This window comes from Plecotus auritus (genome assembly GCF_963455305.1).
Source record: "Plecotus auritus genome assembly, chromosome: 4".
Taxonomy (NCBI): domain Eukaryota; kingdom Metazoa; phylum Chordata; class Mammalia; order Chiroptera; family Vespertilionidae; genus Plecotus; species Plecotus auritus.
In genome coordinates this window covers 92,653,846-92,714,793 of record NC_137775.1, presented here as the reverse complement: position 1 = coordinate 92,714,793, position 60,948 = coordinate 92,653,846, and the positions used below count along the sequence as shown (strand labels likewise).

The following is a 60,948-nucleotide window of genomic DNA, read 5'->3' as shown; positions in this document are numbered from 1 at the left end:
AACTGAAAGAGAGAAGTCTGAGATTTGGTCTTTGACACTTTCTGGAAAGCACTGTTCAATCAAGCTGTCCTGGATGCTCTCCAGGTTACCTCCTAGACTTAACGTGGATGTTGGCTTCACTCCTGCAAGTGCTTTGTGCTGGCCCCAGAAAACGGACATTCTCATGTTTCCCATGGCAGCTGACTCGTTGGTGCCAGCTTCTATTTGCTTCCCCCTTTCTCCACATGCCTTGTGCAGCAAGGTTTTCACATTGCATCTACATTTTGGGGACAAATTACAGACTGGAACTAGAGATGCCTGTAGTGTAAGGAATTGGGCCACAGTTCCCAGAATGGGTTGTGTCTCATTTCTTTTCTAGATGTTAAACCCTGGTAGAAGTAAGGTGATACTTCAGAAGAGTTTCTGCTTACCTGGAAACAAAGAAGGAAAACTTAATTCTTTTTTACTTAAATACCAAGAGTAAAGATTGGCTCTTTTTATATTTTACTCTAATTGTATTAAGAGAGAAAAAATATTTCACTCTCTAAAGAAAACATCATAAGCATTGTAATGGTCTAAATAGAGGTACAGAGCTATGCAAAGAAAGCAGGAAGTGAAATATATTTCTAATTCCTGGAATCGAATCATCTCCTGGCTTCCAGATGTCAGGAATGGAGGACTTATTCTTTGGTAGACTCACTAGAAACTTCTGGCTCATAACATGAGTTTTAGATGTTAACTTAATCCAGTAATCCCCAAATTTGTCAAATGACAGATTACTAAAACAATGAGAAATTTATATCCCTTGGTTTATTTAGGAATCTTTAAGGTGCAGAGTTCAGAAAGATATTCCTCAGACCTAATTTCTAGTACTTAAGCCAATAGTTCTAAAATGCTATTTATTTGTGTCTGTAATTTTGTACATAATAATTCCAGCCTCATTGTTGCGGAATTATTTTTTCATGCATTTGAGTTTTGCTTGAAATTAAATGCTTCAGTTGTCATTGCATTTCAGCTAATTCATGGCCCTTTTATTGTGGTCATTTTTAGCACACTATAATAACCCACAAAGTGGGGGTGGGAGGCGATTAAGGTTTGGATTTTTTATTTGTTGCTAGAAGTTCTTTTATTCGTTTTTCCTTTTGACTGTAGTGATGACTTAGATATAGAAAGAGTGAATGGATGAGTGAATAATTGGTTTAATACATAGTTACTTCACTTCATGAATGCTTTTTTTTTGCAGGATAATTGTATATATTTTAATTGTATTGGTACATTGAACATGTCAGTGTCTGTATCATTGGACCAACAACATTTTTGGCTATTGAGTGCCTGATAATAATGTCTTGATTTTCCTTTGGGACTCAATTATATATATTTTCTCCTCAGCGGTAGGGGGAGTACAGGTGATCTAATCATTGATGTCATTGCAATTGTTATTTTTAAAAATAAATTTATGAAAAAGTGATTTGAATTTTGAGAAGTCTACATACCCCTGGGTTCTAGGTTGTTTATAATGTTGAAATTGATCTCTATAGACAAGACATACATAGTGTCTAGGCCTCTTACCTATCTCCTTCCTTTAATCTCTTTTCCTTCCCTTTTGGCCTTCCCAACCTGCTGACAGATATTTTCTGTCCTCTGTGGGCTGATGATATATTTGGTCTTACTGGAAGTGTTATCAAAATGCAAAGAATTCCTTGAGTAAAATTAGCCCACCAAAATGGCATTGATTATTAGGTGTTGTAGAACTATAGTGAAAATTAAAAATGTTTAATTTTTTTATTTCTGCAGGAAAGACAAAAATACTTTTCTGATTGTTAAAAATCCACAATGTACTCATAGTTGTACTGCTTTGTGTTCTCTATGAATCTGAGCAACAGATTGGAAACTTAAGTACGTCATTATCCTACAAAAGTCAGGAATTAAGAAAAAAACAGCCACAGGGAGCCCTCCCAAGAGAAACCCGATTGACTAGCCCTGGCAGACCACAGAAATATAAGAATCTCTCCCCTAACAATTGAAACGGGCCAACAGTAAAATAGCCTTAGTGTAACTAATTTAAAAACCATCCTGAGTTTGCTTTAGCCAGATGCCTAAGGAACTTGTCCTTAGAAACTCAGAGATGACCGTTTCTACCCGTGATATGACGCAAAGACCATCTACTAATATTTACCCCAGATCTTTTTTGTTGTAGAAGCATCTTCACTATCATATTTCATGAAAAAACGAGGGCATTGCGGCTTTGAAAGCCCTGCTCTTAGCTGCCCCGCCTTCCGCCCGTCTCCCTGCCCCGGAAGCCAGAGCTAGGGCAGAGGCAGGTGGGGCGGTACCGCTTTTGATTAGCGCTGCCACAGGGAAGCCCACACTGATTGGTTGGTGGGAGGGCCCCCCCAGGACCGCCATGCTAATTGGCTGCTACTCGGGCGACCTTGTTTCCGGTAGGTCGGCGGGCAACCCCGCCGCCGTCATGGCGACCGGCGACCGGGTGAGGGCGCCTCTTCTGTGGCCTGTGGAGGCCCGGTTGGCGGCGCTACTTCCCGACCTGCTGGTCTTCAGAAAGCCCCGGGCACCAGAACCCGAGCTGGCCACGGCCCAGGGCGTCCTCCTTGGCGTCCACGTGACGGGTGAGGGCGAGGGCAGGCCCGTCGCTCCCCAGCCCGCCCCAGCGGCGGCCGTTGGGCCTCAGCTCCCAGAGATGCTTTTCACTGCAGGCCGCCCGCGGGAAACTGCCCTTTCAGAGCAGGAGGACACCGTTAGGGATGATCTGGCTTAGCCCTTGGGTTCTCTTCAGAAAGGTCCGGGGCCACACGGCCGACTTTGAGACCAAGATCCTCCCAATACCGAGCATTTTCCAATAAGTACTTTTCCTCGTCCACTTACTGTATTCTCTCAGTTCATTCTTTGGGTCTACAAGTATGTGCCCGCCATCGTTCCAGGAGTTAGAGAACTAGCAGCTACATTAAGAGTTTGTCCATTTAACGGGTGTTAAGGGAGTGTATGTGTCATGGATATGAAGATGAGTGATTCAAGGAGTTCAAAATAAGAGTTCTCCATAAAGCATGAATCTGTTCCCCTTGTGCTGTCTCTGTCTCACATGGGGAGAAATCCTGTCGGTCCCTTAGCCAGGGGGCCTTAGAGAATGGTGGGAGATGGGGAGCTGGCTTCAGATGAAAAGGGGCTTGCGGGTGACTTCACCATCTGCAGCTCCTGGAGCAGTGGCCCCGGACTTCCCCAGAGGCAGCAGCCACCTGCCTGTCCCCCACCACCTTAAAGGATGATGGAATTGCTAAAGCCCAAGACATCTGCTTCCTTTACCCTGGTCTGATATGTGGAGGCAATAAAAGTTCAGCTAACTTAATAATTTCTGCTTTGTTGGTTAGGGTTTACAGCATTAATGGACAGGTTCAGCCTGACCTGCAAGTCGGAAGATGACCTGGACAAACTGGCCCACATTTTCAGTTATTACATTAGTGACATCATCGAGCGTGAGTGACCATTGTAGGGGAGTAAGGAGGAGTGGTCTGGGCTCCTGAGGGTTTGTAATAGAAGGGGTCCTGGGGTACTTTAAAAGGGACACTAAAGGATCATTCTTTCAGTGTTACTCATATTCTGACAAGCTAGATCTTGGTCTGTAGCTGCCATTCTGTCCAGTCTCACATCCTGTTGACTTAATGTTCAGAAACAGAAAAACAGCTAATTTTAACTTTGCATGTTTGTATTTTATTTCAAAATAAAGTATTCCTCAGGTTGTCTCTTCTAACAATGTAATGTGCCTCGTGTGTGCATATCAAATATAATTTAGAAAACACCTTCCCATGCCAGTAGTGCATTTTGGTCCTGTGAGGTAGGAATGAGTGTTTATTTTCTGCCATGTATTAAGCTCGTGCTTATTTGCCTAATTTGGAAAAGAAACTCATTTGTTCATTAACCATGTTTTTGAGTACCTACTCTGTGACATGCACTATAATAGGTGCAGAGGGTGCAAAACCCCGTTCTTCACCTTTCAGTCTGGTTAGGCCTACCCAACAGAAATTGCTCTGGCCCTATACCCTTTAGTACTTACATAACATTCCCATTCTTGAATGACAGTGCCCCATGTAGTTATGTCCATCATTCTGAGATTTACCAGAATACTAACTTTGTGCCACCTCCTTTAGAAATTATTTGACTCACCTCTAACCCCTGAGGAGCAAGTATTAAAGGTTTTTTATTTTTTCTCACCAAGTGTAAATGAAAGGGGGAGATAGAAGTTATGAATTAGGTAGGAATTGCAATGTCAGGAACTTCTGGGTACTAGAAATACAGGTAAATAAGACATAGTAACTGTCCTTGTGGAATTTCCATGTTAATGGGATGGACAAATAATGAACAATTATAGATTCTACAAAGGAAATAAATGGCTGTAGTGGTTAAAAAAAGAATTATAGGGTGAGAGTTTCTATATTAGGGTAGTCGGAGGTGGTGTTTAGGCTGAGAGGTAAATGATGAGAGGAACACCTTGTGAGGAGCCAAGTGTGAAGCATTTCAGACAGAAGAATGCCAAGTACAAAGTTTCTGAGATGGGAGAAAACTTGGCATATTCTGGGAAGTGAGAAGGCCAGTGTGGCTAGAGCCGGGGTGGGGAATATCTGTCCTATAGGCCATATAAGGCCCACGAAATCATTTGATCTGACCTGGCCAAGGCATTAGGGGTGAATTAATTAAAGCAGGCTAATTTTTAAGTTGATAATTTTGTATGGTCCACAAATGATGTTATAAATATCCAAATGGACCTTGGCAGAAAAAAGGTTCCCTGCCCTGGGCTAAAGCATAGCTAATGGAAGAAAAGTGGCTTGAGGTGAGGTTGGAGATCATCAAGCTGTATAGGCCATAGTAAGGAGTTTGGATTATACATGTTAGTACAAAGGGAAACTGTGGAAATGTTCTAGCAAGGGAGTATGATCTGATTTACATTTTTTTAAAGCTCATGTTAGCTGCCTCGGGGAGATTGGGTTATAGGGAGCTGAAGAAGGGTAGGTAGTAAGAATGGAAGCTGGAAGAGATCATTGGAACAGCTGTGAAAGATGATGGAGATTTGGTCTAGAGTAGTGGTTCTCAACCTTGGCAACATAGATAACCACTTGGGGAGTTTTTCAAAGTCCTGATGTCTGCATCAGTTAAATCAGACTATCTTGAGGTAGGCCCAGGAGTTGGAACTTTAAAAGTTTTACAGGTAATTCCATTGTGCAGTCAAGGTTGAAAACATTGGTCTCAAGATATGGCAGTGGAGTCATAGGGCGATGGATTGATTTTATATTTAGGGTTTCCCCCAAAAATGTATACACATACTTTGAATAATTATAAAGACCAATGTTATTAAAATACATTTCATTTTCAAAATTAAGCTGCCAGCTGTTAAAGTGTGTATACATTTTGGGGGGGACACCCTGTATATTTTGCAGGTTCAACATACAGGATTAGCTGATGTATTTTTTCTTTTTCTTTTTTAATACATTTTTATTGATTTCCAAGAGGAAGGGAGAGCAATAGAGAGATAGAAGCATCAGTGATGAGAGATAATCATTATTTGGCTGCCTACTGCACACCTCATACTGAGGACTGAGCCCACAACCCAGCATGTTCCCTGACTGGGAATCAAACTGTGACCTCCTGGTTCATAGGTCAATGCTCAACCACTGAGCCACACCAGCCAGGCTGATTATTTTTTCAGTGGGAAGTAGTGAGGAAAGGGACTCTCAAGTTTTCAGCTTTCATAACTGAATTGATGGTGGCATCACTTATCAAAATGGGAAAGTCTAAGCTTTGAGAAAGAAAATCAGGATTCTGTTTTGAATATATTGAGCTTGAAATGTCAAGTCATTCAAATAGAGAAATCAATGCATGAGTTGATGGGGAGAATATAAATAAAGAGGAAGAGCCTAAGACAAAGGCTTGAGGAACTCCAGGGGAGGATTATGATTAGGGAGAAAGAACCTACAAAAGAGTCTATTAGACAAGACAGTGAGGTGTAGGATATTGTGGTATTTATATAACCAAATGGGAAGTAGTGTCTCTAGAAAAAAAGGTGGTGGCTAGCTTGGTTGAAAATGAAAGGTGTCTAATACAGTGAGGTCAGAAAATACCGAATTTAGCAAGATGAATGCTGTTGATTATCTTGATAATTTTAGTGAAGTGACAGAGGAGGAAGTTAGATTGGAGTAAGCTGAGAAGAGAATGGTAGAGAAAAAATTTGAATGAATAGGATATGAGGAGAAAATTGTAATAGTATATAGTCAACTCTTGAGAAGTCAAAAATAGGTCAATTTTTTGTGTGTTTTTTAAAATATTTATAGGAATGATCCAATAAAAGATAAGGGAGAGAATGAAGTTCTTGAGAGGGTAAGCCGGGCTAGGGTCCAGAGGACAAATAAAGGGGTAGCTTTAAAGAGAACAGAAGTATTTCTGACATTTTAGAGAAGGTGATATAGGTAAAGGTAGCTTTGAGGAGAAGCTAGAAGGGAAGAAGAAGGAACCTAAGCCTTGAAATACACAAAAAGACCTGAAAAGATATAAAGAAAAACTCAGTAGGTCATTGTTTTGATCACATATGATTCTTCTATGATCTGGTATAGCTCTGATTTTGACTTATTTTCCTCTCTCCCTTACTCAATTTCAGATGTACTCTGTTTTGGAGGAGATATCCTAAATATCACAGGTATTTTTCAGTTTTTCTGAATATTTTAAGGACTAAGGGAGGAAGACTATATTTAGGTGGAATTTGGCATATATGTTTATTCAATATTGTTTGGTTATTTAATATGTGCTGGGCCTGGAGAAACAAAGATGAGAAAGACACCATCTCTGAGGGTCTCCCAGTCTAATGGGAAAGCCTTGCCCATATTAAGCTCACATTGCTTTACATTTTGCTTAGGTTGAATGACAGAAAAACAAGTGCCTGTAGAGTATTCGTGAGTAAACTAATGAGAAACTTGGTCATTAGTAGCAGAAACAAAATATAAGATCGGGAGGAGTAAAAAGTCTCCTATCTGGAGAACTCTTAGGATCATTAACAGCTTTATGCCACAGAGTTGAACTATCTTTTTATTTAAACTTAAACCAACCATAAAATTATATTTGAATATGAACCTACATTTTATGAAGTACCCCTCACCTTCTTTTGGTAAACCGGTGGAATAAAGATTACCAAAACTATCATTAAACTACCCCTAATCTATCTTTAAACCTTAGTAACGTTTCAGCTTCTACCTAGTCATGTTTGTTTATATGCTCAGTCGTTTTGAGGATCTAAAGCAATATTTTAAGCAAACATAATATATAGAGTCAAGGAACCTCGCCTGACACCTTGCATGATACCTTCTGCGTTATTGGGGTCTTTGTCCTGGTCAAGTGAGTCCAGATATTTGACCCCTGTCAGCCTATCGTTTGTCTCTGCAGGGAATGTCCTCCTGGCACTCTGGACAGTGGAACAGAATCAACTGAGTGACATCATTACCCTGGTGGCAAAATGCAGTCTGGAGATACAGGAGAAATTTGGGGTCTACCATACCAGAGAAGGCCAGGACCTGCAGCTAAAGATAGGTAGTAGCTACTAAAAGATATCCAATTGGAAAACAACAATCACACACACAAAAAAAAAAACTATAAAAATTTCAAAAGATAAATGACAAATTGGGTAAAAATATTTGCAACTTATGTAGACAAAGGATGAATTTTTTTTAACATAGAACACAGAGAAATAAAAAAACACATAGAAATAAAAAACTAACATTCTAAGGGAAAAATGGACATGAATAAATAGTACATAAACAAAGAAATACATAAGATGATCAACTTCATACTAAGAAAAATGCCAATTGAGATCATTGCTCATCTATAGATATACAAAAATTCAGATGCTAAACACACTATTGAGGCTATACCTTCTTATATGGTACTGGTAGGAATCAACAATGATACCTCTATGGAAGATGATTCAGTAATCTCAAGATTATAAATGCATTTATTCTTTTTTAAAATATATATTTTTATTGATTTTAGAGGAAGAGGAAGAGAGAGAAACATCAATGAGAGAGAAACATTGATCAGCTGCCTCCTGCATGCCCCCTACTGGGGATTGAGCCCTCAACCCTGGCATGTTCCCTGACTGGGAATGGAACCAGCAACCTTTTGGTGCATGGGACAACACTCAACCAACTGAGCCACACCAGCCAGGCAAATATATTTACTCTTTATCCCAGCAATCCTACTTCTGAACATTTATTCTATAGGAATACCTGAGGATACATGAAATGTCATATGTATAAGATTATTGATTACAATATGGTTTATAATAAAAGGTTGAAAACAATCCATCTGTAGGAGACTGATTAAGCACTAAATATGTCTACTCAATGAGATTCTCTGAAACTTAAAAAAATATGTTCTGATATAGCAATATCTCCAAAATATATATGAGAACAAGTAGTATTTTGTATGAATTTACTACAACTTGTTTCTCCATTCAGTTTTTTTAAAGTTATGGCTAAGAAGAATTCAGAGCCAAGACTCAAATTATAAGAGAAAGTTTATTTAGAAAGTCACAGAGGTAGAAGAAGTGAGCTATAGAAGAAATGGGCTCAGGAAACAAGTTATAGCAAAAGGGCCCTTGGAGATTAAGGGGGAGAGAGAGATGCTCCTTGAAAGATGAAAGACAAAGAAGAGGTTCATGCAAGCTCCAGCAGGGAAGAGAGAGCCCTGGGGACAGAAGGGGGTGGGGAAAGGTACAAGTGTGCTTCATAGAGCCGCTATCTACTCACTTTTGATGGATAATTGAGTGCTCAATTTTTGGCTATTACAAATAAAGCTATTATGAACATCTGTGTACAAGTCTTTGTGTGGACATACATATTCATTTCTCTTGGGTAAATATCTAGGAGTAGAAGGCCTGGGTCATATGGTAGATGTATGTTTACCTTTTTAAGAAATTGCTAATCTTGTCCTGACTGGGTAGCTCAGTTGGTTAGAGCTGACATGCCAATGTTGCAGGTTCAATCCCAGGTCAGGGCACAACAAGAATCAAACAGTGAATGAATAAATAAGTGAAACAACAAACTGATTCTCTCTCTCTCTCTCTCTCTCTCTCTCTCTCGTCAATCAATAAATAAAAAGGAAATTGCTAATCTTTTTTCCAAAGTGATCATACTGTTTTACTTTCCCTCTAGCAGTGAATGAAGGTTCCAATTTTTTCACGCCCTTGTCATTGTCTGTTTGAAGAACTTTAACATTTCTCATAGTATGAATTTTCTGGAGATGTGTTTCCCGTGTTTGTATGTCTGGAAAACTCTTTATTTAAATCTTTTTTTAAAGGTATTTTCAATAGTATAAATTTCTAGATTGACAGGGATTTTTTTCTCTCTTACATTAAAGCTGTTGCTCTATCTTCTAGCTTGTGATGTTTCCAACAAGAAATCTGCCTTCATCATTATTTCTTTGTATATAATGTGTCTTTTTATTTTTTCTTCTGGCTGTTTTTTGTGTTTTTTTTTTTTTGGTGTTTTTTTTTTAATTTCATAGAGGAAGGGAAAGGGAGAGAGAGAAACACCAATGATGAGAGAGAATGATGGATCGGCTGCCCCTGCACACCTCTTACCAGGCATCGAGCCCACATCCCTGGGCACGTACCTTGACTGGGAATCTAACTGTGACCTCCTGGCTCCTAGGTCGATGCTCAACCATGAGCCATGACCGGTCGGGCTTTTCTGACAGCTTTTAAGATTTTTTTATTTATTACTGATTTTAGGTCATCTTATGATGTGCCTTGGTATTTTTTAGTGTTTTGTTTTTCTTCTTACTTGTGCTTATGGTTCATTGAGGTTCTTTGATCTCTAGGATTTTAGTTGTTATCAAATTTAGAAAATATTCTGCCTTTATTTCTTCAATTTTTTTCTGTTTCCCTCTTCTTCTGTCCAATTACAACATGCTATACACTGCTTGAAATTGTCCCATGACTCACTGGTGCTGTGTTCAGTTTTTCTTTTCTTTTTTCCCTGTCTTTCATTTGGATAGTTTCTGTTGCTGTTTATTCAGATTTACAAATCTTTTTGCAATTACCTTTATTCCTGCCTTGTGTATTTTTTATCTCAAGCCTTGTAGTTTTTATCCTTGGATGTTTGATTTAGGTCCTTTTTTTATCTTCCATGTCTCTATTTGTTCAGCCTATTCTCTAGGTTCTTAAATATATGGAATGTAGTTATAGCTCTTTTTATATTCTTGTCTACTAATTTTCGTTTGTGTTATTCTGGGTTATGTTTGATTGATAGATTTTTTTTCTCACTGTGGATCATATTATCCAAAAAGTTGCATGTCTGGTAACTTGGATTATACCTTGCATTGTGAATTATACCTTGTTGAGTGCTAGATCTATAAAATATTGCCATAATATTCTTGAACTTCATTCTGAGATGTGGGTAGCTTGATCCTTTCAGGTTTCACTTTTAAACTTTGTTGGATGGGACCAGAGTTGTGTTTAGTCTAGGGCTAGTTTGGCCCCATTCCTGAGGCAAGCCCCTTCAATGTCCAGAGAATTACTAAGTTTGACACTCTGGCCAGTGGGAACAGGAACTATTCCCAGCCCTGTGTGATATCGGGGATTGTTCCTTCTAATCTTTTCAGGTGATTCTTTCCCAGGCCTCAGGTGGTTTCTTCACATTGATGTACTTACTAGTACTCAGCTAAAAGCTCGAGGGACCCTGTACAGATTGCTGGAGTTCTTCATCAGTAGTCACAGTGCCCATTACCTTTAGCCACCTGGCCCTACTCAGACTCCTAGCTTTGTCTCCAACTCAGGGAGTCTTCTGGGCTGCACCTGGGTTTCCACTCCCTGAGATGTGTCCTGGAAACTTGACAGTAGTTGGGGTATCAGAGGGTTCATCTTGTTTTCCCATTTCTCAGGCATCATTGTTTTCCTACCTGATATCCCAGTATCTTGAAAATTATGTTGTGTATTTTTTCCAATTTATTAGTTCTGAACATTGTGATAAATTCACTACATGTTTTCCATCTTGGCCAAAAGCACATGTCTCTGCCATTTTCCCCTTGTTTTTAGTTGGATTAGGTGACTTAGCCCATGTCTGTTAAAATATTGATTATTCATCAGCCCTGGTTACATGTGAGGAGGGATGGTATGGTCACTGTGACAGCAGTGTCTGAGCGTAACCATTAGGTCTCTGCCAGTAGGCCCTAGTTGTCCATTAGAAGAGCAATTTAGAGACAAGACTCTTAGAAGCCTAGGATCTCTTGTTTCTTTCCCCATACACCTCTGAGTTGTTTGAGTGTCTGTCTCTAGTTGTGTTTGAGACAGAAAGAAATCTGAGGCAAGGTATTATTTTTCAAGTTGAGCTCACCTAATATTTCTGCAACTATGGGCAATAACAAGATTGGCATGATGCAGAGAGCAGTGTGACGATTCCAGACCCCTCCCTTTGTATATTCAATTGAGTTTGGCTATTCACCACTTGTCTCCTTTTTTCTGGATAGGTCTGTCTGCAGGTCGGATTTCCCAGGTTATTGTTGGAGATGAGCAACGACAGTACCTCTTGGTGATTGGGCGGGATGTAGATGATGTCCAGTTAGCTCAGCGTTTGGCTCAGGCAAATGAGATTGTCTTGTCCTGGAACTGCTGGACACTGTGTGAGCAGTACATGTTTGAAGTGGAAATCATGAAGGAGGATGAAGCTGTGAAGGTAGGAAGCTGGCACCATCCATTGCACATTCTGCAAAGGCCTTTCTACTGCACATGGCAGGCAGTGCTCTGGTGGTGGTCACATATTGCCTAACCAAAACAACCATCATTGCAACTCTATTTTGGAGGGAGGTGGGTGATATTTCCCCAGAAAGATAGATGATGTTCCGCAGAACATTAAGGCTAAAAGGATAAATAATAAACAAAGGAGAGGGCATCCTCAGCCCCTATGTTAAGGAACCAAAGGTAATTCAGTTGATGGGTGGGCACAGAATTGAGCAGTTTTCTTTCTATAGTTAAGAGATATGCGGATCACTGACCCATTTGATTTTGATGAGCATTTTGACAAGTGCCTCAATTATCTGCCACTTTACCGGACAAGTGCTAGTAAGTTACTTTGTTCTTTCTACCCAAGCCCAAAATTTTATAGATTAATTTTCAACATGGCTGGAGACATTTCATTTGTTTTCCTTTTCTCAGATACTCTAAGAACTGCCCTGGAATTGGATCCAGACTCTGCACTTGAGCAAACTCTGCGGAAGCACATAATGAAAAACCTTTTGAAGAAGGTTATTTTCTAGTTCTTGAGTCATCGTGTAGACTGTGCATGTGTTTGTGTAGACAGTGTACATTTATATGTGATGTCATATTTGCACTGATTCAGTTTGTCTCCTGCACCAATTACTGTGATGACTTATCTTATAATTTTAACTAGATTTCTCAATCCTAGAAAGTAAAAACCATATTTGTTTTTCAGTTTGTTCCTCAAGAAACTAATATACTGTATAGCAGGGTATAGAGTAAGTATATACTTGGTTAATTAATATGTGTTGGCTAAGTGTGTATATATAAACATATGTAATGATTAATGGAATTGGAAATATCAAACTAACTCTTAGAAAATATAAAAGCTTAACAAGTTTCAGCAGTGAATTAGGTTTGAAGTCAAACCGTTTTCATTCCAAGTGTACTGGTTTGTATATCTTATATATCTCTCAAACCTGAATTTTCTTTTAAGATTTGGTCTGATACCCTTAACTTATTTTGTCCTACTCCCCACAGAATGTAGAATTAAAATTCCTAAACATGATACTGGCAGTTGACAATACAGGCAGGGTAACTCACTGTCTTTGTAGATTGACGAAGGCCAACCTACGGAGTATATATCTGAATTTCGTACCGTGACTATGGTTTTGGTCAGCCTAGAATTTCACAAGACAGGATGGATGTTGCATTTGTGTCATCTTATCCAGGAGGCTGCATTATACATCTCCACAGTCATAGAGAAAGGGGGTGGCCAGCTGAGCCAGATCTTTATGTTTGAGAAAGTAAGTACAAGGGAACCTGAGCCATAAGCATTAGAGGTGAGTGAAAAATAATAGTCTTGTATGACCAGTTTGCCTCTCACATAACACAGGCATAAGTTATATTCCCTGCTACTGATTTTGCAACAAGCTATTTTACGTTAAAACTTCAACTAATAATAGTCAAAGAATGGAATGTTCTAGTTAATTGTCAGAGAAATCAAGGGTTACTCTCTATATCCTTTTTTATTCATTTCTTGTTGAAAAATCCTTGTGAAAGCATAAAGAATCTTCTTCTGACTCTACTAGTAGAGTAGATGTAATCAGATCTTTCTTAGATAATTAGGGAGCTTGAAAAAGAGTTGTTTCAATACTTGACATTATAGGTGAAGAAAATGGGACCACATAGATTTAGCTCAAAGTATGCACTAGAGATTGAATTTTTGAAGTTCTTGCCATTAAATTTTCTTATGTTTTAAATTTTAATTCTTTGAATAGTTAGTTAAATTAGGATTTTATTTCTTCTTAAAATCTCCATGTTGGTGTGGCTTAGAGCATTCATTTCAGGAATCTTATAGAATCCTATATTCCTAACAGAAGACCAGAAAAGACCTGGCTTTATTCAGGGAAGTTGGTTCATTTGCGGCAAGCCACATTCCTTCCCCAGTTAAACTCTCTTTTCTTTCTTGTTCTGTCCCAGGGGTGCATGTTCCTCTGTGTGTTTGGCCTTCCTGGGGATAAGAAGCCAGATGAGTGTGCACATGCCCTGGAAAGCTCTGTCAGCATCTTCAACTTCTGCTGGGAGAATCTTACTGAGACCAAGTGAGGAGGAAGGTGGGGCAGAGAGGAGCTCCTCAGGCCCCAGGGGGCTCTTCGGGCATGGTAGGAGGCTGTGACAAGTAGCAGGGTTTGAGGACATCCACAATCTTCCTAAAGGGGAGGGAACATGCTAAGGGAAGTCAGAAAACAAAATCTATTAAGAAATCACTAGTTACAGAACAGTGTCCTAGATACCCAGAGTAAATGAAGATACATTTCCATCCAGTGGGGTGGGAGAGGGGAAGGAACAGAATGCACATAGCAAGATTGAAGAACACTGCAAAGGAACAAGCAAATGTGTACATTAGTATAATACAAATAGTATATATGTATGTGGAGAGAATGCAGAACAAAGATTGTCTGTCTACCTACTAGGGAGGGGAAGGAATCACAGCTGGTTAATGCTCTTCTTCTGGCTTTCACTCTTGGTCTTTCCCAGACCCATTAAGTTTTCTAGAATTCACTCTGATATGATCACCCTCCTCTACATTCACCTCACCTTCCCACCTTCTATAAACTCCTAGTCCTAATTAATAGAAAATTCTATTTTCCCACTAGTTGCACTATGACAAGGTTAGTTGGAATTTTTCAAATGACATCTTTTTCCCACTAGAAAACTATGGGGAAAGTGTATACATGAATGAATTTGAAAAATAGTTATATCTAATGTTAGCATTGAGTCAAAGATTGTTTGCTTGCCATACTTAATCAAGGTAAATAAAATTATGTTACATATTTATATAATGCTTTAAATTTTATAGAATACTGTAATATATGATACCAGTGTGAAAATTTTTCTCTGTCTTTATACATGAGGAAACTAAGACCACAGAAGAGAAATTATTAGCATATAGCAGAGCTGGTAATGAAACCCAGATCTTCTGTCCTCAAATTCTGTCATTTTCATTACCCCACAACTGCCTCTTATAAAATATAAATACTCTCCAAAAAATATATTACTAATGTGATATAATTGTAGAGGCATACTCATAGAATGTTAGTACTGAAATTTACATTATCTAATCCAACTCCTTATTTTACAGATAAAAAAGATGCTACAGTTGCTTCTTATATACTCAGACTCTTAGCCCATGACCAGATATGTGTTGGCACTTCTTTTAGGCATGGTGGGGTCTACAGATACTTCTACAGCCTCCTTTCAAATCTTATCTCCACTATGGGTGTGCTGGGCCATCTCATCATTGCTGGTCTGTTCTGCTCTTGAATTTTGCATTGACCTATATATTTATATATTGAAGAAAGAACATATTCTTCATCAAGGAAGAACATTTTTTAACATAACTTTATTTCAGAGAGAAAGGAAGAGGGAGAGAGATACAGAAACATCAATGATGAGAGAGAATCATTGATCTGCTGCCTCCTGCACACCGCCTACTGAGAATCCAGCCTGCAACCTGAGCATGTGCCCTGACCAGGAATTTAACCATGACTTCCTGTTTCATAAGTCGATGCTCAACCACTGAGCCACACCTGCAGGGCAAAAACATTTTTAATAGAGAAGGAAGGAACATGGACTGCCAGGAAGAACAAGGGGGATCATAAAGTACAATAGAAAGAAATAAGAAGTAACCAAGGGAGAAAAGTGTTATTTGTTTAATTATCATTGTCTTGTTAATAGCTGAGTTTCTTGCATGCATAACTATATTCATTCAACAAGCATTGGTTGAACACGACTATGAGTCATTCATTGTGCTAGGTTTGATGGACATAAAGAGAAATAAGGCACTACCTCAGCTAAGTAAACCATTCTCCTTAATACAATGAAATTTAACTGTAGGAATAAAATGCTGTAGGAGCTGCAACAAAGTGCTATGGAAAGAAATAGTTAATTCTCACCAGAGATTCCAGAGAAGTCACAACTATAGAAATAAGTTTGAGCCAGATTGGGAATAAAAGGAGTTTAGTATGTGGAGAAAGTGGGGAAAGGCATTTTAAACAAAAGAAGCATGATGAAATATTATAAGGTTTTTATCTTGTTATGACTGCAGAACCAACTGCCTGGTTCTTGTCTTGAGTGTCTCTTTTATTTGCCCTGGGAAGTTGGCCCAGTGAATGAATGGTAAGAGTCTTCAAATCTGTCATTCCGGTAAATTCTGCAAGAGAATTTTAATGTCTCAGGAGACAATAATGTTAGGATTGTTGTTACAATTCATGTCCTATGAACAACTGAAAATTATTTATTTGTATATTTAACTTAAAACTATGCTCACTGCACTCTCTTTCTCCATCCACATATCTTGTTACTTCTCACAGGAAATTTTTACGTCAGTCAAGTAAATCTACTTATTCTCTGTTCATTGCCACCTTTGAATCTTTGCTCGCCTAGAAGAGTATATGCCCTCCCTTAAAATAATTCATATTTCCAGTACTTTTCCATCCATGGACTAGGCAGGACCACTTCTCCCTTCACCTTTCCCTACTCTTGAACTATTACACTCTAGCCTTCTTGAACTATTTAGTTTTGCAGAAGCACACCAGATTCTTCAAAGTCTATGCCTTTCCCACTAGACAGAATGCTGCTGTCCCATTTTGGCAGTACTTCAACTTTCAAGATCCAATCATATGTCCTCTCCTTTATGAAATACTTTTTTTTTACTCTCCAGTTAATGCTTCCTTCTGTTTGCTCTGTTAATTTGCTGTATTGATCTCTAATATGTAGTATTTGTCTTTTTTAATTATGTCTTTTCTCCTTCCTCAATCCCTGTCACTCTACTCCTCAGATTGAACTTCTCCAGGGAAGGGTATTCTTGAACAAGTTCATATTGCATAAACACCCAGCCCAATGCTTGGTACTGTACATACTCCTCAATGCCTATTAAATGGATGAATGTATACATGTATGAATGAATGAAAAAAATATTACTTATTTTTTAAAATGTTTATCCCAAAGTCTAATTTGCTTCAGGAAGCCTTCCGTCAGCAGCCTGATGTTTTGGTTATTCCTTTACTCTGACATTCTAGCATTATTTGATCCATTAACCCAGTTCTGACATCAGTTGATCTATTTAACTTTCAGGTTTTATCTGAGGCAGTGTGGTATAGTGGAAATAATATTGGTCTAGGAGTCAGAAGGCCTGGGTTCTCATTCTAATTCTACTGGTGACTTTTGCAGTGTAACTCTGGGAAGGTGAATTAACTTTTAGTTGTTGTTGTTGGTGGTGGTGGTGGTGGTCAAATGGGGTCCAAATATCTGCCCTATATACTTCACATGTTTGTTGTTAATTATCCCTTAAAGGATCAGACAAGGTAATCAATTTGAAAGAACTTCAAAAAGCATATATAAAGTATCTGACAGATATAAAGTATTTTAGCCATTTTACTAATAATTACTCCCCAACTAAAACTCCTGGAGTAGGGGGATCCATTCTGTTCCTTTTGGTTATTTCTCTAATATTCATTATTTTATACCCATCATGTGATGTAGACTGACAGCAGCCTCTGGCCTTTTTCATTCTGAACTCTAAAACTATCTTCTGGATCTGAGTAATGGCCAATCTAGTGCCTGACCTGGAGGCTTCTGACTGTGTTGTTGCTTTTCTGATCCCCAGGCTTGTTTCCATCAGTATCACCAATGGACCAGTATTCTGTGGCGTGGTTGGGGCAGTAGCAAGACATGAATTTACAGGTAGAATAGGACACTGGACTGTTAGTTCTCTGACTTAGGGGGTAAAGATGGAGGAGGTGATCCAAAAACTCTGCATCCTTTTTTTTTCTTTTTTTTTCTGTCTCCTTGACACAGTTATTGGCCCGAAAGTGAGCCTTGTGGCCAGAATGATAACTGCTTATCCAGGTTTGGTGTCTTGTGATGAGGTAACATATCTAAGATCCATGCTACCTGCTTACAACTTCAAGAAACTCCCAGAGAAAATGATGAAAAATATCTCCAACCCTGGGAAGACGTATGAATATCTTGGGCATAGAAGATGTATGTGAGTGTCATTATGTAATAGTTCATTCCCATCTCTTTTACAGAATTAGGGCATAGGAGTAATCAGTGTTTGATTGTATGACATTAGAAAGAAAGATGCTTCTAGTACCGACCTGCTGAAATAAGAGACATAAGAGAAGGGCTTTGTTTCTGAGATCCTCAGCTTTTATGTTGAGCTCTTCGCTAATTCCTCAGTGAACTTGTTATCCAACAGGAAGAGAATAGCAATAGGTCATTAATCTAGGTGTTATTTTTTCTTTCTGTACTTCATACTTCCCTGAACCTAGAACAATCAATAATACTTCTTTCTCCCTTCTGCCAAATTTTTAAAAAATGCTTTTTTACGTAACTCTGTATCTCTTGAGTTATCTGAAAATACTTATGTCTGAGGACAATTTTTCCTCTATTAATTGGAGGTATATCATCTATCTATCCCAATCTATTTTTAATAGACACATTTCCCTTTGTCTTTTGTCCTAGCATGTTTGGGAAGAGACATTTGATCAGAGTGAGAAATAAAAATCACCCTTTGTTAGGTGAGTTTTCTATCTTAAATTGTATATTTTTCAGCTATAGACGGTGATTGTGATTAAAAATTTTTCAAGATTAAATGCTTCTAAGATGCATCAGAAATAGAAAGCAGCCTTCTTAGTGCCTTTATGTTCGTTTTGAAGAGGACTTGCCATTTCTTTTCCATATTGAGTGTTTAAATTTCAGGGGGAGTCCTATCGCTTTGCCTGAGAAGTACCAACATTTAGTAAGAATCTGTGTAAGTCAGAGTTCAGCTGTTGAGATCTGACCAGCTTGTTGTGGCTCACCTTTAGAGGGAAATTCTTCATCCTTAGACAGTGAAGATAGCACCAAGACTATTGCCACTTACACTGTAAATTCTCTATCTTTATATGTCTTTTATCTGTGTATATTAGATAGTTCATTATCTTTACATAGCAATGATGGACTTTTATTAAAAATTGTTATTATAGAAATTTTTACAAAATCTAAGACATATCCATGTGGTACCTAATTGTCCAGAATGTCATTACTTAGACTCTGGAGCAAACCACCATGCCCAGCACACATCTGTAGAGGCCAAAGTTCATTTTCTGGTAAGATATGTGAAGCTTCACCAAAGAATGGGATTCTGCCAAGAATTCTGGGGAAGAAACGGCATTCTGAGACTTATTTTGCAAATTAATTCAAATAAATTGAGTCTACTAAAAAGCACAGGAGTGTTAGGTGCTCCCTGTCTCTCTACAGACCGGGAGAAAGAACTAGAAGCCTTCCAAATGGCACAGCAGGGATGTTTGCACCAGAAGAAGGGACAAGCAGTTCTGTATGAAGGTGGAAAGGGCTATGGAAAAAGTCAGCTGTTGGCTGAAATAAACTTGCTGGCTCAGAAAGAAGAACACAGGTAAAGACACCTGCTTCTGACCTGATGTGTACTTCTCTTGGGGCTCCTTTCCTTTGTTGGTGAGACTCTTGTGTCATTAGATTCCACATCCTTGGGCTGGTAGAGAGACTAACCTCTCCATGGGTCAATGGCCTCCCTGTGACCATAGTAACATTCCCCAGGGTGTTGTCCTTGAAGCTGAAGGAAGCAGATTCCAAGCAACACTTCTATGCCATCCAGACCCTCATGGCCATCTTCTTTGAGATTGATACATGCCCAGCCTTTTACCGGCAAGAGTGCCTGCATAAACAGCTTTGTGGCAAAGTGGAGGAACCACTTCACTGCCTTTTTAATGACCTCTTCTTTGTAAAGGTAAGGAATGCAGTGGCTTTCTGAATTGGATTACGGATGTTATATATATATATACTAGAGGCCCGGTACATGAATTCATGCACCAGTGGGGTCCCTCTGCCTGGCCTGCGGGATTGGGCTGAAAATGGCTCTCTTGCATCCCACGAGGGGTCCCGGATTGCGAGAGGGCACAGGCCAGGCTGAAGGACTGCACAGGTGTATGTTTGGGGCTGGGGCAGGTGCGGGAGGTTGGCCAGCCAGGGAGGGACTGTGAGAGGGCTCCAAGGTGTGTCAGGCCCATCTGGCTCAGTCCTGATCAGCCGGACCCCAGCAGCAAGCTAACCAACTGGTCGGAGCATCTGCCCTCTGGTGGTCAGTGCACGTCATAGCGACTGGTCAACCAGTCGACTTTCTGCCCCCTGGTGGTCAGTGCATGTCATAGAGAGCAGTTGAGAGGCCTTAGCATATCATTAGCATATTACACTTTGATTGGTTGAGTGGCCAACCAGACTACCAGACACTTAGCATATTAGGCTTTTATTATATTGGATATGGGCTAAGAACACATAGTTAGCAACGGTGGAGGTGAGGTTTGAAACCCTTTTAACAGCAAGACCCAGGCTTTCTCCTTTTTGAGGAGAGTGAATTCTGGGATTGACACTGACACTTGCTAGTTGTATGTCCTGGCACAAATCACTTAGGCTCACTGAGCTTCAGTTTTTTTACCTGTGAAAATGAGTTCCGTACTTATAGGGTTTTTGCATGGATTTTAAAGGAGATGGTATATAAGAGGTTGCATTGTAAATGTGAAAGTGCTAAATCCATCAAGATGATCCTGACCAGTTGAGCATTCCCAGCAATTGTCTCCATGTCTTCTCTAGTCAGTTTGCAAGTATTGCTCTTTAAGCCTATCTTTCTTTTCCCTGGCCATGGAGGATGTCACTTGAACCAGCATATGAATCTCAAAGGCTTCCAGTGGACCAGGGTGCATGTAGTACCCAATAGAGAGTAGGCTAAGAATTCCCTGGTCCACAATTCCATTTTTTCATCCTCCATCACTTTTTCTAATCTACCCAGCCTTCAAGGTGTTATATTTAATGGAAAATAGAGAAAACTAAAATCTGTTCAATCCCTCAGCATAGCCCTGTCTTAAGACAGGCCTTGCCTAGGGCTCTGGCTCTGGCCATGCCAAAGTGATTAAGGAGTAACCCCACTTTGGTCCTCAGGTCCATGGTAACTAATGTGCCTTAGCCTTGCACAGGGAACAATGTTAGGTGATGTCTGTTGCAGTTGTTTCTGACAAGTCTCATGCACACATTCAACCTGGTATACTTGGAATAACTGGAGTACTGGAGCTGTCCAAAGTGACATTACTAGTCCGACCTATCATTTATTCCTTAGTCATGACCCTTTAAGAGTTTGCTGGAGTCTGGTATGGAAAGGCGATATCTCTCTCTAACTACCAATATGTACCCTCTGAACTATATATTGGTGTTTGTAACACTATACCCAATACTGTATAAACCCATTCTCACTCAAAAATAGAATAATTTTTTATTCCATTTTGAGAATCTGTATATTTTTATTAGATTGTCATTTTGAATGCTAATATATGAATAATTTTTCTGCTCAGTTTCCCTTATCCTTCGAAGTTTCACACATGGATGACCTGACCAGACAAAAGAAGATTAAAGAGTGTTTTTTTCAAGTGCTACAGGAGGTGGGTACTTTTGCTACATACCATTAACTCCCAATATGTGGAGATGGCTTATGCTCATTTTAATCTAGCCACCTCACACCTTGATTTAGGCATTTCTTGGCCTGCCTATTTGTTGATATCTTCATTGTATCTATTTTTAACTTTGAATCCATCATATAGCACAGCACACAATAAAGGTCTTTGCTTTTTTTCTTATCCTGTTTCTTAATGAAATTTTAACAACTTGATTTAAAACAGTGGGTTGTAAATGCAGGTGGATAGATATTAAAAATACAGATACTTGGACCCCCTCCCAGAATTATAGGATCTATAAGAGCTGAACTGTGATATAGCTATTCTGGAAAGCAATCTAGAAGTAACAAGTCAAATTTTAAGAACATGCATTCTCTAGACCCAGCAATTCCACTCCTGGATTTATATCCCAAGGAGTCTGTTTATTGCATTGTTTGTTTGTAGAGGCTAAGGAGACATTGGCATGAACTCATACCCTGTTTCCCCGAAAATAAGATAGTGTCTTATATTAATTTCTGCCCCCAAAGACACGCTAGGTCTTATTTTCAGGAGATGTCTTATTTTTCCATGAAGAAGAATACGGTACACATTTATTGTTAAATGAAAATAAAGGAAATTTATTACCTGTATACAGTACGGTAGTATGGTAGTTGTCAACACAAACCAGACAAACTGTGAATCCTACAGTATCAAGAATTTACTCATTTATTCAATGACAATCATGTCATCATCTTCTGGAACATCATCATAACAATCCAATTCCTGAATTTCCTGGTGAATTTCTTGTGACTCCATTTCTTTCAGAATCAGTGGACCAAATCTCTCATGTTTAGCAATAGCACTGTCTTTAAATGAGTACTTCTTGTCAAGGTAGCCTGCTCGCAGTGCATTTGCAATGCAACTGTCAGTGATTTTCTCCCATGAATTCTTCACCCAAGTCACAACTTCTTACAGTTTAGGTTTCACAAAGTTTCCACGCTGATTTCTCTCCATTCTATTTTCAATGTAGTCATTAATTTCCATGCGCAAATTGTCTTTGAATGGCTTGTTTATTGCAATATCAAGAGTCTGGAGATAGGCCGTCATTCCTGCGGGAATCATTATCTGATCTATTTTCTTTTTTTTTTTTTTAAATATATTTTATTGATTTTTTACAGAGAGGAAGGAAGAAGGATAGATAGTCAGAAACATCGATGAGAGAGAAACATTGATCAGCTGCCTCTTACACACCTCCTACTGGGGGTGTGCCCGCAACCAAGTTACATGCCCTTGACCGGAATCGAACCCGGGACCTTTCAGTCCGCAGGCTGACGCTCTATCCACTGAGCCAAACCGGTTTTGGCTGATCTATTTTTCTTTCTTGAAGAAATGTCTTCATGTCTTTAGCGCGGTGAGTGCTGGCTGCATCCCAGACTAGCAGACCTCTTTGGCTCCCTCGCATAACAAGCGGCAGCATTAAATCAACCCACTTCCTTATAACTGCTTGTGTGGCCCAGGCTTTTTCAGTTTCAAGAATAAAAATGCCCAAAACACGTTCAATCTTTTCCTTCTTGCCCTTAGAAATGATTAAAGGTGGGATTTTAGTGCCATCCAGACGAATTGCCAAAATACAGGAAACACGTGCACTTTTGTAAGCAGTGGAGGGAATGTACGCTAAGGAGGCACCCCACTGTTCAATTGTTGTTTGAGATGATTGGCCCATAAACACTGCAGTTTCATCCATAGCAATCATGTTGGAAAGATTGTATTTAGAGAAGTCAGCATCATCAATAAAGGACTTGAATGCAAGTGCTCGCTTAATAACTTGAGTATCTTCCAACCTAAACAATGTTGTAGATCTTCTTAAAGACAGTTCACTTCGCTGAAGGAAATTATCCAGCCAGTGTTGTGATGCTTTGAAGTCTTCGGGGGCTGTGTCAAACTGTGGTGCCATTGCAAGGGCAAATTCTTGAATCTGAGCCCTATTCACAACCAAAGCCTTTGCTCTCCTGTCAACAACCCATTCACAGATCAGGTCTTCCAGCTCGGAAAATAATGGTTGCCGACCTGATCCACACTTGCGCTTTTTAGCATTTCCCTTGTCCACTTGTTCAATGAGGTTACCATACTCTGCTTGCCATTTTTGGACCAATCGGATACTCAACATCTTCTCTTTGCAGAAAGCAGTAAGATTTTGGCCCCAAGAGTCTTCCACGATTCCTTTCTTGTACTCCACGGAGTGGCTTTTTCTTTTTGTGCTCATTTCTAGGGGTAAAAAAAAGGAATTGAGGTATCAAGGTGGGGGGAGGGGGATCACTCAAAATGACACAGGGGGGATCAGAGGGGGGAATCAAAATGGCACAGGAGAATCAGAGGGGTGATTACCATTTTAGTAACCCCTTTTGATCCTCCTGTGTCATTTTGATTGTCTCCTCTGATCCTCCTGTGTCATTTTGATTGTCCCCTCTGATCCTCCTGTGTCATTTTGATTGCCCCCTCTGATCCTCCTGTGTCATTTTAAGTGATCCCCCCCCCCACCCCTGTGCCACTGAACACCTTCACCAGACATCCCCCTTACCCCTTTATCAGACATTTACCCCCTGGGGCCTGCCTGGGGACTGTCACTGGGATTGCTGGGGCCTGGATCTGGGCTGGAACAGGGTCTGCCACTGACTGAAAACCTTCAGTCATCATGAAGGCGGCCGCGAGCATCAGGTAGTGTCACCAGAGACAGACCAGCACTCACCACCTTCGCCGCGTCCCGTCTGCTCTAATCCTCCTGTTCTTCTACACGCATCTGCAAAAGTCTCCTCCTCTCTCCCGCCCCGTGCTCACCGCTCACTCCGACCTCCGCTCCACCTCCACACAGCAGTGACGTCAGGACTCCGCATAACGTCACTGGTTGCTAGATGCCAGTCGGGGCGGCCCTAGCGACCAGTTTATGATAAATTAATTTTCATTCTGAGACAGAGCCTGGGGGCCTTATTTTCGGGGGATGCCTTATATTTCACTCAGAAGGAAACCTGTAAGTAGGTCTTATTTTCGGAGGATGTTTTATTTTCGGGGAAACACGGTAGATGAACACTGTGGACTATATTGCGGAAGTTAGAAGTAAGGGAAGAGATGAAAACATAGCAACACAGAGTGATCTTAAAAACAGTCCTTAATAAAGAGAAACAATGAATCTGTACTATAGTGCCATTTATATAAAAACAATATTCTTGACAAAACAACTATGCACATTTACAAAAACAACATACAAATGAAAGGTTAAATGATAAACACATTAAAATGGTTATATGTGGCAGTGGGGAATGTGGGCACTTCTTTAAGTGGGGAATGTGGATAAAACCAAATACATTTTTTAAAAGTCTACACGAGTGGGGCCTGGAAATAGGTAGTTTTAGCAAGCACTCCCAGGAAATTCTGATTTGCAGCCTGGTTTGGAAATAACTGGTTTAAAGAATTATGAATTCCCTTTGCACAAGGAAATATTTGAAAGCTTTAAGTTTCATTTGAAGAATATTTTTATGCTTTTTTTTTTTGTTAGAGTATTTTCTTGTCCAAAGGAACTCAGTACATTTCTTTAGAATTTAGATATACAGGCTGTATTTTGTATTTATAAAGTAAAATACTACCTGGACTTAAGTTACATTTTACTCTGAAAACCCCAGGCTGTATTGACATTTTATTTAAATTATTGAGAAATTCATGGTAGATTTGCAAGTCAGGTGACTTCATTTCTAATCAGATGTTGTCATTGTCTCTTTGCTGTTATTTCCAGGCAGTGAGGGAAACACCACTGATTTTTCTCATTGACGAGGCCCAGCATATGGATGCAGCTTCCTGGGAGTTTTTGGGAACATTACTCTCCAGTGTGCCCATCATCATGGTGATGACATTGATGCCTACCTCCACCCTGTGTGGTGCGGCCCAGCACGTCCTGCAGAGCCCTCAGGCTATGCTGAAGCCCATTTCGAAGTTAGCAGCAAACTCACTATTGAAAATGGCATGTTGGGAACTAGGGGCGGTGAGCATCCCCCAAGAGCTGCAGATGTGAGTGGCTGGAACTAGCTGGGCACTTCATTAAGGGAGGAATGGCATTAGTAACCATGATGAGACCCAAGACTAGATATGAGGGTAGACAGTCCTCGTAAGCCAGTAAGAGGCTACTTCCGTGGGCTATCCACCAGGTTTTCACAGGACAGATAGGACTTGGATGGCTTGCTTAATGTGTCAGTTATATGTGGTCAGGCCAGTTTCTGCCAGGCCATTTAGCAAGGGAACATTAGTCCCTTTTAACATCAATAGAAGCAAAATAGTTAAAAAAGAAAAGTTACTGCCAATATAACTTTCAAAGCCATCAGAATTTTGTTTACATTTCTGGGTTGCTGCTTCCCTCTGTTATTAAATATCGAGAGCTGACTTCAACAAAAGAAGAAATATTCCTATTATGAAATACCTTTATGCGTGGCTCTCTTCAAGTGAGCATCTTTAGTTAGCAATCCCGTACTTACCTCTCTACAGCTACCTTCTTCGCAGGTGCTTGGGAAACCCCCTCTACTGTAAGGTTCTATGTCGGGACCTTCTCTCTAAGGACATATTACTCTTTCATGACCTACAAAAGGGAGAGGAGGAGAACAGCAAGTGGGAAACCCTCTCAGGTAAGCTGAGCTTCCCAGGGTTCTAACCTTGTCCAGCTGCATCTCCCAGCCCTTATAAGGTATATACCTATTCTCTGCTGAGATTATAGGTAAGATTAGGCCTCCCTAGCTAAGTGAGTTATACAAATAATATGAAACTATGGTGAAAATACTGAATACCTGCCTCAGATAACTTGAGTCAATCAATCTACTATAGTTCCTTTTTTAGCAGCATAGGAGGTGGGAATAGGAAAAATGGGGCCGATAAGCATGATAGTCCACTAGAGAGGATTTCTAAACATGAGAGTTCAGTAGAGAATTGCACATTACATAGAGAAGTATGACTTGAGGAGTTGGATGGGGGAAATGGGAGAAGGGAGGAGGGTAGGAGAGGAGGAAAGGAAGAATGTGTAAATCTAGAAAGACATCCTAGAATTGTGGTATAATAGAAGAAGGGCTATTGGCAGGTAAACAGGAAGAGTGAGAATGTCAGATACCACATGGTGCAGAAAATGTTAGTTTCTAAGAAAAAAGTAGAGAACAGGCAGGATGGGTGGGGTAAGCCACTTAAAACGTGATATGCTCCATTCACCTTCATCCTTTCAGTTTCTTGACTAAATTCTTGCATTTTTGTGCCTTTAAAACTGCAGTCACTGAGCATGGTGCTTTCCTCAGTCATAGTGTTCCCTCCCTACAGCCAATGCCATGAAATCCACAATGTATAGTATTTCTCCTGTCATCTCTGAAGAAGACCAGAAATTGTATGTCTGCACAGTCAAGGATGAGGTGAACTTGGATACAGTGCTTCTCCCACCATCGTTAAAAGGCACGTTCCTCAAAAAACTCAAATGAACCAGTAACAAATGTCATTGCAATTACTAATTTTGTGGATGACTGAGTATAGGTCTCTTATCATGATGCTAGTTTCATTTTTTAAAATATTTTTATTGATTTCATAGAGGAAGGGAGAGGGAGAGAGAGATTGAAACATCAGTGATGAGAGAGAATCATTGATTGGCTGCCTCCTGCATGCCCCCCACTGGGGATTGAGCCCATGACCTCCTGGTTCATAGGTTGAAGCTCACCCACTGAGCCACACCAGCCAGGCACTAGTTTTATTTTCTTCTAAAAAAAAAGAAACCTGCCTTCCAGAAAGAAGTTCTGACACTACCCAAAGAGCCCCTTAAATAATTGTAATGCTACTTGAGTAATGGTGTACTTAAGTGAGCCAATTGTTTTCTTTGGGGCTGACTAATGACCTGAAAACGTTTTTTAGTTGTTTAATAAAAGCTTGTCCTCTTTGTGCATATTCCTGTGCTGGAGGAAACAATAAGCAAGGGAGAAAATGCTGCTGAAATTTAAGAAACTGGTGCTAGTGACGAGACAGTGTTACGCACATAGCAGGAGTTTAATAAAAAGAGTGCAAAGTAAGTTTATAATGACTTATAAAGAATTAGGTAGGCATAATTAGACAGGGATGTTTTTCTTTTTAGAGATGAGTTTTTCTTTTAATATTCAAGTGTTTGGTGGGCAGTGTACTATATGAAGCCCTCTGGAGGGATATGATAATGAATAAACATACCTTCAAGTCAAGGATGGTCTTGCTGAGAATATGAGACATACATATGAAATAGCATGATAGTTAAGAGCCAGGACTCTGGAGTCAAAAAAATCTGAGTACCGTTGGCTCCTCCACTGACTGACTGTGGAACCTTAGATAAATTAATTGACTTATGTAAGTCTTAGTTTTCTCATCACTTAAATGAGGGTAATAGCTTCTACCTACTTCATGGAGTTAGTTAAGAATCAAATGAAATAAATCATGGTACATTATAAATATTCAATGAATGTCCACTTTTATAAGCTATTCTGGAGGTTTTTAAGTCCTTGTAGACAGTTTATACTCCTATAGCTATGATAGGCCACACTTGGCAATGGCTTTACTAACATAGAAGGACCAAGTCAGGAAGTACAGCATGCTAGCAGAACAGCAGCGAGTAGTTTTCTTCAGTGAGAGTCCTCACAGCAGTTTCCACTGCTACTCTCTGGAGCCCCAAGGAATAGCTTAGGTGTGATGGAATGAGATCACGATGGATGGGTGCATATAAGCCCCATGCCCCAGCTAAAAACTGGTATCTCTTTAACAGCCCCTTACGCATAACTTCCAGGCCCTGCAAGGGACATGACCTGTTAAAGATTTACTACCCTCAAGGAAGCCCAAAGCTGTGGTTTACCCCTGGTGTTTATAGCTTCTTCAATTTTCTTAATCCAAATTCAGCTTCCAATCAGGGGTCATTTTTAGTGTAAGCAACGTTACCTGGTAATTCAGATGCCATTTGTCAGGATCCTGGGAAAGTGCTGGGAAGTTAATCCAAGGTCAGCACTGTCCACAGAGAAGAGAAAAGGATTTGTTAGCTCATAAGCTAAAATTAATAGCTCAGTCTGCAAAGCCTTGGTCTAAATCAGGGGTAGGGAACCTTTTTTCTGTCATGGGCCATTTGTATATTTATAACATAATTTGTAGGCCATACAAAATTTCCAACTTAAAAACTAGCCTACTACCAAATGATTTTGCAGGCCTTATATAGCCCTCGGCCAGACATTCCCCTGATCTAAATGAAAGGCTAAAGCTATATTGTGAAAGGCCACATAAATTATAAAAGTATTTAAAAAGGAGCCCTAGCCAGTTTGGCTCAGTGGATAGAGCATCGGCCTGCAGACTGAAGGGTCCCAGGTTCGATTCCAATCAAGGGCACATACCTGGTTTGCAGGCTCCATCCCCAGTAGGGGGTGTACAGGAGGCAGTTGATCAATGCTTCTCTCATCATTGATGTTTCTATCTCTCCCTCTCCCTTTCTCTCTGAAATCAATAAAAAATATATATTTTTAAAAAGTATTTAAAGAGGAGATTGACATGATTACATTTGTACTTTAAGTGTATAACTCTGCCAATAGCTAATATGTTATTGGGATAAGAATGAGGGGTAGTTGGAGATGTTCAAAACAGGGTAGTATAGTGGTCCTAGTAAAAATGACTTTTTATACTAAAATTGTTTAGGAGGAAACATGCAAAAACCTTTAGAAGGAGGATAAGTGGGTGACCAGTTGGTTGTGAGGGAAAGAAAAAAGTTTAGAATTATTCCAAGATTTTTGGCTTGGTGACTTACTGGTTCAATACAACTGCTTTAATATATGGGTCATAATATGGAGAGATTTACTCTAATGTTTAGAGTTAATTAGCATCTTTATAATTATTAGAGTTCTGGGACCAGGAAATCTGGCCTCCATGTTTATTCCAAAGTAAGAAGAAAACGTCTGAGTATTTATTAAACATGAAAATGGGAAGAATTATTAGTTTAGCTGAATGATTCAGGGCATACCTTTGGTTTTACCAACAAAGGGTTTTGGTGACCATGGTTGAAGAGTTTAAGTGATGTGGTGAAAATTTGATTATTGTTGGTTGAACATGAGAACAAATGAGGACATGGAAATAAGGCTCTCTGATGAGGTTTGGCTGAGTGAAGAAAGGGTAGACAAAAAACTAGCCTTTATATTTTTTTAAATGAACAGATTATCAACATAATGCATTATATGTTGTAGAAAGCTTGTTCATTGCTGATTTTTTTCCCCTCTAGAAATAGCTGTAAACCAATTGGATCAATTGAGCCCAGAAGAACAGTTGCTGGTTAAGTGTGCTGCAGTCATTGGTCACTCCTTCCACATAGATCTGCTGCAGCACCTGCTGCCTGGCTGGGATAAACATAAGCTACTGAAGGTGCTGAGAGCTCTTGTGGATATACACGTGCTCCGCTGGTGCAACGAGAGCCAGGAGCTTCCTGCTGAGCCAATATCAATGACCTTTTCTGTTGAGATTATTGAAAAAAACAAAGAGGGAAAGAAAAAGTCAGGTGAGGAAAAGCTAGTCCCTTGTTCTCAAGCCTGAACAGAGAGCCTTGGGTGGGAATTGGGAGGGAGTAGTTGGAGTGGGGATGGAATCTGTGTTGAGAAAGAGCATCAATATCATATATCAAGGGCCTCAGACTCGTAAAGCTTATAACTAAGAAATGGGAAAATAATTATTTTTATCATGAAGGAACCATGGTTATAGTGAATGAATAGCTTGTATTTTCTTCAGAATTGTCTTAATTTCAAGAATTCTAACTCGTTGTTAGCACCATGTGTCAAGTATTTATGTTTTAATTTTTGGTTCAGAAAATATTACCATAATCCTTTATTGGCTTCTAGGTAGAAATAATAAGAAAGAAGGATAAACTATTTCTAATTTTAGAAATTCACCAAGAAGATAAATATATGTGATACTGAAACAGGTATTCTCAAATTCTCTACATGAAAGAATAAACTTGTGACATAAAATACTCAAATTACATATAATCCACAAATAATTTTCTTTTTACTTTGAAATATGTTGGGGCCTTGTGTTTGAACAGCATTTCAGATGATTTGATGTTTATAATAATTTGTAATACAAAGGCTCATTTTAGGAGAAACAACTAAGAAATCTATCCAAGTGTACTTCTGTACCCCTGATCATTTCTTCACCATGGTACTTTGTACTAGATATGGTCAATATCACTCTCAGATTTGTGTAAAATTCTTTATACAAAGTAGGCGAATGGGAATTGTAAATGAAATTTCTTTAAAATTAGCAGCAGGTGCTTAGGAGTTTGCTACATGGTAGCATGCAAGGACTTTAATGGAGGCTCTCACTTAGATTTTTCTATATTTCAGATGCTGGCTCTTCTCTCAGGCAAAAAAAGGAACTATTCCTACCTCAACCTGAGGTGCTAGAATTTGAAGTGCCTCTATTACGGGAAGCTGCTTGGGAGCTGTGGCCCAAGGCACAACAGAGAGCCCTGCATCTTGAATGTGCCTGCTTTCTCCGAGACTTGGCCTGCCGCTGTGGGAGTTGCCAGGGCGGGGACTTTGTCCCCTTCCACCGTTTTGCCATCTGTTCTGTCAAGAGCTCCAGAGGGACATCCCGATTCTGCAGTTACAAGGATACTGGCTCGGTGTTAACACAAGTGATCACAGACAGATTACAGCTGCCTTCTCCCCAAGGTAATCCCAGGGGGTCAGAAAGAGGATATATGGACGGCACCTCTCTTTATTCATAAGCTCAGATCTCTTCATCCAAAAGGTAAAATCACATTAAGGTAGGAAAATAGGTGGAAAGAGCCATTTATCCCTGAAGTACCAGAGATAAGAAAAGTATAATCTCTGAGTTAAAAGGAACTTTAGAGGTCATACTTGTTTGTGTTGGCAATCTGGGGTAATTTTTGGTAAATTCCTTAACCTCAGTTAATTGAGAAAAATAGCAATATCATTTTATAGGGTTGTTGTGCCAGGCACATGGTTAGTACACATACATCTTAATTATTGTTTTTTATTGTTATAATTATTCCACTCAGCACACATAAATGGAGTCCGTGTGTATCAGATGCAGTTAAGAATACAAAATGAATGAGCCTTGGTCCCTAAAATGATCAGTTTTGGGGGTGATACAGACATATAGAGAATTCCAACATGGAAAAGGAGATGAAAATGGCATACATAGGGGGTGGGTACCTAGAGAAGGGGCCGTTAGCCAGCCCAAGGAATGAGTAGAAGAAGACTCTTCCTTAAAGGAGATACTGCCAGAAGTTAGACTTGGAGCATAGCTACTTAAAGAAGGTTGGTTTAGTGGACAGATGTTCCCCAAAGCCTGTAACCCTTCTACCACGTCTCAGATAAGTGTTCATGCATCTTTGTTTTAACATTTTCAGTTCGTTTACCTTACAGGACATTCTTTTTAATTGCCAGCAGCTATTAGAAAGTCTTTTCTTTCATCAGTGTGAAATCTACCTTCTTGCAACTTCACCCATTTGTCAGAGTTGTGTCTTCTTCTATAGTTGAAAACAGCTATCAAGATCCAACCAATCTTCTCTTTTTCTACTTTGATAGAAGAAAAGTTGGTATTGGTGTTGGCAGGGGAGAGAGATATGAAAGAGATGGTGACGTATTGGAGGTAAAGGACTAAAATGAAGGATTTGATCTATGATCCTAATACCTCTTCTAGCTGTAACATCTGGTGACTCTGTGAAGGTAGGCCAGTAACTTGGAGAAATTGGTCATTGACTGATGAACTCTATGAGCATTTGTACTTTTGCACTTTCTGAGGTGCAGAGGACAATAACAGTGAGTGTCCTACTCTGATATTATGATGAGATTATGCTATCATTCACATTTCCTATGTGGCCTTGGTTTTGAAGAGGTCAGTTTCAGCTTTGGATTAGACAGCCTGTTCAATCTATATGAGAAAGGCTCCAGACCTTCCCAGCACAGCCAAACCCAGAAGAGGCCTCTGTGCATGGCCATACAGGTCCTGCACAGATTGAGAGGGTGCTGCTCACACAGGCTGTAAGGTGAAGGTGCATCGCATAGTGCTGCCAAACTCCAGTTTCTTAGTTACCTTATCCTTACCTGACATTATTTGACATCAGAGAGCTGGTACTTTTATTTAACGCAAGTCCTCTCTACAGCAGTTCTCTTAGACTCCCTTCTTTTCAATCCCACCACTCGTGCTTCCGAGCCCTAACCCTAATATGTAACACTAGAGGCCTGGTGCACAAATTTGTGCACCAGTGGGGTCCCTCGGCCTGGTCTGCGGGATCGGGCCAAAGCTCTCCAACATCCTCTGAGGAGTCCCAGATTGTGAGAGGGCGCAGGCCAGGCTGAGGGACCCCACTGGTGCACGATTGGGGCCGAGGAGGGATGCCGGAGGTTGGCCAGCCGGGGAGGGACCGTGGAAGGGCTCCAGGGCGTGTCCGGCCCATCTTGCTCAGTCCTGATCGGCTGGATCCCAGCAGCAAGCTAACCTACTGGTCGGAGCATCTGCCCCCTGATGGTCAGTGCACATCATAGCAACTGGTCGACCAGTCGACTCTCTGCCCCCTGGTGGTCAGTGCACGTCATAGCAAGCAGTTGAGCAGCCTTAGCATATCATTAGCATATTATGCTTTGGTTAGTTGAACGGCTGACTGGTGGACCGGACACTTAGCATAGTAGGCTTTTATTATATAGGATGTCAACATCATTACCAGTGTATTTCTAGTCTTTGCTTTTTTATCTTGAAGAAGGTGGCTGTAAAGGAAGAGTCAAATCTGGAGGATAGAGGCTGTTGAAGGCCAACTAAGTAAGGTTGAAAACCTGCTGGCCACCAAGACTCTAGTGGACTGTGGCATCATGTGCTCTCGTGATTTTCTCACTAGGTTTTAGGTTTTGTGGTTCACTCTGCTGTGTCCATAAACCCAATCACGACATTTTCAGGGATTCCTACTATTTGAAGTAACCATCAAACCAAGTGGATACATTCTGTATTTCTTTATTTACCAATAGTGAGTACCTCCTGGGAATTAAGAACTGGTGTGGAAGGTTTGAGAACTAAAGGAGTTACCATTTGAATTACAAATTGTTGCCTTTGAGGAATTTGCAATCTATTATCCTAATTTTGTGTGCAGGCAAATATTAAACCTAAACTTATCGTTATTATAATGGGGAGGGTGTGGAAATTATGTTGTGAACTAAGCTGCAAAGGAAAAATAGGAATTTAAAATGTCCTCAATTAATTCAAACATTGGTAACTAAAGATAATCATCTTTTTCTCCCTATAGATAGTTTTCAGTTCCAGACAAAACTGTCCAGAAGTCGGGAGGCCTTCACAAGTGCACCCTGCAGGTAGATGGAGATGCTGAGAATGGGCTGGAGGGGGCAGAAAGTGAGACGCAGCTGACCACTAAACTGGGCTCACCTCACCTGCAGACCAGGAAGGCATCTAACCACCTCAAATCTCTACTCAACTTAATGGAGATCTCAAAAGGCAATTTTTGATTCTTTGTAGAAAAATTATTTCTTAGTGGTTAAGAAAAACTTCCAATAGCTCTCAAATGCATTGTACACATAGCAGGTTTTTTCGTTCAGCTATAAATTTGCCTTCTCAATTATTTTTGACCCCAGCTGATATTAAAATGAACTTATATTTCCTAACCATCTACCTTTGTTTTTTAAATGACTGTCCCACTGATATTAGATGTCCCTACCTTGAGTTCACCAGCCATGCTGTAGTCTTCTCTCTCTTATTCAACTTGATATCCTACTTTTCAAACATAAATCTATCCATATTTGACATGAATCACCTCCACACACACCTGTGTGTCTGGCTCACACAATTCTCCTTTTTTAAAATACTAAGTGGCCTCCATCTCCTTCCACTTATCAGAATGTTCACGAGCCTTCAAAGCCCTCCTCAGTGCCCACTTTTTTCGATCATTCCGTCTCAGAAAGACCTGATCTCTTTTGAACTCATGGTACCTGTGGAAAGTGCACTGGACTAGTAGTCAGAGAGGTGAGCTCTAGTTTAGGTTTCCCCAGTAGTTTTGAGTCCCTATATAAGTCACTTAAGCTCTCTCAATCTCAGTTTCTTCATCTGCAAAACGGTGGTAACTTTTGCCTGCTGGGATGACAGGGTTATTGCAAGATAAGATGGTGGTGGTATATAAGATAAATTCAGATGTGCTGTGACAAAGTTCAAATACGCTAAGAGATAAATGTATTATTACATATTGCTTTCTATCACTTTTGTGTTTGTATTTAACACATTGTTAAATTACTCTTCAGGTGTGGTCGTTTCTCCATTTAGTTTGTGAGGTATTAGATTGGCTTTAGGTTTTTAAAAATCTATAATAGGACTTTGCCATTATAGATTAGGCCCCTGACTTTTAAAAACTTATAGAGTGATGGAGGAGGAGAATAGACATAGAATTAATGAGTTATAAAGGAAAGCTTCCTAGGAAAAGTGGCTTGGAGTCCTGGTAATGCCTGACAAAAGTGGCTGCACCTGGCCACTCTCATTTCTTCATCTTCTCTCCACAAAGGTCAGAGGAAGAGTTCCTGGATCGAGTGAGCAGGAAGCTGGCTCAGGCCAGCCCTGAGAACGACCTGCTGACCACAAAGCCCTGCCACTGTGAGGAAATCCTGAAGTTAGTGCTCTCGCCCCTCACCCAGCACTGCCTGGTCATCGGAGAAAACACCTGTGCGTTTTATTACCTGCTGGAGGCTGCCACTGCCTCCTTGGACCTGTCAGATAACTACATGGTGAGCAAGCTCTGCTTTCTGAGATGAGCCCTTTTACTTAGGGGATTCGATTGGATTTCTTAATATTAAGTTACTTGGAGAGAAAGTGGGAGCGAGAAAAGACCTGGAAAGTGTTTAGGAGAAAAGATGAGTGGGATTGTGGTAATGAGAGAAAACCAAGCTGCCGGCCCTGCTCCTGCCCGACCATGTGCAGTTCAGCTCTCCGTTTCTAACTCGAAATCCAACCTGATTGAAGTGCATATCTTGACCCTCATCATATCCTTACTCCAGTCTTCACCTCTAGCATCATCTGAATGCTAATTCAGTTCCTCCATCCCTTGTCTGGTTTGGAGGCCTTCTTTTATTTGAGGAAGGCAAGCAGTCTTCTGGGCCAGCCCTCTGCATTCTCGTTTTTGAAAAAGCACAAGGTGAAGATCTGTCAGTTTGAGGAGGCCACTTTCTGCCGTCTTCGGTCAGAGGTGAGAGTAAAGGTGACCTTGAAGTTTGGGTTATTTCTCCTTGACGGTTACCCTATTATTTCTTTTAAAGTCCCTTTGATTTTTGGGGTGTGTGTTTGTGTATGTGCAGTTATAAACATGATATGATAAAAGGTGTACAAATTCAAAACATGAAAATATACAATATGTAAAAAGTGAAACAACCTTCATATGCCACCCCCAGCATAGTTAATAATCTGGCTATATGCACAGTCATATCATTATTATTTTGTTATTTTAAAAATAGAATCATATTCCTCATTCTCTTCTGTAGCTGACTTTTATTCTTAATAGTGGAGATTGAACATATTTGTGTATTGGTGTACATCTAATCACAGTTGTAGCTGCCAAGTATTTCACTGTATGCATATATCAAAGTTTACTTACCCATTCCATTCTTCAGGTGCAGTATGGTGAATATTCTTGGAAATATCTCTTTCTCCTTTTGTGAGAATGTTTCTGTAAAAGACATTTTCAGAGGTGGAAATACGTAGTGAGGGAGAAGATACGATTTTACATTTAGTAAATATATTGCCAAATTGTTCACCAAAAACATATCAATTAGAGTTTTTTACACTTCTTTACAGCCTTACCAACATCAGATACTATTAGTCTTTTAAAAACTTGCTAATATATAAATGAAAGTTATCTTAACTAATATGGTACATTATTTTTACATGTTTATTAGTCATTGATTTTTCTGTGAATTGCTTAGTAATGGGGTGTAATAAAACTGTGATGTATAACTGAAAGTTGCTAAGAAAGTAGATCTCAAAAGTTCTCATCACAAGAAAAAGAAGATGTGTAACTATATGTGGTGATGGACATTAACTTATTTTGGCAATTATTTTGTAATATATACATATAATGAATCATGTACAACTGAAACTAATACAATGTTATATGTTGTTAGATCTCAATAAAGAAAAAATCGCATTGCCCACATTAATATACTCAATAAAGCTAGAAGAAAAAAAACACCATATAGTTGAAAATCTCCCCAACCCTGTCACTTAGCCACTGTGTCCCTTCTCCAGTGTCCCTTCCCCAGTATTATGTATCTTTATATGTGAGGTGATATTTCAGGTGCTTTCCGCAGCATCTGAATCCATGCCCAAATGACAATCCCACCTCAGTCTAGCAGCATCACTTTCTAAATCAGAACTTTCCTCTACTGCTCACTGACAATGTGGGGGGTACTTCCTCCTTAACCCTACTTTCTCCTTTATTTGCTCATGGCCCTACTAGTGCTTGATAGAGTAGCCAGGCTCTGTTCCAACTCAACACACTCACTCAAGCACCTCATTGGCCCTAAGTGCACATCCCAAAATAGAAGAGCCAGTTTGTTATATCAAGGACCTTGTCCAGGGTGCTCTTCCCACATTTGCATTACTGTTTCTTATTTTCCCATGTCTAGGTCTGTTTCAACATGGGACAGATCACCTTGGCCAAAAAACTGGCTAGGCAAGCTCTCCGACTGCTGAAAAAGAATTTCCCTTGGACCTGGTTTGGAGTCCTTTTCCAAACATTCCTGGAAAAATATTGGCATCCTTGTTCCCTGAGCCAATCTGCAGACAACCCTAGTGAGAAGTGAGAAGCTGGCCAAGTTGCGCTGGTCCCCTTTAGGGCCACAGAGAAACTAAAGTAGGACGCAGCCTAGAGTTTTGCCATATTGACCTCAGATTCTTTTTTTTTTTTAAGCACATCACAGACAGTTCTAGTTCTGCCTTATTTCCCTAGCCAATTAGATGTAACAGAATGAGGACTTTTGTTTTGGGAGTGTGGTGTTACCCTGTCTCTTCCAAATAGTAAAGATGGGTGTGTGTGTACATTCATGGATATACAGATATGTAACTAGGTAGCAATTTAATATTTGTCTGATATAAAAATTGCTACCTAGTTATTGAGCTATAATCATTTAAAAGAAATATATTTAATCAAAATAGCAATTCAAAGAGTAAACCTTTATTTAAAAACTTCGCTGAACTTTTCCTGGTCAAGAGGGATGAGTTAAAAAGGTCTAAGAGGTTAGAAATAGTTGGATCCCAGAAACATTTCTGAGTTTGGAAGTCTGTAGCTGGCCCATGGATGGGTAGACTTGGGTTTCTTGTGGGGAGGGATAGTTGGGCACTGGTGAAGAATAAGGCATGCTAACTACCCTGTGCTTCACAACAGAAAGAAGAAGTTGGCAGTCCTGCAGCAGCAGGTGCAGTGCCTCTCGCTGCTCTGGCAGCTCTATAACCTGGAGGCCACAGCCAGCAGCCGCAGGTTTGCCTGCCTGGCCACACTGATGCAGAAGAATTCAGCCAAGGAGTTTGCAAATGAAGCCCAGGTAAACCAGTCCTTGCTTTACCTCCAGACCTACTCAGAAACCTAAAATGCTAGGGAAACAGATGCTGCCAAGTTCCTGGGTTTTGCATGGTTCACAATAACCCACATTTAATAGGATGCCACTGATCATGGGTTTGAGCAGGGTTTCTCAACTTACAGTTTATAGATGGGTTTTCCAGGTATGAAGCCGCCTGTGAACTCGCTGAACTGAATGTAGAACTGTGTGTGTGTGTGTTCAAAAGAGCATTTGGGGAGTGGTGGGAGGTTGGGAAGGGGTCAAAGCTTTCATCAGATTCTCAAAGAAGTTCTAACTTAGGAAAAAGAAGGAAGAGAAGTGTGTCTTCCTAATTTTAGTCTCTCTCTCTCTCTCTCTCTCTCTCTTTCTCTCTCTCTCTCTTTTTTTCTCTCTGTCATCCATTTGTTCCACAAATATTTGATGAACACCTATTAGATCCTGGCACTGATCTTGGTTCCAGGGAACTAGATAATAGAAAAGTGAAATATATGGTATGTTAGGTGATAATAAATGCCATGGAGAAAAAAATAAGTGGAGGCAGGGGGACCTGGGGTTCTAGGACCTGGTGGGTGCAGTTTTAAATAAGGTAGTCAGGGAAAGCCTCACTGAGCAGGTAACATTTGGGTGAATATCTGAAGAAGGTGAGAAAGTAAGCCACATGGCTATCTGGGAGAAGAGTGTAAGGCAGAGGGCACAGTGAATGCATGAGGCATGCCCTCTATGTTTGAGGAACAGTGAGGAGGCCAGTGTTCCTAGAGGGGAAGGAGGGAAGGAGAGAGAGGAAGGAGATGAGTCAGAGGGAGGGGTGGGTGGCAGATCTTACAGGCCTTATAGGCCACTGTAGTGGTTTCAGCCTTTATTGTAAAGAAGATGGAAAGCCTTTGGGTTCTTGGAAGAGGAATGACAGGATCTACTTGTCTACACTAATAAAAGAGAAACATGCAAATTGACCATCACTTCACAACGCCCACCAGCCAATCAGGAGTGAGTATGCAAATTAACCTGACAAAGATGGTGGCACCCCACCCCCCAGCCACTCTGGGCCTCTGGGCAGCATGCATGCAGGCGTGGAGTGGCCGGGCAGGGCGGGACGCCTGCTATGGGGGCGGGGGCAGAGGGAGCTACAGGAGCGGTGCTTGGCTAGAGCGAAGACTGAAGGCTCTGGCTGGAGTGAAGACTCTGGCCTGAGCGAAGATGGAAGGTGGCGGCCAGAGCAAAGGCCTGGGTCCCGGGTGCCCGAGAAAAACTGGTGCCGGCAGCTAGGGGAAGGAAGGCCTATTGCACGAATCTTCATGCAACGGGCCTCCAGTATTTTAATAAGATTATTCTGGCTGCCATATTGAAAATAAACTGAAAGGGGCAAGAGAGGAAGCTGGGAGACCAGTTAGGAGGCTATTATAATAACACAGGCAAGAGATGGTTGGCTTGGCTTGTGGTGGCAGAGGAATTGGGGAGGAGTGGTCTTCTTTTGTGTGTGTGTGTGTGTGTTTAATTCAAACCTATATTTGTAGTTTCTAAAATGTTGATCCACAGACCACTTTCTTGTTACACATGTGTACCAATGAAAACAAAAGGCAGAGAATCACTGCCATCCCTACAAAAGGAATGGCTCCTTTTCTAACATTCTTTAAAAATATACATTGTACAGTCTTTGCGCCTCACCAAAGGTGGCAATGTGATAAATACACTGGCTTAGTTCTCCTCCCTGTTCAGCAAGATCCACCAACTACCTGTTATAAGCCCTCTCCTTTTTGGATTTCTCCAGGGCTTTGTCCATTGTTTTCTCGTTCTCTCCTTGACATTTGGGACAGTACCACTTGCCCTTTGGTTTATGATTCAGTCCTACACAGGAGAAATGGAACCACTCGATGGGGCACTCGTCATTGTCACAACCGATCATTTCTCCATAGGAGACCTGATTGCACAGACAGTACGTGGGCTCGTTTGGGTCGATGGGAAGGTCTGCAGGGGATGCTTCCCTCTGCTTTGGCCTTGGAGCGTTTCTTCTTGGAGGCCTTTGCTTTCTTCTCCTTAGGCATTGCTGAGGTGATGTCATCATGGTCGTGATTATTGTCTGCATTCTCCGGATTTTCATTGTTGCGCTGTCTCCGAGACCTCTTGTTATTGGGCTTTTCTGCCTGTGTGATTGTCTCGTTCTTGGACTTATCCTGGCCAGCTTTGCCACTGTGGCCAGTGGTGTCATTGACCTCGTGGTATGCCTGGTATGCCTCAAAGAGTTCCACCTGACTATCCACCTGCCTGGTCCTGTTCCCCACCAGCTCCACCATCTGACTCACAATCTGGATCTTCTCATCACCCAGCTCCTGGCTCTGGATCAGGGCTCTCTGAATGCAGTGCAACACTCTCCTCTTCTGGTTGCTGTCTGTCTCCCTTTTAAACTTCTCATAATACACATCTAATTCCTTCAGGATTTCTTGGTATTTCGCGTCGATCTCCCGCATCAGCGATACGTTTATCTGCAGGTCAAAAGGCAGAGACTCGATGGAGTCCAGGTAGTCCTCCACATAGTTCACCAGGTGGATCTGCTCCCCGTTGGCAGGGCTCAACATGGTTCACTGAGATCCCCCGCTACTGGGCGCGGCTTTCCGCTTCCTCCAGCCCCCGCCGCCTCGGAGCCCAGCCCTAAAAATGCATGCAAACCTACCGCCCGGCCCGCCCCGCCGAGTCCCCCCTCCTGCAGGCCCCACTCCGCTACATCTTCAAAAGGCGTGCTGCCTGGGCCCGGACTCGGCGCGGGGGCCAGGCCCGGCCAAGCGAGCTCGAAGGGGAGCACGCTGCCCGCCGCGCAGCACTTGTCCAACGTGGAAAACCCAAATACCAGTTTCAAACACTTGGGAAACATTCGGCCCCCCGCACAGCACATGCGCTCCGTCAGGAGCGGTCTTCTGTCAAGAGAGAGCCAACAGGATTCACTCACAGATTAATTCTGGGATGTGAGAGAAAAGTGTCAAGGATAATCCCAGGATTTGCAGTGTGGACTTCCAGAGGGATAGAAATGCTCTTAATTGGGATGGGGAAGTCTGTAGAAGGAACAGATTTGGGGGAAGATTGGCTGCAAGGTTTTGGACAGATTTAATGCCCATTAGACATCCAGGTGGAGATGTTGTGTAGGCAGTTGAATATACAACGGGGTTCATGAGAGAGGTCTGGGCTGGAAATAGAAATATGGAATCACCAGTGTATAAATGGTATTTAAAGCCATGAAATTCGGTGAGATCACCAAGAGAATGAGAAAAGGTCCAAGGACTGAGTTAATAGCTCCAGTGTGAAGAGGTCAGAGTCATAAGGAGAAACCAGCATAAGAACCTGAGAAGTTGCCAGAGAAACAGGAGGAAAACTGAGAGAGCGTGGTGTCCTGAAGACCTAGTGAAAACTATTTTGAGAAGAGAGTCATCAACTATGTCAGATGTGCACATAGTTATACCAGGGACCTCACAGCAATGCTGAAGAGCTCTAAAGAGCAAAAATCGGAAACCTTAATTAGAGACAACACAGATGAGGTTTGGCCAGTGTTCTAAAGGGGAAAGTCTGGGATTGGAGAAAAAGAAGAGGGGCAGGTTGAGAAAATGGGTTGTCTAAAGAACAGGCAGTGAGAATAATCAAATTAGACGTGTAAGGTTGAGAAGGAGTATGTCTTCATAGCTGGAGTGGAGGTGAGTGGTAGGGACACCAGGAGTCCTGACCACATGAGCAGCATGGTACCAGTGTGGGCACTTATGCAGAAGAGGGACGGGATGGAATGTAGTGTAAATGTATATCAGAATATTTTGCCCTATGCTGTTGCCCTGCAGGTTGTCTCTACCTACGTGGCCCTCTCCCAGTTCTCCCAGAACGTGGGTGACAGGGAGAAGTGGCTGCACTGCGAACAAATGGCCATTCAGAAAAGCAGCCTATGTTGGTTCTCCAGAGAGGGGTTGTTGGCCACAGCGCAGCTCATGCAGACCTTGGCCTACACCAAGCTCTGTCTCGGCCACCTTGACGTCTCCATCAAACTGGGTAACGGGGCTTGGGGCTGGTGGGCCTGAGGCTTTCAGAGAGGTCAGACTCACAGCCAGACCTCACAATACTCTTATCTCCTTAGGTTTTCAAGCTCATGAGATATGCGGGCACCTCAGGAAACCAGCTCTGGAGAATCTGGTTCTCTCAGTTCTCTTTAGATCTGCATTTCTCAAGAAGAAGTATTAAGATCATTTTTTTTCTATTCATGCTTTAAGAGGGGAGGGTATGATCTCCCATAGAAGATGAAATGAGAAGAGACAGCTGTTCATTCCCACAGCTGTCTCTTCTCCTATTACTACAGGAAGCACTGTCTTAGGTGTGGGGGTCAGCAGTGGGAAGCGCACTCTGAGCTCCTTTTTTTATAATTATTTTTCTTCATTTTATTTTTTTCCATGTTCATTTATCCCCCTATACCCTCTTCTACCTCCATCCACCCCCACTCCCCACTCCTGCAATCACCATACTGTTGTCTGTGTCCATGAGTTCTCGTTCTCTCTCTCTCTCTCTCTCTCTTCCTTTAGGGGAGTAGAGAATTGCAGTAGTTCAAGACCCTGTAAACTGTCTTAGAGGCATTTTCCCACTTGTTTTGCTTAGAGAGAGCTCTGGTCCCAGGTACAGATGCTCTCTGTATAATTTGAGCTGTGGAGAGGAGGTGCACGGGATGTTAGGCTGCTTGCAAGGTGTAAGATCCCTCCTGTCCTGCACTGTGCTCCCCACTCCCTAGCTGGTCCCAGTGGCTCTGTCTCTCGGCAGATTTGATCTGTGTGTCCATGTGCTGGACAGTCAGTGGGCGCTCATTTCCCAGGGTCATGATATCCTTGGCCTGGCCTGCTTCTATTCTGCTTGCTTAGATCTGCTGCTCTACGGAAAAGGTAAATCCTGTGCATGGCTCTTTGTACTCCTGAGGGATTCAGACCTTAGATGGGGCCCGAGTTTGGGAACACAGGCAGTCATGAGCTGGCCCCTGGCGTGGCCTCTGCTCCCAGCTCCTGGCTCTGCAAAGTCTAGGAACCACATTGTGATTCAGGGATGTCTGCCTTGCATATATCTCCTCCACTGTACCACACACCTTCGAAACCAGTTCCTACATGGACAGCTTCTACTAGCCTGGCTACCTTCTCTGTCCACAGGATTACTGTGCCGGCCCTTTGGAGAGTGTCTACATTTCATTCAATACTATGAGCACAGCTGCGTGCTAACCTCTCAGAGCAATGTCATGCTGGGGGTCCACTCCTCTCTGGCCATGTGGTAATGTGTGGCGCCAGTCTTACTCCGGGTCTATGGGGAAGGGTAGAAATTTAAGGACACCATGAAGTCATTATTTCACATCTCTGACCCATTTCTAAATACTGTCACCTCCCATCTCCATCTTATTAGAAGAGATCTTCTTTTCTTCTTTTTCCTCAACAGGTCTAGGCTTATATATAGTTGAGGGTTAAGTTTGGGGTTACATGTAAGTGCTAGATAACCCATGGCAAGGCGAATATCAATAGTCTCCTTTTAAGTCTTGCATGCGACTTACATGCAAGAAAGTAACTTGTATGCAAATTAGTAACCTTGGCCACTTTCCAGTATCACAATTCTCACTATCAAGGAGGTCTCAGGGCCTTAAAAAAATGACACCTCTATGAAATAGCCATGGTTAGTAAGCAGGGGACGAGCTCAGAGCTGCGATGTTTTTCCCTCCAGGTTTGCCCAGGACTCACAGTGGGACCTGTTTGAGTACCACTTCTCCAAGGCTCGCCAGTTGGTGAAAAGAACCAATGCCTCGCTGTTTGGTTCACATGGCTTTGTCCGGTTCCTAGAATGTCATGTGCTGATGATACAGAAAGTGCCTGGGGGTGTCTTCATGCACATTCCCCCAGAGACTCCGAGTCAAGTCTTAAAGGTACCTGTTCTCTACTGTCCTTCAACTAACAGTTAAGGTGTAGTTTGACCCTGTGATACTCTTTCTGCTACCTGCATCTGTCCCTTACTCTTCTCTTTGCTGCCTGTCTCTTTTGCCCCCCTTGAATCCTTTTTTCCCTCCACCTAGAAAGTCTTTCTGCCTACCTCACGTACCCTCCCAGATATTCTTGCATGTAGGTCAGGACTGGATCCCAAAGGCAGGAGAAACCTTTGCACAGCTACTGCCCAATACCATTGAAACGTTAACCATCAGCCCTTCTCAGTGGACCAGTTCTGGCAAGTCTGTAATTTGGCACATCTCCCTACAGCTCTGCCTTCTGCATCTAAGACATTCTAGTTCCTCTGTTCAAACCAACTTTCTGTGCCTACTTTGCCACCCATAACTTGTCCTTGTTCCCTCAGCCTGAGTGAGAGTGCTGAGTGGGGGCTGTTGTAAGTGCTGATAGAGTGGGGTGGAGGGAGGGAAAGTGCTAATCCCTAAGTTAATGGACCCTCCTTTCCTTTCAGTACTTTAAAGAGTTCTTCTCTCGATGTGTGACCTGCCCTGTCTATCACCGGTGGGTCTCTGAGCTGAAAGCCTCTGTAATGAGATATGGAAAGAGACAAGTCATGTCCTTGACTAACATTATCAGGCCTTTGGACACCTGCTTGACCAGGATTTGGATAGAGGGAGAATTCCTAGAGGAAAACAAATCCTTTGATGGAAATTTAGCAATACAGAGTAAGCATTCCTTCCTGGAACCCTTGTCTGAGAGACACAAAGAACAGTCTCTGATTCCTACTCACAAGAAGCCAAAGGTTTCACCTCCAAAGTAAGAAGGGACACACAGGTGTAAGGAGTTAGTCCTTGCTCCAGAGGTAATTACTGTCTTCTCACGAGTCCTGGGCCCAGCCTAGACCCATTGCTATGTAATGTAAGAGCCTCTCCCAGGCTTTTGCTTCAGCGTCTGGAATCCTTAAGTGTAGGAAGTTCCTCCTCGGTCCCAGTTACACAAGATTGTTCCCTCGAAGGTCACTAAGGGAGAACGAAGGCCTTAGAAATCACAGTGTAATGTCTGTGAAGGTAAATGGTAAGATATAGACAAGAAAAAGAGGGGAAGGAATATAGTATCTTGCCTCAGGACCCAGCAAATTGTCTCCTTTTACAGGGTCATGAGTTAAATCTGTATTTGCTGAGAATATTCTTTGTGTTTGTGATCTTCTTTATGTTCCTGGTTCCAGGGTTTGACAGAGTGACTGATGTCAAGGAGAACAGGGATGAAGAAGAAATTCAAGAATGTAATATTAAAACAAAAAAAATCATCTGAAGGGATCATGATTCTCTTATTGTATATAACACAAGAAATGCCTCAAGTTCTCCTTTTTAAGATACTGTATATTTTAATAAAAGCCTGTGTTTCTGGCCCTCACTGGTTTGGCTCAGTGGATAGAGCGTCGGCCTGCGGATTGAAGGATCCTGGGTTCAATTCTGGTCAAGGGCATGTGCCTGGGTTGCCTGCTCAATCCCTAGTGGGGGGCATGCAGGAGGCAGCCGATCAATGATTCTCTCTCATCATTGATGTTTCTATCTCTCTTCCTCTCCCATCCTCTCTGAAATCAATAAAAATATATATCTATACTAATAAAAGGGTAATATGCTAATTAGACCGGGTCAACTGGCCATCTTCCAGACGTCCGACTTCCTTCTGGACAAAGCTATGGTGGTGAGGGCCTAGGCAGAGGCAGTTAGGGGTGATCAGGCCAGCAGGGGAGGGCAGTTGGGGGTGAGATCAAGCTGGCAGGGGAGGGCAGTTAGGGTTGATCAGGCAGGCAGAGGCAGTTAGGGGCGAGATCAGGCCTGCAGGGGAGGGCAGTTAGGGGCGAGATCAGGCCTGCAGTGAAGGGCAGTTAGGGGTGATCAGGCAAGCAGCAGAGGGGTTAGGGCAATTAGGCAGGCAGGTAGAGGCAGTTAGGGGCAATTAGGCAGGCAGGCAGGTGAGTAGTTAGGAGCCAGCAGTCCCAGATTTATGAGAGCAATGTCCCCCAAGGGGTCCCCGATTGGAGAGGGTGCAGGCTGGGCTGAGGGACCCCCCCCCCCCCGTGCATGAATTTCATGCACCAGGCCACTAGTATCTACACTAATAAAAGAAAAAGATGCAAATTGACCGTACCTTTGCAAAGCCCACCAGCCAATCAGGAGTGAGTATGCAAATTAACCCAACAAAGATGGTGGGTTAATTTGCATACACAGGAGCTGAGCGTCCGGGGGCGGGGCGTTCCGCACCATCCCAGCAGCTCCACGCCTCTGGGCAGCATGGGAAGGCAGAAGGGCAGCTCTGGGCCAGAGTGAAGGCAGAAAGGTGGCTCCGGGCCCGAGCGAAGGCGGTGCTGGCAGCCAGGGGAAGGAAGGCCCATTCTTGCACGAATCTTCATGCATCAGGCCTCTAGTATTTATAAAAAAGCCTGTGTTTCTGAAGCATGAAATTTAGATCTTTCTTAACTCTGGACTGTCATTTGCACAACTGTAGAGAAATTAAAACTGGGATAGATCAGAGGTCTGGGAGGCTTTCCGATTAACTGATTCCATCACAGATAAGGTAGGATCCATTAGCAGTCAGGAAACAGCCCTAATGAAGAGGTTGTCATTACAAAGGAAGGCTGGCAGTGTGGGTGCTTTGGTGCTGACCACTTTTGGCACAGGTGTGGAAATGGCTGCTAAGAAACCAAGGAATGCCCTGGCTAGTTTGGCTCAGTGGATAGAGCGTCATCCTGCGGACTGAAAGGTTCCGGGTTTGATTCTGGTCAAGGGCACATGCCTGGGTTGCGGGCTCGATCCCCAGTAGGGGGCATGCAGGAGGCAGCCAATCAATGATTCTCTTTCATCACTGATGTTTCTATCTCCCTGTCCCTCTCCCTTCTCTGAAATCAATAAAAATAAAAGAAAAAAGAAACCAAGGAATCTTGAGATGTACACAGTGGGAATTCGTTTCTCCTTTGTGGTGTATGATTTGGGCATTTCCATGAGAAACTGAAATTGGCAGAGGGTATATGACTCCAGCTCTTTTCTTTATTCTCCCCTTTTGGAGCTGCTGTCTTTGGCCTTTATCTGTTTGATGGTCTTTCTTCCACAGAGTATGACCTTCCCACTGATTTTTATGCTTATAACTCAATCATCTAGTGTTCATAAAGTCAGTTAACTAATTATATGAAAGCTACCATTTATCCTTCACTCTGTGCTTGAAGTACATTCTTTAAATCCTCCTATCAATTCTGTGAAGCAAGTATTTTTATTACTCCTATTTTATAGATGAAGAAGCTGAAGCTTAGAAAGGTTTTGCTCTAAGAAACAGCTACAAAATGGTGAAACTGCGATTCTAACTCCAATTTAATTCCAGAGTTTATGCTCTTAACCACTAGGCTCACTGGCTTTCCTGGGACCTAGCCTATAGTCAGCTACCCTGCGCCCAGGCTTCAGTATTCTGTTCAAATGACCACAGTTAGAACTTTAAGGATGTTTGGGAAAGGGAGGACTGGACTTTTAAATTGTCCTGTCTAGTCTACATATACCCTCCTCCCTCCTCTTGTTACCCTTCTTCCTGCCCCTCCACTCCCCTCTTGTTTCCCTTCCATTTTTCCACCTCTTACCCACAGCTTCCTTTCTCCTCTTCTGCTCCTTTAAATAGAGTAGTGGTCATGAGCAAGGACTCTGAGCCAGGCAGCCTGAGTCAAATTTTAATTGCTACATATTAACTGTGTTACTTTCATCATATAATTTATTTTCTTTATGCTTCACTTTCCTTTTCTGTAAATAAGGATTAAAAAGATTGTCATTGTGAAGATTAAATACATATAAAGTGCTAGAACAGTGCCTGGCACATAGTAGGCACTGGAGAGATGTTAGCTATTATTATCGATTTAATTTTTATATTTAAAAATAGGTAATACATTTATGTGGTACAAAATTTAAAGAACAAAAGTGTATAAGGGTAAAAGTTTCCCATTCTTGTCGTCCAGCCACCAGTTTCCCTCCCCAGAGCTGATGTGTGTTACCCTTCCGTTGTGTCCTTACAGATGTATTCTATGCACATGCAAGCTACGGTATATATTCGCTGCACCCTTCTTTCCCACAACGGTACTAATAAGACATTGCTCTTTCCTTTTTTGCATTTATTTCCCCTTTGGAAATTTTTAAAAGAATTTTATTGAAAATGGGAACATCTGTAATAGTGTAAACAATAAAAATAAAGTTAAAAAATTTCCAAACCCCTTCATCGTCCTTTATCTCAAATTCCATCATAGCATATTCTTGATCAGTAACTCAAAACAACAGAAAAACAATGAAGAACAAAGAACAAAGGAAATCTGTAATTTTTATTCTATAAAAGTAAAAATTTTAGCCCTAGCCAGTGTGGCTTAGATGCTTGGGGAGTCATCCTGTACCCAAAAGGTGACAGGTTCAATTCCAATTCCAGATCAAGGCACATACCTAGATTATGGGTTCTATCCCTGGTCAGGGTGCATGTGGGAGGCAACTAATCTCTCTCTCTCTCTCTCTCTCTCTCTCTCTCTTTTCTTCTCTCTAAACTCAATACAAAATAAAAAGTACATTAATTAATTAATTAATTAAAAAGTAAATTTTATACCACTCTTTACCACCTTTTATATTCTGAAATTTATTCTCCACATACATAGAATAATTTGTTTGATATTGTAATAACATTGATTAGAAACCAACAAAGTAATTCTAGCTGCTACAAACTAGCAATATAATCTTACATAAGATATTGACCCACTTTAATGAAAGTATTAGTTTAAAAGATTATAATTACTAACATGTGAATGAAGTGAACTTTCTTGATGAGTTTTTGTTGAATTTTATCAAAGCCTTTTTATCATCTATGCAGATGTAGTTATATTTCTTTTCCTTATTCATTTGATGTGTTATATCATGGTAATGTTTTCTAACAGTAAACTATTTTTAAAGAGGGGAAAAAAGAGTTTTATTGAGATAAAATTCAGCCTTTCAAGGTATGCAATTTAGTACATCACAACGCTGTGCAACCATCACCACTAAGTCCAGAACATTGGTAGCACCCCAAGAAAGGAACTCAGTGCCCATTAGTAGTCACTCCTCATGCCCCCTTACCCAGACTCCTAGGTTTGGATTATTCATTGCTAGTATCTAGAAATAAAACTGATTTTTATATATTGATTTTGTATCCTAAAACTTTTCTGAACTCATTTACTTAAGTTTTTATTGTGGATTCCTTAGAATTTTGTATGTACAGGATTATGTTCTGTAAATAGAGATAATTTTACTTCTTTCTTTCCAATCTGGATGTCTTTTATTTTCTTTTCTTGCCTTATTGCACTTGCTGGACCTCTAGTACAATGTTGAATACAAGTGGCAAGAATTAACATTCTTATTGTTCTCAATCTTAGGGGGAAAGCTTTAAGTATGGTGTTAGCTGTGAGTTTTTGTAGATGCCTTTTATCAGGTTAAGAAAATTTCCTGCTAGTTTGTTGAATGTTTTTATCATAACAGGGTGTTGAATTCTATCAAATGCTTTTTCTTCATCTATTGAAATGACCATGTGGTTTTTAGTCCTTTTCATGGCGTAAACTAGTAACCCTTTCTATTTGTTTCTCCATCTTCTTTTACTGGTATTTTGTTGAGGATTTTTGGGTCTACATTCATAAGGGATGTTTTCTTATGATCTCTTTGTCTAGTTTGTGCATCGAGGTAAAACTGGCTTCATAGAATGAGTTGGGAAGTATTCCTTTCTTTTCTATTTTTTGGAAGAGTTTGTAAAGGAATGGTTTTAAAATTCTTTCAATATTTGGTAGAATTCACCAGTGAAGCCATCTGAGCCTGGGTTTCTCTTTGTGAGACTTTTTAAAATTAATTAAACCTCAACTTGTTACTAGTCTATTCAGATTTTCTCTTTCCTCTTGAGTGAGTTTTAGTAACTTGTATCTTTCTAGGAATTTGTCTATTTCATCTAGGTTATCTAATTTGTTGGTATACAGTTGTTCATAGTATTCCTTATAGTCCTTTTTTATCTAATAAGGTCAGTAGTTCTTCCTCCACTTTCATTCCTAATTTTGTAATTTGAGTCTTATCTTTTTTTCTTGGCCAGTCGAGCTAAATTTGTTAATTTTGTTGATCTTTTCAATGGGTCTTAAAAACAGAGAGGAAGAGAGACATTGGTGTGAGAGAGAAACTTTGCTCAGTTACCTCCCATATGTGCCCCAACCAGGAACGGAACCCACAACCTAGGTATGTGCCCTGACTGGGAATAAAACCCACAACCTTTTAGTGTACAGGACGATGCTCCAACCAACTGAGCTACCTGTCCATGGCATTTAGAAATGTTTTTAATTTTTTACATATTTGTTAGTTTCCAAAGTTATTTATAACTTTATTCCATTGTGGTCAGAAGACATACTTTGTATGATTTCAATCTTTTAAATTTATTAAGACTTATTTACGGTCAAACATATAATCTGTCCTGGAAAATACTGCATGCATATGCTGTTGTTAGAGCGTTCTACAGATGTCTGTTAGGTCTAGTTGATTTATGATGTTCACATCTACTATGTATTACCTTGTTGATATTCCACTTAACTTGTTCTATCCATTATTGAAAACTAGAGGCCCGGTGCATAAAAATTCATGCACTGGAGAGGAGGTCCCTCAGCCCACGCTGCCCCCTCTCACAGTCTGGGAGCCCTCAGGGGCGGGAGGGGACCCGGCAATCAGGGGAAGGCGACGCCCCCATCACACCTCTGCTGCTGCCACTGCCGGCAGCGCAAGCCTCGGCTGGCCCTGATTACTTGAGCCTCAGGCGGCCCTGTGCAGCCCTGGGCGGCTGGGCAGCTGCCATCCGAGGCTTGCCTGTTCCTTGGGCCAGCCCTGGGTGGCTGGGGGACTGAGGGGACTCTGGAGGCAGGCGTGCAGAGCGGCTGGACCCGCCTGGGGGCGGGCCTGGCCATACCTCATGCCTGCCGCCCCGATGGGGCTGAGGGGACTGGACGCCGCCATCTTGTGGCTGTGGGCGCTGCCATCTTTGAGGGTGTGGCATTCAATTAGCATACTCCATCCTTATTGGCTGTGGGCAGGCCATCTTTGTGAGGGTGTGACAATCAATTAGCATATTCCCTCTTTATTAGATAGGATGGAATCTTGAAGACTACAACCATTACTGTTTGTCTATTTTTCCCTTCAGTTCTGTCAGTTTTTGCTTCAAGTATTTTGAAATTTTGTTAGAAACATATATTTATATTATTACTAGAGGCCAGATACACAAAATTTGTGCATGGGGTGGGGTCCCTCAGCCCAGCCTGCACCCTCTCGCAATCTGGGGACTCTTCAGGGGATGTCCGACTGCCAGTTTAGGCCTGATCGAACCTGAACTGGCAGTCGGACATCCCTCTCACAAGCCAGGACCGCTGGCTCCTAATCGCTGGCCTGCCTGCCTGCCTGATCGCCCCTAACCACTCGCCTGTTTGCCTGATCTCCCCTAACTGCTCGCCTTCCTGCCTGTTTCCCCTAACCACTTCTGCCTGCCTGTCTGATCATCCCTAACCACTCGCCTGCCTGCCTAATTGCCCCTAACCACTCTGCCTGCCTGCCTGCCTGATCACCCCTAACTGCTTGCCTGCCTGTCTGATCACCCCTAACTGCTCACCTGCCTGCCTGATCACCCCTAACCACCTCTGCCTTGGCCCCGCTGCTGCAGCTTCGTCCGGAAGGACTTCTGGAATGACATCCAGAAGGTCATTTGGCTGTCCAGTCTAATTAGCATATTACACTTTTATTGTTATATATATCCTCTTGATGGATTGACTCCAGCATCATTAGAAACTGTACTTCTTTGGTCACTGGTAAAAATTTTTGTCTTAAAATCTATTTGATCTGATATTAATATAGTCACTCCAACTCTCTTTAACTATTTTCCATGATATGTTTTTCCATCCTTTTACTTCCAACCAACATGTGTTTTTTAATCTAAAATTTGTCTCCTATAGTCAGCATATAGTTGGATCATGTAGTTTTTAATTCATCTGCCAATCTCTGTCTTTTAATTGGAATATTTAATCTGTTTGCATTCAATGTAATTACTCTTAAGGTAGAATTTATGTCTGCCATCTTATGTTTTCTACTTGTCTTATTTCACCACTGTCTTTTGTTATATTAAACTAGAGGCCCGGTGCATGAAATTCATGCATGGGAGGGGGTGTGTGTGTCCCTCAGACCACCCTGCACCCTCTCCAATGTGGGACCCCTCGAGGGATGTCCGACTGCCTGTTTAGGTGGGATCAGGCCTAAATGGGCAGTTGGAAATCCCTCTCACAATCCAGGACTGCTGGCTCCCAACCGCTCACCTGCCTGCCAGCCTGATCACCCCCTAACCACTCCCCTGCCAGCCTGATCAATGCCTAACTGCTCCCCTGATGGCCTGATTGCCCCTAACTGCCCTCCCCTGCAGGCCTGATTGCCCACAACTGCCCTCCCCTGCTGGTCATCTTGTGGCAGCCATCTTGAGTCCACATGGGGGCGGCCATCTTGTGTGTTGGAGTGATGGTCCATTTGCATATTACCTATTTATTATATAGGATAGGTACTTTTAATTTAATTTTATTTTTAATTCCTTTATCATGAGCAATGATGGAATTAATGTGTTTCCCTTCTCTCCTTCCCTCTTCTCCCCCAGCCAGTTGATCCTCTTCCTTAGTATTTTCCTTTGTACTGCTAAATATGCTTTTGCTTCTGTTGGGTTCTGAAAAGTTCAAAATACATTTAGGTCAGGGTAAGTTTTATCCAGAAGAGTTCTTTTTAGACTTCTTTCTGCCCTTCCCCCTCATTCTTCCCCGACCTGGCAAGTCTTCAGTCATCTTAGCCAGGGGAAAATGAGGGCTTAGTTGATTGGTGGACTGTTGCCTCCACACGGGTCAGAAGTAAATTTAGGTTATGTCACAGACTAGACTCTATCAGGGACACTCAGAACATCCTGCCAGAGCTCCCTAAAAATAGCACCACTAGGCTTACACAGCTGGAGCCCAGGGCACAGCCCTGCTCTGTCCCTTCTCCTGAGGTGCCTAGACCAAGCTAGGGCCCCTCCAGATGGTGAAAACTCTTTATGCCTAGTTCTCCATGATGATAAGAAAACTGGATTCCTGCACACCTCCTCCTCTCCACTTAAGTCTCTCATCTCAATATGGGCAAATGTTTTCAAATTGAACTGTTTCAGGAGAAATCCTAGCAGAGATCTTAAAGGCCTAGATTAGCTTTCATTTATACTTAACCATGACCACAGCCTTTCCATCCACACCTCCGTCCCCCATGCCTTTTCTCCACTGGGCTCTTCCCAAGCTCCCAAGTTCTGGCCAAAGGGAATCATGCTGGATAGCCACCCAGAGAGAGAGAGGCAGCTCTGCTCAAGGTCTGCAGAGATCCTTCTCTCCTGGCATTTGAAAATCCAGGAATAATATTGATGCATATTTCCATTTCTGTCCTTATTTCTGTTTCTTTTCAGGCCCCTCTCACACATTAAAGGAGACTCAGGACACCCCATCTGTCCTGAGTCTCCTTTAATCATTATCCCCCTCCTCTCATATATTGTCACATCAGAAGATGTCACTTGCTTGCCAGGTGTACAGCAGGAGCAGAAAAGATGTCTAGCCTCAAGGAAATAAATCTATACTTCCAGGTATCATGAGAAAGGTGGGAAATACTTTTGAAAAAGTCTTCTTTGTGCCCCTTGAATTCAACTGCACTGCCATGTCCAGAACAGGGAATGAAGCCCCCACCCCTGGCAGGACAGGCAGGAGATCACACAGCACCAACTCGAGTCTTTTCAGTTCACAGGCCATGTAAGTAGTCAGACTCAGGCCCTTCCTTTCCCCTCAACCATCAAGAGCACATAGATCATCATTTAGAGTTTATTTAGCCCAGTGGTGTAATGGCAGAGGTGCCAGGGTGGGAGGCTTCCCCAAGAGACCCAGGTCACACCAACCATTGCTTTGCAGGTCAGAAGTCAAGATGTTAGATTGGACCCTAAAGTCCCTAGTTGCCCTGATACACTGAGGATGTAGGGCACAGGCTGGCTGGTGGACGCACAGAAAGAACCTGATGGTCTCTGTAAGCACACAGTGTGGTGAGCAGCTCAATTGGGCAGAGTCTGGCCGTGAGGAGGATCCTGCGCTGGCTCATGGGAGGGCCCTCCCCCCCTGTCCCCTCCAGGGAAGATGACTGTGGCATACGTCACAGGCTTGGAGCAGCTCAGGACCTTAGGAGGCAGAGGGGGTGATAAGGATGGGGCTGGGGGTTTCCTAGACGGGGGCTCAAGAGATAGGTTGCTATAGGTAGTGTTGTCAAAGGAAGGTGGCGAGTCGAGCCTGACGTATGGTACGTCCGACGGCACATCTACAGCCAGTCCAGAGTCATTGGTGTGGACCACTGAGGAGAGCGCCTGTAAAAAAGCAGGCAAATCAGGCAGAGCACGCCTCCCTCAGCCCCAGCTCCCTGGGTGAAGCCCAGGACCATGCTGCTTCTGTCTCTGGAATCCTGAATATGTCAGTGGGCAAGAGGACTCCTTGAAGACTTTCAAGTCCCAAGTTTTTCCCCAAGTCTGGGAAGGTGGGACCATGCATCAATGTTATTCCTTGGCAGGACAAAGGATTTTCAAATTTTCAGAGAACCATTAGGAAAATGATTTGGACCCCAACTGGGTCCCAGTCCTCACTCCACCCCATCAACCTGGGACCTCTCAGGGAGCGTGGCTGGCGGAGAGCCTGGGGAAATAGGCTGGGAGCCGGCAGAGGCCTCCCTCTTACCATGCCCGGACCTCCGCTGCTCTGGGATTGGCCAGGGACGCCACGCCTGTTCCCTGGTAACACAGAGGACAGCAGCACAGTCTGCTCCTGTGCCAGCTTAGAGCCCAGCCCTCACCCCCTCAAAAACCTCAGGCTCACCTTCCCCACTCCCACACAGAACCTTTCCCCCTCAGTCCCACAGCCCGCCCAGCCTGCCCTGACTCCCACCCACCTGCTGCTTCCACAGCTCCTGGCCAAACCTGCCTGGACACCCGCCCCCCGACCCCACCACCAACTCCAGAGCCCTTTTCCCACCTCTCCAGTCCCCTGTCCTACTCCCCCACCCTCTCCAGTGCCTGTCTTCCCCAGGCCTGCTCCCACTGAACTCCTTCCTCCCCTCCACCCCTCAGCCATGGGAACTCCTGGGTCTGGCAACCTTGCCAATGCCTCTGTAGGGGCAGACCTAGATTCCTGGCCTTGTCTACAAGACCGGCTGACAGGCCCAGGGGGGCCACGCTGGGATAGAAGAATGGACCACCACCTACCTTTCCTTTTGGCCACCACAGCAAACAGCACCCCTGCCACCACCAGCAAGCTCAGCAGGAGCACAGAGCCCCAGATCAAGGGGATGCTGAGGGACACGAAGGGACAAGTGAGCTGGCTCTGACCTCGCTGGGAGCTGCTGGCCAGGACTTCTGAGCAGTGGCTCAGGGGCAGTTCTTGGTGGGCCATGGTTGGGAGAAGGAGGTTTTTGGAATGGAGTGAGGAGGACAGGCTCGGGCGGGGCAGACTAGAGACATTATCGAGGGCTGATGGCTGTGGACCCCAAGGGATGAAGGGACCGTTGTTGAACTGAATGAAGAGGTCTGTCTGTCTGGCTAGCTACCTGATCAGAAGTTCCCCAGGAAAGGAAGGAAGCATAGGGTTCCCTTTGATTTACTCTGGGGCTCTGAACAATCCATAATCCCACCTCCACCCTTGTCCCAGCCACCCAGGGTCCCATCTGTACCTCTTCTCATGCTGGCTGGGCTCCAGAGGGCTGGCACTGCCAAGGGGGTATGAGGAGGGGTCGTCAGTCCCACTGCCAACCTTGTAGAACTCCTCTTCCTCCTCTTCTTCCTCTTCCTCCATCAGGCCAGGAGCTGAGTCAGAAGGAATATTTAATGAGCACATACCCCCTGCGGGCAGGGCTCATGGTCCTGTGGGGGTGAGCGGTGAGCGCTGGTCGGGGGTAGGGGGAACTGAGGAGAAAGGAACACAAAGAAGGGGCTGGGGTGTTCCTTAGGGGCATGCACTCTGGGCGCCAGGGGATGGCATTCCTTATGCTTCACCTGACTGTGAATATACCACTTCCCCTTTGCTCCAGTGCCCACCCGCTTCCCCTGCATGGCTCTACACGGGCTCCGCACAGCCTGTGAGGCCTCTCCACACCCGTGCCACCTTGTGGCCCCTGCAGGCCACTGAGCCACCTCTGAGCTCTGCCATCAGGGTCTGAGGAACTCCAGGGTCAGCCGTAAGGTGACACATGCCAACTGACCTTGCTGGGGGACCTGCTCAGACCCTGAGACTCAGTTTGGTGACAACGTGCTCAACTGAGGGAGGTAGCATTGGCTCCTCTGAGCCTGGTGATCTGCCTTGGGAGCTTGGCCAGTCCTTCTAGAGCAGTGGTTCTCAACCTTTCTAATGCCGCGACCATTTAATACAGTTCCTCATGTTGTGGTGACCCCCAACCATAAAATTATTTTCGTTGCTACCAGGAAATGGAGATGCTGAGGCCCACTCTGGCCGCATGTGCCTTCTAAGCCCCCCTGGATGGGCCTCCCTGGAGCTCCTTGCCTGAGCTGCCCCACATCCTCCCTGGATACCAGGCTCTACCTGCCTGACTGCCCACCATCCTTTGCGGCTGTCGGGCCACACCTGCCACTGCAGGTCCCGCCTCCCTGCCCCTCTTCTGGTGCCTCCCATCTTGTTCCAAGATGAGTTATAACCTTGACTTCCCAGACCTCAGCGTGTCAGGAAGGAGGGGACAAAGGTGACGAGGATGGACAGGAGTATATTTATAACAGAAAACGGTGATTATGGACTCCAGGGAGGAGGGATTCTCATGGCAACTTCATCACCTTCTTAATTAACAGACGGGGAAACCAGAGAAGGAAAGTGCCTTTCTTCATTTTGTTGTTTGGGGATCGTCACAAAGTACTGAGAAAAGGAAGCGCTGGAAAGGAAAAACTCCGCAGCCATGAGCGATGGCCAGCAGCAGTCTCTGCCTCAGCAGCTGCTGGCTGACCATTTTCCCTTCAAACGGCTTTTTCACAACAGCTTATCTTACTGGGAAGATAAAATTGTTCTTTAAATCAATGCTTAGATGTTAGATAGCTGTAGGCTTTGTGAATTAAATCTATAAAAATAAAGTGCTTCCCCTACTGAAATTAGGGTTGAGAATATTAGCTTAAATACTGAGGACACGTTAGGACTGGATGGGTTGGGGTAGTTGAGGCATTGCACGTACCCCGCCTGTGGGTGAGCAGGTACTGGGTGCTCCGTGAGGACTGACTTAGAGAATTAAGTAAGATATTTCAGGCCATCAAACCCATTATTACAGGAATTTTAAAAAACCTGATGATATAAAAGAGTAATTCAAGTTGATACGCCTGAATTAAAACTTTGCTTAAAACATTTCTGTGAAAAAAAGAGCCTCATTCTCCTTGGAATGCTGGCCCAGGATGCCAAAGCCTTGGGTACGGAAGAGGCCACACCTTCCAAGGGGGACCCGCCTGTGCAGGAGGGGGAGGGGCTGCACTGGCTGTTTTATCTCAGATGCTCACCCAGTTTGGTTTCCGCTCCCTGCGGAGCTGTCAGAAGGTGTCTCCTCCCAAGTCCTCTCCCCCAGTGGCCCCCGCCCTCAAGGACCCAGGGGCTGCAGGTGGGAGTGGGAGGGCAGGTCTGAGGTGCGGTGATGTTGGCAATGTGGGATAGGTAACTCACCTGCCTAGGATAGGTAACTCACCTGCTGGGGTAGGTAACTCACCTGCCTGGGCTAGGTAACTCACCTGCCGGGAGGACCTCCAGAGCCACCCTGTGCACTGTCTGGGGCCCAGCGGCGGCCTCCACCATGCAGCCATACTCGCCGGCATCCTCCTCCCTCAGGGAGGTCATCTCTACCTGCAGCAGGCCACTCCCCATGTCCGTGAGAAAGGTGCGGCTGTGCCCTGGGGCTCTGCGGTCCACCGCTGAGGACACCAAGGGCTGGCACCTCTCCATCAAGAACCGACACCACACCTTCCGAGCCCTGCCGTCCTGGGGTCGGTAGAGACAGTGCACCCGGATGGAGCCACCCACCCGCGCCTGCAGCACCTCGGGGAGGCTGCCAGCGGAGCCCTGGCCTGGGGAAGGAAAGGATGAAGGGATGTTAGGTAGGTGTTGGGGGAACCTCCCAGCCCACCCACTGTCCTAGGGGCACAGGGACCCCTCAGGGCCTTACACATGGTATTGTCGCCACAATCACATCAATTATTTCTAGGCATGGAGCAGGGTATAGGGGCCCAGAATTTGGCAGCTTCTGAACCTCACCTGCTAGTCCCAGGAGCAGCAGCAGGAGCAGGTTGGGACCCATCGCTGGGTTGGGAGATGTTGGCTGGGGCCTTGCTGGGCACTGACACAGCACTCCCCTGGGGCAGGAAACATCTGCCTCTGTCACGTGGGGCTCTCGGTGACCAGGGGGTGGGAGGCAGACACTGATGGGGCCTCCATGGATGGGGATAAGGAGTGCCTCCTAACCCTGGTTGGCTCAGTGCTCAGGAACGGACCCCGAAGGCAGGGCTGGGCAGGGCAGGATGGGCCCAACTAAGGAATAAGGAGGAAGATGAAGGCAGCTGGAGGGCATTAGGGAAGGAGGAAAGATGACTTTGGGGTCTTCCAAATACAGAATCTGAGGATGCAGAGCTAGGAGGGACGGAGGGAGTGTCCTTCCCACGGTCTCAGGCCTTCTGGTCCTAATTTCTGTGTGAGTGTCCCCACCCCAGCTCTCAGGCGATAGTCCTTCTCCTGAGGTCCCACCTCGGGACAGGAAGCCCCACCTGATGTGGGCGGGGCCTGTCTTGTTTATTCCGCTGAGAGACCTTTTCACTGTAGCCCCACTGTTTCAGTTCTGGGAAGTGCATTATTTCTTTGATAATTACTTCCCCGAGTTCTCCCCCCACCCCCTTTTTTTTTCTGGAACTCCTTAATTAGTTGGATATGGAACCTAATGCATCCATCTCATTTTCATACCCTTTCTCTCTTATCTTCCTTCTCTTTTGGTCCATTTCATTCTGATTTCTGAAAGATAGCCTCATCTTTTTCTTCCATCCCTTCTATTACTGGCTTTTAAAGTTTCATTTTTTAGTGTTCTTCATTCACCAGATTTCCTGTTCTCCAAGCAGTTCTTCATTATATCACACTTTGTCTCAGGAATGCACTACCTTCTCTGCTGGGGAGACAGTTCTTTGTAAAGATGTTCCCGTTCCTGCCTGGCCTGGGCCTCCTGAGCGAGGGCCCGACTAGGGTGTCCAGGTGAGTGAGTAGCGGACACACCGAGAGACAGTCTCAGCTCCAACGAGGTTTGCTTCCGTCCTCTCCTCCCTCCCTGGGGAAGGTGGGGTGGTTTTGTTTTGTTTAGTGCAGTTTACATTCCATATTATTTTGTCGCCAGGTGGGTACTTGTTTGGTTTTCAGTAGAAGAGGACCCTGAGCCTCAGGAGTTAGGAACTTGCTTAAAGTTTCCTAGTACGAGGCAAAGCTGAGGTTTGAAACCAAAGTACCTGACCCCCTTCAGCCCAGGGTGCCCCCAGAGAGCCCAATGGTGAGGAGAGGTTCACCTGTGCTGGGCCCCAGGCCCGCCCACCGGGCAGCCTCCCTGCCATCTCATCGGCGTGGTACCTGTAGAACGACACTGGCCCGGGAGGTGGAACCAGGATCAGTTTGGGCTCCACTCGGTCTATTCTGTCCTGCCCTGCCTGGGGACATGAGGAGGAAGTTTCCCGTGCCGAGTCAGGGAAACAGATGGGACTAGTGGAGCTGCCTTTGGGGAGTGGGCGGGCAGGGCTCTGAGTCTGCATCAGGGATTTGGAACCCCAGGAGCCCAGCCCAGGTTAGCAGCAAAGCAGCCACGTGGCCGAGGGCAAGAGCTCATGCCCCGGGATGTGAAGGGATGCCTTTCCTCCCCTTGGCCCTTCCAGGGGAGGTCTCGGCCAGGGCTCCTCTTTGCTCGTGGCCTGGGTGGGTGTGCGTACTGAAGAGAGATGAGACTCACTTCCTCACCTCCCACAGTGCTGCCTCTGACCACCTTTGTTTTTTTTCACCCATGTAAATTGTACATTTAATGTGTACCACTCAATGGCTTTCAGAACACTCACAATTTTAGGACGTTGTCATCACCCCAGAAAGAAGACCCACATCCCTTAGCACAGTCACTCCCCACCCCCAACAACTGCTAATCTACTTCCTGTCTGTGGATTTGCCTTTTCTGGACATTTCACAGCAATGGATCGTACCATTTGGTGACTGGCTGCATGTGCTGGTCATAATGTTTTGAAGGTTCCTCCACGTTGTAGCGTTTCAGCGCTTCATTCCTATTGTCAAATAATATTCCATTGTATGGATGGACATGTTTTAGTTGGTGGACATTTGGGTTATTTCTCCTCTTGGTCACTGGGAACAGCGCTGTTGTGAGCTCTGTGTACAGGTGTGTGTGTGTTTTCTTCTGCTGTGTTTCTCGCAGGGCATCGCTGTGTCCTGTGGTGATGCTCCTGTAACTGTTGGAGAGTGTCCCGACCACCGGCCCGGCCCTTCTGCACTCCCAGGACCCCGACTGCTGACCGACGTGTCTCCTGTCTGCCTCCTCTTCCCTCCGTTAGGACCTGGCTCCTTGTGGGCCGACACCGTTGCCTGTTCTGTTTGCTCTGTGTCTCCGATGCCTGGCACAGGAAAGATCTGTGGAATAATTAAGTGACTGAGCTGGAGGAAAGGGCACCTTGAATGCCAAGTGCAATTGGATTTCCAGGCTCTACCGGGACCTCTGGGTAACCCTCGCCCTTGTGAGCCTCAGTTTCCCTTCTGTGCAACGAGGGGCTTTGGTCAGGAGTTTCCGGTTCTGGGGTGCTGCCCTCTGTGACTCAGGTCCTGGAGGGGAAGTAGGGTGATGAGAGCACAGCTCCATGGAGAAGGGACGAGTCAGCTGGGAGCTGGATGGACTCGGGTGGGGGTGGGAAGGGAGGAGGGGGCCTGGGCAGGGAGGCCAGCAGTAGTCTGAGGGAACTTATGGACGGGAGGCAAGAGGAGGAGAGGAAGACGAGGCTAGAAAAATTCCAGAGGAGGCAGGACTGGGCAGTTAGCTCTAGGAAAG

The 60,948-nt window shown here is 43.3% G+C and overlaps 2 protein-coding genes and 1 pseudogene across 4 annotated transcripts; 1 reads left to right on the top strand and 2 right to left on the bottom strand.

Moving 5' to 3' along the window:
* Positions 1–2,449: 2,449 nt before the first annotated feature.
* LOC308246399 (adenylate cyclase type 10-like) lies at positions 2,450–45,173 on the top strand (the record flags this gene model as incomplete). Its single annotated transcript, XM_080664597.1, has 32 exons — positions 2,450–2,606; positions 3,363–3,467; positions 6,638–6,676; positions 7,417–7,560; positions 11,497–11,702; positions 11,998–12,088; positions 12,182–12,270; positions 12,838–13,029; positions 13,706–13,827; positions 17,394–17,470; positions 17,585–17,774; positions 18,254–18,309; positions 19,031–19,184; positions 19,346–19,535; positions 21,148–21,234; positions 25,010–25,281; positions 25,753–25,889; positions 26,566–26,694; positions 29,504–29,776; positions 30,618–30,947; positions 33,539–33,602; positions 34,799–35,018; positions 35,351–35,476; positions 36,912–37,084; positions 37,670–37,826; positions 41,654–41,858; positions 41,944–42,040; positions 42,615–42,733; positions 42,992–43,109; positions 43,551–43,749; positions 44,277–44,490; positions 44,991–45,173. 32 exons carry the CDS (start codon positions 2,450–2,452, stop codon positions 45,074–45,076), a joined length of 4,818 nt encoding a protein of 1,605 aa, XP_080520723.1. The 3' UTR covers positions 45,077–45,173.
* On the bottom strand, positions 39,568–40,411 carry LOC308246400 (inhibitor of growth protein 1-like; annotated as a pseudogene). The gene has a single exon. The product of its transcript is annotated as an inhibitor of growth protein 1-like (transcript).
* Positions 45,174–53,676: 8,503 nt separating the features above from the next.
* Positions 53,677–58,230, bottom strand: TREML1 (triggering receptor expressed on myeloid cells like 1). 2 transcript variants are annotated; one of them, XM_080664995.1, is made up of 6 exons: positions 58,137–58,230; positions 57,617–57,949; positions 55,576–55,708; positions 55,112–55,285; positions 54,588–54,640; positions 53,677–54,223 (listed from the first exon to the last, which is right to left on the bottom strand). In XM_080664995.1, the coding sequence occupies exons 1-6, from the start codon at positions 58,177–58,179 to the stop codon at positions 54,195–54,197; spliced, it is 765 nt and encodes a 254-aa protein (XP_080521121.1). In that variant the 5' UTR covers positions 58,180–58,230; the 3' UTR covers positions 53,677–54,194. The 2 variants fall into 2 exon arrangements, with proteins under 2 accessions (XP_080521121.1, XP_080521122.1); XM_080664996.1 differs by having other exon boundaries at positions 53,681–54,223; positions 55,112–55,197; positions 58,137–58,188.
* Between the last annotated feature and the right edge of the window lie 2,718 nt (positions 58,231–60,948).

Excerpts from the sequence above, each read along its gene's own strand:
- TREML1 (XM_080664996.1), bottom strand. The coding sequence starts at position 58,179 with ATGGGTCCCAACCTGCTCCTGCTGCTGCTCCTGGGACTAGCAG. Across the intron at positions 54,641-55,111 it reads TGTGGTGGCCAAAAGGAAAG|GGAACAGGCGTGGCGTCCCT; the intron begins GTAGGTGGTGGT and ends CTGTGTTACCAG. Across the intron at positions 54,224-54,587 it reads GCAGCGGAGGTCCGGGCATG|GCGCTCTCCTCAGTGGTCCA; the intron begins GTAAGAGGGAGG and ends GCTTTTTTACAG.